Raw genomic sequence first — 54521 nt, forward strand, 5'->3', positions numbered from 1 at the left:
CTGAATGACCTGGTGATCCAAAATTGACCTCGAATGAAAATACTGCCGCCTACGGCGGGTCCCGGGATCATTGCGTCTAGTGATACAAGTATCACCGGTAATGCAAACAACGCTCCCAGTATCCACGTGCCAATAATCAACTTAACTGTTCTGCGTTTGGAACCAATTCTACGAGCTTTAAAAGGTTTACAAATTGCTACATATCGCTCAAGGGTATAAAGAGCGATATTGAACTCCGAGGTCAGCAGACATATATCCAGGATAGCGTCGACCAGAGTACAGCCAACGGGACCACGCCAACTCAAATCATAAATGATATCGGCTACAAACGGGGTCACGATTTGAACGATGAAGTATACACCGAGAAAGATAATATCGACAACTGATTGGTTGACGAGATACAGCTGGGTGAGCGTTCGCATAAAATGTACCCTCCATACAACGAAAATGAACAAAGCGTTTAAAAGCAGTCCCACGGGGCAGATGGTACAGGCGAGGAGGATGTGAGTGACGGCGGTAAGCGCGGAATCGGATAACATCGATTCATCCCCGGTCATCAGACACCATTCGTCGCACTCACCTTCGGTGTAAAGTTTTGCGACGCACTCATTTTCAAGTAACTTGTCACTTACATTGTACATAAATGCGTCGGAAATCTTTTCATAAATGACAGGCAAATATAACGAATGCATTGTATTATTTTCCGTTGCAAGGTAAATAATATAAATAATTTCATAGACGATTGATATGTATTCGATTTTACGTGTGTCCTTTTGTGAACTCTTAATCGTACTGTTGTGGATAAATGGAACAACTTGACACCGGACCGCTCCTTCCGAGTACTTCTAAGATTAATTACCAAATCAACGTAAGACTGTTTCAAAAATATGCTATTGTATATCTGAAAATCCATTATGGAAAGAAAATAATATAATAAAAATAATATGCATTTTAATAATATGCACGCCCATACTTACCCCTTGGACGGAACGTACCTAACCACTGACCATCATCAAATAGTACGATTTAAGTAGTAACAGCGGGGGCGTTTATCTGATGGTCATGGATCTGTGGGTCAGATACAACACTTGGGGTGTGTATTAAGGTCGTGAAGGATTGCACAAACGTGATTGTATACCTCCACCTCAATTACGTTGACAGGAATGTACGGCACATTGGTTTGCATGCTGACTTACATTGGCAGAAACGCGTACTATATTGGACGTGTTATTAGATTTGAGACGTAATACCACCATTATGATATGCTACGAATCTGAATACGTTGTTAACGTTATTTTCGAAAAACAACGGAATTAAAATTGACTATAGTAGATTGATACATCTCGAATGGTTAATTGAAGTGATAATGAGGTTTGATAATTACATCAATGCTCAACTTGAAGTACGCCCTCTTTATGAGATCTTCGTTTTTTTTCAGACCACTTGTTGAATTCTATACACCTCTTCATATTTGTCAATATTTATGAGTATTTTCCATGTTCCTGGAAACAATTTATAAAATCTATTATAAAAGTCGGGGAGTCGCACGATATGACTAGCTTAATATAGCGTCTCATTTGCATAAATTAAAATTCACGAGCAGTGAAAAAATCGCAAAACGCGTGTTAGTTATAAATTGACTGATTCTATCACTGCCATGCGAGCTGAAAATTAATCGAAAAATGATGTAAAATTGTTTTGATGAGACAGAGTCAAGCAAACTGTTAGAAGTAACCACAGAGTTTTCTCTTTAACGTGATTATAGAAAGTTACGATATTCATGGAGAACGCAGAGGCACGTTGATATTTCACTCTTTCTAGCGCAGTTTGAAATGAAACAGTTCAAGTTTTGAAAGCAATAAAATCACGCAAAGAAGTCACACCTGCAATAAACTAGTGGCACCGTATTGATTGTCCGTTGAATTGTTTTGACAGACACAATTTTAGGGTCTGTATATTTCTATGTAATGTTTGTAAGTTTCGTTGAGGATTATTCTGTAAAGAAATCACTGAAATGATTTCATCTATCCGTAAAAGTGATTGCTTCGACGATGACCTACGGACGACTGACTTCTATTCTATTCTATTCTATTCTATTCTATTCTATTCTATTCTATTCTATTCTATTCTATTCTATTCTATTCTATTTTAATTGTTTTGTTATGAACAAACGTTAAATAAAAAAAATGTAAACAAATCTATTTTAATTGTTTTGTTATGAACAAACGTTAAATAAAAAAAATGTAAACAAATCTATTTTAATTGTTTTATTATGAACAAACGTTAACTAAAAAAAATGTAAACAAATTATGGATGGAAGAAAATTAGTCTATCCCCGAGAAAACTTTCAGTCTAAGGTCGTGATATGTCATCCGAAACGTTAATCTTCGAGTTGTTGACACTGTTTTAGAATACAAATAAAAATTAAATTAAAATTTTGAACCACGTAAAGCCGTCGAAGCGTAACTTAGTGGAGTAATTAAATAATGAGCCAGGAAGCCCATTGTAACCAATAAAATTACAGTTTGAAAACGTCATTGTTTGCCTAGCCGCCAAGCTAACTCATTACCTATTCAATGAGGGCAAACGTTGCCATTGACGACGGCAATTGTTTGATTTCTAACGCAGGCAGACAGTAGGGGTAAAGTCGGCAATTTTTACCCGCTCATTCAGAGACGGTTGTTTGTAGTTTGTTAGGTGGTAGTCCATAGAATAATGTCGCAAGTCGGTGTACAGTCGCGTCCGGCGACCCAGATGAGCCAGGTGAAAATAGGAAATTTGCCTGAGATACAACACCCGCTGTCTAGACTCGGAAACCCAGAGAAGCTTAACATTCGGGGACTTTCAAGTCGGGCAGGCGAGAGACCCTCGTCGAACCCAGCTCCCCGACCAGCCAGCGAACTCCCGTTTCATGTCACCCCACGCATGTCCAGATCTGCCACTGGAAGAGAAGTCTTGCACGAATCGTTGGATCTTAAAAAAGTCTTACCGCGAATACCGGGTCCATTTTCCCCAACAATTCCAGAAGGGGTGGAATATAACGTCGGAGACCCCGACAAGACAAAACTCCCAGTTTTCGGTGAGTATTAAGTATCCGCCATGATGGTTATTTTCTGATAATAGCATGTGTTCGTAAAACAACACGGGCAAACATTTCGTCAAATACTCCCGACAACATTGAGCCGTCTGCTGCAGCTCCGTCCACGGCGAAATCCTTAACAACCATACATTTCGGGTGGCAAAGTTTTATTTATTTATTACACGGTATAACACATAATAACACACCAATTAAATGTCTAGCTGCCGTGTTTTATTTGTCTTAATAATAAAAAGTGTGGAGACAATCTATATATGCGGGAATTGATCTAAACTGCGACAATAAGCGTTGATCCGTTGACGTGTTGCTGTATACTTTGAACATTATTCAAACCATAGTCCATACTTTGAACTCTTCGTATTTACTCGTCACACTGATCGATCGATATCAGAGGGGGCTCGAGCATTAGTAGCTACGCCCGGTGTTTGGTGTGGAAAAACGTAGCTTAAATCAAAATCCCCTGTGTTTGGTCAGATCAATAAAATACGGGGGTATATTATAGGATGACTAATCACCGCGGTTGTTAAGTTGGTTCGTAGAAACGCAACAATGTTTAAAACTTGAGAATATTGAATGATATGGTTTCATCTCATCAATGTCACGGTCTGAGGTGAAATGATATTGACAAAAACAGCGGGGTTACTGCGTCAAAATTGTGCTTTTTATTCTACGGATGTGACATTAGTGAAATATATACGAGACTACGAGAGGTCAAAGTTCAGCATTCCGAGTGTAGCGTTACGTCGTGTTGCCATTGTTGGCAACTCTGCTTACGTAGCGACGGACCAACTCGTAACACTGAGTGTTTTCAACAAACTGCGCTGCATAGAAGAGATCCTTATTATGCTAACAACAAACAATTCCATATAGATCCTCTGACAAGTCCACTGGGCATGACATCATGCTTATGTCCATTATCAGCAGTCACCCATGCCAAGAACAGTAAACAAACACGTTCATTAACAAATAATGAGCAGTTTCTTTCTCGATAGCCTTAAACAGTCTATTGCCAAATTATAAGGATACTCACGATATTTACGTTTTTATTACGACCCGACTAATTTATTAACTATGTAAACCACACGGTTGTTAATTTCACCGTGGAGCTCGCACTGGATGTTTATAACATGTTGAAATCTACCAAATTTGCATACGTTATGTACATGGATACGCACGGTTACTTTGTTGTTGTGAATTATAGTGCCCATGCTGCTTCAGCCGCGTACAATCGCCTTGTCGCTACTTTAAATGAATTGATGGCTATAATCGTCGGGTAGGGATTTGGATGGCCACGGTTACTGTACAACAAGAACTGACACAGTAACCACATACTCAAACTGATATATCGAAATTGAACACTCAATAAAAAAACAGTAAACATACATTATTTTTTTCCTAGGCAATAACGAGCCTCCGTTTTCTCGTTGATTCACGTTACTAAGGCACAATTAAGCACGCATGTCTCCGTTAATTAAAGCGTATATTTGAATTATGATAATCGTCAACGTATTCATAAGACAAGTGTGCAAGTTATAATATTAATTCTAGTAATGGTCGACTGCAGCAAGAAATGTACGTTCGGCCTCACCGCTAATGGTTCAGTTGTTTTTGTTTACGCGAAACCGTTTTTACGTAACCAAACAATTGCCTGTTAGACACCTGTTTGAGTCACACATTGGTTAACACGTCGTTACATTATCCACTGAATACAATCGGCAACCAAACAAAAGAAGGCGTGAGGCGTGTAGCTGTCAATAAAGACAACTTATTTTAATTAGTTGAATTATCTCGGCATATCTGCCCGCGTAATTGCACTAACCATCCCATAATATTTAATAATTTCATTCATTAATATTTTATGAAATGTACATCAGGTTGCCAGACGCATTATCGGATATTTAATATTCATCGACCATTTTAAATGCGGTATGCCGGAAATGTTTTGTATTTGCATATTTGCTATAGTATGAACGTTATGTCACTATAACTACAATTCATGTCAATTGATTGACGTGGTTGATGTGGATTTATTCGCGAAGTGCTGCTTGAGAAAGACCGTCTTTATTACAGCGAACATATATTTGCCGTTGTTTATAGTTTTAGAATATTATAAAGCGAGGTTTCAGTCATAAGGTTGCTGTCATGCCAGATACCGATGTTATTATCATTCTACCTTTGAACTTGACACAGTCACGTATTGATGTTGTGAGAACCTTAACAACCACACGTGCACAGAGAGCGGTCAATCATTACAATCGTAGAGTGACATTTATTGCTTTTCAAGCTCATTAACACTTGGAGATAAAATCATGTGATTTTCAAGTTATTGTATTCGGACTCAGAACGGCGTAATGATGACCTTCAACTACATTCTGTGCAATATACAACGACACAGTCATTTCTGAACTCATTGACATCCTTAGAGATCCTTGCGACACGATCAACTGACTACAGATAATTGTTATCGATGATTGCAGAGATTACACCCTTTGTAAAACAATTCCCACTTTGTTCGATCTGTCCGGTAAAAACTAAAATATATGGTGAGATGATGTTGATGACATTGATGACAATGTTCTAATTCCTTCCCATGAGTTATTGATAACAACTGTACTCCTTAAAATGAATTATGAATATAAACGATGCTATTTTATTCCGATAAAAAACTAAGATACTCGAGATGGTGATGTTGGTAACGCGGGTGTCTCTATGTCGTGTACCATGCACCTAGAAGCGTACTAGGTTTCTATTTTTATTGTGTCTTTCTACCACTGAACGACTCAAATTCGTTTACTGGTACGGCAAACGTGGATATGAAGTATAACAGGAACATTGCGTCCATGACCCGCGAGACTTTTGGCAATCAATTACCTGTTTGCGATAGATTGAGCAGCTACCCAATCAATCAATCAATCAATCAACTAAACAGCTCGTCTGTCTGTCTGTATGTCTGTCTGTGAATAGCACAGCAACACTTCGCGGGAGAAGAAAACTGTATTTACCCTAGAGGCTGAAGTTCAGGCAATATTTGTTCATTCAATCCCACAATTTGTGTACGGCGCATAAAACGATGTGTGAGTGGTGTATTATAAGGAAGACACATTTTTTGTTTAGGTTTCACATCCCAAGAGCTTATTATATAGTGAATGCGGCGATTATTACAGCCAACACATACATGGTCACGGTGGTAAGTGTGCTCGGCATGACAGGCGTAAATCTGGGTCTTAGAATCAATATAAATAACTGTAAATAACCACGGAAACGCCACACATCATAATAATAGTCGTTGCCATCTTATACCCCAGTGTTTAACTCTGACTCCGGTTACTAAGCAACACTTCATTTATTCTTCGTGTTTTAACTGAATCATCAAATATTTGAGGTGGAACCAATTTAAAACATCGATGTCACAATCGCTCGATTCAAACATTGCACGTCGTTACAAGACGGGTTTTAAACGACAACATGTGAATTGGTCTGGTTATATCATAGCTATTACCAACTCTGACGTTAAGTGGTGACCGTGTCACGCCCGCGAAGGGTTCACTCACTACGCCGTCCTATTTAGAACGCGCTGAGATCTGGCTGTTATTATTAGCGTAATATGTCACATGACGAGTACGTTCCAAGTGGCATTATATTTCAGTCTATTCAAATATAAAGCTGGATTCGCTCTGTAAACATTTCTGGCATTTACAAAAGAGCAAGTGCATCTGCCTCTGTGATTGTTCATTCTTTGGAGGGCCTGGGGTTTTCTTATTTCATTCCTCTAGAGAGGGTTTCTGGGTGCAGCCGAGGTTAAGGCTCACACTACAACTAAACTCCCCACAGACGATAATGTAAAAACTTGAAAAGCGGAGTTATTATACACATACAAAACTATACAAAATTAAGAAAAAAAGTGGTCTGTCTCGTTCAAATCAAATAAAAAAAAATGTTTTGTTCCCCAATTTGAAAGTAAGCCGTTTGAACCATATAGTGTCATGGACCTACCATGGTAGGTCCATAATAGTATTGGCAATATTCGCTGACTCACCACTTTAAACTAAATGATTAAGTCCACCATTTTAATACCAGCTGATACCACGAGTAGAATGTACCCAGAAGTAAAAGTAATGCAATTTTTTTGTGTAACATTTCATCTTAAACGAACGAAGAAAATGAAATAAGAATATGAGTACACAAATTATATTTAGTGTCTTATAATGTTACAGTAATTGTCACGTCTAGACGTATTAAAAATTGCATTATTATGGTGGGTTTAATGACAAAATATGGTTCATTATGGTCTACGGGGACCGCTGTTAAATTGCCATTTTATGCATATTATATTTAAAAAAAAATAAACAGATTGACAGTGAATTGAATAATTCAACATAGCGCTGGTTCCTAATTATGTATATAGATTTTGACACAACTAATTGCAACTGTTATATGTATTTAAATATGTCAAACACTCATGGTGTCATTCTACTTAAATTAAAACAGTTTGAAATACAAACATGTTTTTCCTTGCATAACTATTTTCAATATGAAGAGGCTTACATATGAAACTTTTAAGTTGGCGGAATGCATAGGTTGTGGGTGCTTATGTTGGTCTAGAGTGTTCGTGGTAATACACAGGCGGTTGTTTGTGTTTCGGAAAACAAAATAATGAATTAAAAGTATTAAGTTTCAGTGCTTATCGATGTCTAGAATTACATTCCATGTATCTTTCAACGTGCTTGACCACGAGGTGGTTGACATTTTCTATGGGTCTATGCCGGTGTATACAGAATTAGCCTTATTGAAATGAACATAAAAAGGTTAATCAAAGGAATTAAATAGAAACGTGGGGTATTGTGAAAATTGTGCGAGGAGACATGCCCGTAGTGCGCAGTCTCAATACATCCCACGAGATTGGTGACGCATGCCTGGCAGCAAAGCTAAACAAAGTCTGAGTGCATTTTAATACGTGTACTACAGGGCGAATGTTGTCTCTGGTTTTATTGTCCACAATTTACCCTGCACATACACAAAAGACTGGGCCAGGCGAACACGGTGTAATGATCAAAGAAAACTCGTTGTTTTCTTAATGTATCTTGACTACTAGTACGAAGAGGCCATCACAATAACGAGGTTTCAGCGAAATTAGAAGTTGTTTTCACTGTATCGATAAAAGTATGAGAAGACCTGTTTCCATAGATACGATGACACGGGTCAACACCTGTATTCGTAATGGACACGATGTAAGCAAACTTGACACACCACAAAGGGTGGGAAAGTGTTGTGAGTCCCTAGGGCTATTGTTATGTGTTTTCCATTTGATCAGCGACGCGAGACTTTATTTACATATCTACTGTGCAATGCCAAATCTTTGCCCCTTTTTGGTACGCTTGGTAACTTGGTATAATCCTTGTTGCACCGAAGGACAGTACAAACCACACCGTTTTCTTATTTGAAGCTTAACAGGGAGATTTGTTCAGGAGTCTACTGCCTCATACTATACCGACACTCAGATAATCAAAAGAGCTCAAACGCGTCACTTGACACAGTGTCACCTGTTGCGACAAAGCGTCGCGTATTGTCGTCATGGTTACCCTAAACACAGATCGGTTGGAACCTGGCGTAGACGTCCTGCGAGATTTGCAAAAACAGACCACTAGATTCTGCGATAATGACCGTCAATTGCGATGCCGTCGCGATTGAAACTCCCGTGATATCGCACAATGGGTGAACTCGAGATGACAGGAGCGTCGAACAGTCTGATAAATTAAATGAAAGCCATATTACATCCAATGTGTATCGCCCCAATCAGTAAAAGTAACGACGGCTTCGTGTGCTTGTTAAATCATGGCAATGTTGGTGTTTCATTATGGCCACTTTCACCGAAATTTACATCAGTCACAAATTACATCCTACACGCATCAAGTTCCGCCAACTAGTCTTTTATTTTGTATGAACAAATCAGTTGTGATACTTTCAGTTATCTTTGATAACTAGTAATTAGTATCCGCCTATTTTAAACGCGACTATATATGGACCCAGCCGATTGAAAGTAACTATTCAAAGTTAGTAATTCTACACCACTAATGGACAGGCAGTTAACTATGGCAATTTTTTTCCCTTGACTGAAGCGTAATGGTATACAATATACAGTAGTATACAAGCACAAGTTCATTGAGTTTAGATTCAAAGTCCTTTATATCTGTTCCAATTCAGGTAATCAAGCATATGTAGCTTCATATTGAACTACCGTGACATGAAAGTCCCCTGAAGTCACGAATTTTAGTGAGTCGAACTTGGTTATTGGTACTGATTTCGGGTTTTTCTCCTTCAATTATTTGGAGTATATGTAAAACCATGGGGTTTATAGTTCCATGGTAAAACTATTTTAAACATATCATGACGTTTTTAGTCACCACCACAAGTAGTCTTATTTTCAAGATTCCGTTTTCCACCCATGATATATCGATACATATTTACTGCCGTTATCACAGGAAAGACGATACATCGTAAAGCCATCTTGTTATTAACTAACTACATGACTGTATATGATTGCGTTTGACAAAACATACAACATGGAGTCAATTTCCTTTGCATTGTTCAGTTGATTTCGTTTACTACCTGTTCGTTTCCGCCATTACCATAGTTGCTAGGCGACGGTAAATAAATCCCATGTCATGAGAGCCTTGTCTCAACATATCAGGTGGTATATTAGACTCGTCTTTGAATGTTTCAATCATCGTTAATTTTCGTAAGTCGTGAAGGAATATTATCGATTTTTCGTTTGTGACATCAATCTTCCGTAACTAACAGCCATTGTGTCAAGTTTATAGAAACACAGACAGCTCATGCTTACAAGCTGGGGTTTCCAGAACAGATAGTTTTGTTTTGGATTATATTCTCGTTAAATTGCATTTTATCGCACATCGTAAATTAACACTTCAAGTTAGGGTTAATTCAAAACGGTTCTCTCAATCCGATCACGAGATACAGTAGATGTCGTCTGTTGGGTTTGGGTCGTTAATAGAGGAATTGATCGCATCACATTTGCGTTTTATTGACGTGTTGGTTTGATACATAAAACACGAGTTCAATAAAAGCACGATTGTTTCAGTTGTAATTTATCGATGCATCACACAATAAATGAAATTTCTTCAAACGTTAATTTTTTGGGTTTTGAAAATGGGATAAGGAAATTACCAAATCACAACTAAAAATAGATAAGGATTGTCTATTTCGAAACCAGCGAGCTTTACTATTTTAAGAAGAATACAATAATTATTTTTGTTTTACGGAGCAGTCTGAGGACAAATTTTGAGGGAATAAGAAGAAGATATGCGTTGTCACGTAGATGTGAAAAGCAATTGCAACTACCTCCTGGATTGTATTCGGGTGACTTGTTTATCCGTGTAAAACCTCCATGGTGCAACAGCAAAATTTGATTGCATTTTGTGAAACAAAGTTTGAATTATTCATCAAGACAACATGAATTACACTAGTAATTGGGTCAGTATATATTAGTATGCAAAGCACGTCTCCTATAATGTTAATGTTTAGCGGGCTTCTTAGTTGCGGCTTGATGAACAATACCCATGATGCATCGTGCCCTTAGCTTAGCTTAGCTTAGTAAAATACTGATATACCAAACAAGAATACTCAATAAAACTATATCTTCACTCAGTGGGCACAATGAATGTTTGAGTAGATCCTACTTAGTGGCCTCTGTCGATATATTCAAAGATTAAAAACAGCTGGGAGTAATCTGGTGGGTACCGTCGTTTCAGTTGGAGGAGCCTGAGTGTGATATTTCCAGACCCCAATATAGTAAATATATTTTGGATATCAGTGAACCTGCATGGTCGATTATTTCACTGCTCTGCTGTGTTTAAATATTAATACAATACTATTAGTACCGGATTCGTCACGGGGCGGTCATTTTGTATGTTACTGGATGCTCTCTGTAGGTTGATTAATGTTGAATAATTTAAACAAGCAAAACAATTGTTTTTGTGAGTTGTTATAATAAATAATAATAAAATATATTTTCCAATCTACAGGTGCGAGAGCAGATTTACAAAGTCGAGCAGAGAGCCGTACAGGCGTGGTATCCAGGGCTTCGTCGAGACCAGATACAAGATTTAGACTTGAAGTTGATGAGGTGAGTTCATTTAGGTGTATTCTATGTGACCGTTGATGGCGATGTTCTTGACTTTATTCCTAGACCTGGCATACATTGAGGACGATATTTCAACAGCCATCATGTTAAAAAATCGTATTCTGATGAAATGTTTATGCCAAGGACCAAAAAATCCAGATGTCATTGTATAGTGGTTAAATACATTCACGCTTTGTAGAAATACATGTATCTAAATAGATGTGAAGATGGGATACTTTCAGCCAGTTTGTTTCTCACTGACCGACTATAAATAAACAGACTATGGCTCTTTATTGCACTTGATATGTATTTGAGATTTGGACAAAACTTCATGGACCATTATACCTCATTTTAATAATGAGTGCTTTCCTGAAGCATTCGTGTACATTTCCAACGGAACGTGGCCCAGAGTTTGTATTCCACGACCATACTATCCACATCTTCCAATGATGTCACTAAATCGATCTTTCCATCCATCCAACAGCTCGAGATTCTTCTCCGTGAGAAAGCAAAGCGCGGATACTATGAATTGCGGAAACTTTTCGTCTCGAACGACCCAGAAGGCAAAGGTACAGTTAGCAGGGACGCTTTGCACCGAATCATTACGATATTTGTGGGACAATTTGTAGGACCCAAACAGTTCAACCATCTGATGGCCAGGTAAGCGCATCCATCAAACTGATTGTCATGTACACTTTGGAAGAGCGATACCAGCATTGGTATATTTCACGTTAAATAGATTCTAAACGAGAATGACCGCCAAGATTTCACTGAGAGCGGGAGAACCACGAGACTTACTTTGGCCTTCAAATACGTCCACGTTAGCGTATCAGAATTTTATTTACAATTGAGGTACCGGTCATTATTCTTGGGTGGGTGGGGGTGGGGTGTTTTAGGCAAATGTGACGTATCTTCCATAGCGGCATGTGTATAGAACACTATGATAAAGACTGTCCGTTTTCCGTCGAACATTGTGACATTATATTTATGGAGAAAAATACAGTATCAAATACATTTTCACCAGTCTGAGATAAAATTATATTTATTAAAACCACATGAATTGTTGAACACACTACATATTTTTTTAATTTATTCAGCTGATTTCAGTCATAATTCAAGATAAATGAAATGAAAAAATATAGAGAATATACCAAATTATGTTTTGCTTTAATATTCACGGGTAATCAGTAATTATGGAAATTATTATTGGTGTGCACATGAAATATTTTAATATATTCCCTTGAATCTACTTGTCATACTCAGTTGTTTTCAAAACCAAAAGAATTTCACAATAGCAAAAACGGAAATTGATTTCCCTTGTTCGCAGGTGATTCTTCGTTACTTCGTCTTAATGAATACTGTTATTGAATGCCCCTCCCTCGTCGATGAAATATAATTCCTCGTCCCTAACGTAAACATCAATTTTTGCAACGGTATACCATTTATTTTTTCAGACTGAGGCTGGCAGAGAAGCTTGTCGTTCGTTTGGATGAATTTTATGCATGTTTCCGGGAGCAGGTGAATACAGAGATGCCGCGGTGGATGGACCCTGTGAACAGACACCACGTGGAAAAAGTGTCAATGACCGCTACACAGGTGCATGTACAACTCAAGGAGAAGGCAAAACAAAGGTACAGAACCCTCACTCGGTTTGACGTAGTTTCTAAATCGTTACATGAACTAATGATAATTGCTTGTGTATTATTACCAAACAACGACTTATAGAATACGCTAACATGGGAAGTAAAAGTAAGTAATTAACACAGAACACACGGCAGGGCGAATGTGTTAAATGAAAGTAAACATGGTCGACGAGGAATAAATATTACGCGACATGCTGTTCTCGAAATGTGTTATAGACAACACATCCACGTTCCCGGTTACGCAAGCGAATATAGCTAAATTGGGACCAATAGATGGGCTAACACTTTAAACATCAACATATCCATGTAAACTGAACTCCGTGACAAAATATACGTATTGCGCATGCACTGTCATCATATAAATATTAGGCAACTCCAATGCGCATGCGTGTTAAAATGTACGTGACGAATCAAAATTGAATTAGCATACTCTATTTTGAGAAGAAAATAACATCTTTTTCAACGTCCAATACTGAACTAAAAAACATCACAAATTATCAACGCGCGTCCAAATCACAACACCCAATGTGTATAACGATTCACATATCTCTAAATCAATTGCAAATCTTTTGAAATAGTTAATAAAAATACTTAAATAAAAAGTTATTTTCCATATATAGGTTCATTGATGTAGCAGATCTATTTCCACAAATGAATCCTGGTGGATCAGGAAGAATACTGAAACCAGAATTCCGCAATGTTCTCAATAGGATGCTGTTTTTCATGGAAGAGGAAGAGTTCGAGAAACTTTGGGCAAAGTAAGTACGCCCTCTAGTGTGAGACGTGACAAATTATTTTGTAAGAGAAGCATGCTAAGTGCGTACGATTTGTTCAGAATAAGAAACAACAAAGGTGAATGAAATTATCGACGTTGGTTATATGTCATATTCATTTGTTTTTCTTAGATACGACACTGAAGGCATTGGTGTTATTAACGGCGAAAAAATGTTAAACAAACTTGGGATAACGCTTCGTTCGGGTACAGCGAGTCCCACTAAGCAAAGACTGGATTCAGCAGACTCAACATGTAAGTTTACTACTAATAAATTAATATACCCAATGTTTGTCCATTTTGCAATGTTTTCTACTCCCGGGGGCCACCATAAGAACTTTTACATAAAAGGTTTGGAGCCACCAGCCTATTTTTCGAAAAAAATATTGGTATATTTTATTGAAAGGCGGCCATTGTTCCTATGGTAAAGATATCCAAATATGTTTCCTTTAAAAATAGACAAAAATGTTATTTCGTTTTAACATTGTTTTTCGTTCCCTCCCACCAAAATGTGATTTAGCACACACAACTGCATATTGCTTCATGTTATAGAAATATAGTTCTATAATAAACCTATCGAACATTGCCAAGTGATTAATCTAACTTTTTAAAAAAATTACAATTATTGCCAAAACACAGACATGCGCAGTACAATGCGTGGTATAATCGATTAGACTAAATTCGAAAAGTTGTGTTATTTGTTTGTTATTTGAGGTTTTTTGAGATCATTTCTTTAACGGCAGTTTCAACTTTACTTATTACTCGCCCAATTATGTTTTCTAGCTTGAATACATAGAGATAGTTTTCAAAAAACAATCAATATTATTTTCTAAACTTCTCTCTTGCTCTCCCACATTAAATTGCAATATGTGCAAATTAAATGTGAGAAAAGAAAAAAAAAACAATATGACTCGACAATGAGAACATCGTAATTTTCAATCCGCTTTATGTTACAGCGAGTCGTACGCCGAAAAAGCTGGAAGCTGAGCGTTCCAAATCTCTGGACGTAGAACTGTGGTTGAAAAATAAATTCAGGGAAGGATTTGCCAATATGAGATCGGAATTCAAGAAATATGACAAAGAGAAGACGGGAAAGGTTGGTAATAGCATACGTAGCTGTACTATGAGATTTGCGGGTTTCTTTGTGCACGTGACGTCCGATTACGTCAGCACATATAGGCTCGTTCGGTTCAGTTCGTGTCGTGGACGGTCAGAAACAAAAAGCCAAATGACTGCAACCTCTTCCAGAATTTGCAGTTTTCTAAGTCAAACATTTACCTGCCACGTACATGTAATGGTGTTGTAGATATATATTTAGAGGACAGTTTAATATTTATTTCACGACTGATCACGAACGAGCATGTACTACGTACTGCGACAATTCTATCACGTGTTCCCGAAACCCAATGTTCACTTTTCGTCTTGGCCGCGATAGATATTCGACGCGGCTCATCATACTTTTTATCTTGTTAAAGGTTAACAGCAGCGACTTCAGGAAAGTGGTTGATAAATTCGGACTCAAGTTAGATAATAAGCAAGTTGAAGATTTCTGTGCCCGCTGTGGCATAGACATAAAAGATGACATGATCTCTTATAAGGATTTCCTACAGAGGTTCCAAGATCGAAGCGAATCGGGCATGCCACATACCATTCTCTCCAATCCAAAACACAAGTAAGTCTACTCAATCATATATCCTTCAAACTTATTTCCCTGCTATTATTTTACACAGTTTTATGTGTTCTTTATAATATCTACGTTTATTTTGCGGGTTTATTTTGTGGAAGATCATGAAAAAGGAGTGAGAAATATATGTAAAATAAATTAGTTTGGCATTTCGAGTTCATTACTAAATTTCATGTACAGAAATACGTGATTTGCTCTTTTTTAACAAAACTGCGACATGGCTACTCCATAATGTATTTGCAACTAATTTATTTGACTTGATTTGCTATCTAGGTTCAACAAGAGCGAACGAAGTGCTAGTCCAAGTGCCGCGTCATCTTTAACGGCAGCAGAGGCCAAACTTATGGGCATGTTCCAAAGAGACTTCCTGTCGTTATTAGGAACCTTTCAGTAAGCATTGACATAAGTTCGAATTTTAATAACAAAATGTATTTCGGTATTACTATTTTGTGTAACGTAATTTTGACGTTTTTTCTTCTTTTTTTTCAGTAAAATTGACAAGCAGCATACGGACAGAATTACACAAGAAGAATTCCGAGCAGCCATTGAAAGCAGATTTGGAATTGAGATAAACGATAGCGAATTCGCCGACTTGATCGACCGTGTCCCCCTGGACGATGAGGGACGCGTGAAATATCCAGCATTCATGTCACAATTTGACACAACGTAAGTAAATATTTTTTGTGATGTCATTTCCGGTAGCGTTTTGTTATTGGATTTCGACACAATCACAGGGATTCATTCAGTCGAGTTAATGATTAATAAATCAATGTATTTGATGATTTGCTTTTTTGCACAGGGGCACAGCACCGAGTCTATTTGACGCCAAGTCAACAGTCACGACCAAAAAAGCGGATATCATGAAAATAGATCATGACAATGGAGTAGATGAGCTGATGGACTATGAGGAATACAAGAAAGGAAGATCAGTAAAAGAGGTGAGAGTTAGATCTAATGCGCACATTCTGTTTTCAGTGCCGACACCATAGCGGCCTGACGATGACTGAACTAAGAAGGGTACCGTCGTTTTGACATGTTTATCTGTTCTTATCTATTTACAGCTCACTAGGATAGTGAGGAGATTGCTCAAAAAGAACTACCAAGAAGTTGAAGCCAAATTTAACGATATGGATGATATCAACTCAAGGCGCCTAACACGGGAGTCTCTCCATGAGCTTTTGAAATCGTAAGTGCTTAGCGCCCTCTTTCGACGATAACACCCGGTGACATGCATTCAGACAATATCTCGTTGGACAACGTTTCGTCCAGCCAACAGAGCGAGTGTCTTTTTCTAGGCGTTACAATGGTCATTTTCCAAAATGGCCGAATGGTGGCCAGTTGCACCTTTGCGATTCTCAAATCTTTTTATTCGCCCAGGATGACCCAAATGTCATGAACTATATGAGGTGTATACGATCATTTACATGTTATTGACATTTTAACGTGACGTAACAGTGATTTCATTGCAAGGATTGTATTTTTTCATTTTCACTTAGAAACCGTTTGCAAATCTAGATCAGTTGTTGGTTATTTCAAATTTGTAAATGCTTGTTTACCACATTTGTCCTTCACAGATTTGACCTGAAACCGGAAGTTACTCATGGAGAAATCAGAAAATTATGGGACACACTAATAACCAATGCCAATGGAACGCTCGATTTCCTCCAGTTTGTCCGCCATTTTGGGTACTCTCTCAGATCCGCTGCCTTCCCCAACGCCAAATTAGTGCCACCGAGACGAGGCGACGCGGATTTCTTACTGCGGTCGCGCAAACTAAACTGCGCCGGTGATATGTTAGAAGATAACTTGCGTGCAAAGATTGACTACATGTGGGATGACTTAAGAAAGGAGTTTCTTGATTTAGACCAGTATGGGACTGGATTTGTCAGCAAAACCGAATTCAAAGATATTCTTCAAGAACTTTGTGTGCATCTTAACGAGTATGAACTGGAAATGCTTTGCAGAAAATTTGATACTAAGAACGACGGAAGGTGAGGAATATTTCATAATTGAATGCAAGAGCATTTCTCGCCCAAAGCAGTAACTTTTAGTTTTTCTGTAATTGTCAGCCTGAAATGTTTGCAGGAATTACTCTGAATTCACATTGTGTTTTGGACAGAGAATAATATGAATATTTTTTCAATGTTGTAGGATTTGCTTTGTCGAGTTCCTGAGACCATTTGCCCTTCGCAGAACGACCCATCGTGTAGGAAACAATATGGCTGGCGTGATGTCACACCCGCAAGCAGAAGTTCCGCTTGCATCTATCGTGGATGATCCACAGAAAGGGTTGAGTGGGTTGACAGCGAGACTTAGACAAAAGGTAAACAACATTATATATAAATTTAAATATTTCAAATTTGTTTGTTCAAATATTTCAAATTTTACAAAATTGGCAGTACAGTCAAAAGCGATACAGATGCGTAAGCAAGAATGCAACAAAATATTAATATTATATTTATCTATTTATTTTGTAGTTGGTTGGCGATTGGAGAAATTTACGTAGAGCTTTCAAGAAAATCGACTCGGACCGCTCAGGCTTTTTGACAGTCCCAGAATTTCGCAGTGTTCTTACGTTATGTAATATCATTATGAACGAAGAAGAGGTTTATCATGTGATGTCCACATTTGACGAAAATATGGATGGTCGCATCAACTACAACAAATTCATTAGTGAAACGTTCAAGTCAGATATGCCAGAAGCTCGATTTGCCTCAATATAAAAAGCAACGTTTTCATTTGAAACCAGTGCTTCTCCGTCGCATTAAATAGCGATATTTCCGGTAAACTACGTCACATCCGATGGCGCCTTTAAAATCTTCCCAAATATAGCACGCATAACAAAATGACTAGATAAGCAGTTTGTGTTACGCCAAATATGCATGCCATTTTGAATGGTCCATAGTATTAAACAACTTTCAGCATTTACCCTCGTTCCCGTGCTAGGAATTGACATTGTTTAGAATTCGTCACACTTTTTTCCGGGAACGAGGATGTCAGATGGCTAATGCCGTGTTTTATTTTACCAAGTTAGGATTTTATTTTTTCCCTCTGATTATTTTTGTGGTTTTGTTATTTTTGAAAAAAGAGTGTGTCGCAATATGTACAGTTTTATATAGTCTTGTTTGCATGTAGTTGAATGGTAACCAAAGTAATCTGGGTTAGTACATTTATGACTTTTCAAAGATTCCAGAATTCTCATATATTCCGTCCAATATTTCGTGAATGCTAGATAAATAATGTGAGATTTATTGCCACATGTTTTGTATACATTCATATGAACAGTATTCCGCCGCGCGAACTTAGGAAACTATCAGCATTTTTTTTACACTAGTTCTAAGTAACAAGAACTTGTTCAAACCGGATTAGACCGGTTTATGATTCGGATAATGCATGCTCTAGATCTAAATCGTCGTTTTCTTTATATATAGATATGGTGCAACTATGCTACTTATTATTATGTCATTGTGTTCATATGATCTATAAATACTTATCACCTAAATAAATTCACATTTTATGTAATATGTTTTGTTTGCATTACTCATTACTTCTGTAAATTGGGTTTGAAAGAAAGGGACAGTACACCTTTTATATAAACCGCCCTCAAGCGACGAATGTCTTCTATGACGTAAACACGAAGTCCGTATCAAGAAGCTTCGGTATCGTTTTGATCTTTAGTAGCTCATCTATGAAGATTTTTTTTGAGAGAGATTTTACTGTATTCTTGATTACGAACGACTACAACCAAAAAACATTTGTCGATTTGAGCGACATTGATTTCACCGTTTACGTCATTTTGACGTAATAGACGCGCTCAATCACAAGAGGACTCAGCTTATTGGAATATTATGTGTCGGTTTGTGTAATATGAGAAAAATCTTCCATCCAAACACAATCGTGGCAGAATATTGTTAGTGGTACACATGTACAAAAAGTCGTCCTCCCTAGCGACGAAACTATTCTGTAGCGTACCAGAAATCACGCAGATGATGTAAGCAATGTCTGTCGTATAAATATGATAAATAGTATAAATGTAAATCTTGAAAAAGTTGGTCACAGATCAAAATATAGACTGGGTCATCCATTCGCCTGTAGCGAAATCGACAATGGCCGTGGCGTGTGTCACTCTCAAAAGCATAACAACCAGATGAGTCGAACTCCGTCCTTGGAAAATAATTACGAGAATTACTTTTTTGTTGTCTCAAATAGTTTTTTTTTCGCTGATAGGTAAAATTAACTAAATTAAATCTACGTGAGCATGTATAATTGTAATTTGTATCATAATAATTATTTACTACCACTAAACACACTAACGGATGCCTCATAAAAAATAATGACGCCAACGTTAACATGGCAAACATGTATCTATTTTATAACGAGCTATTTCCGGTGATAACAATCTTCATACATATATCTCAATAAAAAAAGTACTGTGATCTAAATAGAATTTATTAACTGCTAATGTACTTGTACTGTTCATAGTACCCACACTCAACGTCAACATCATTATGTCATATTAATTTAATTAATCAAATTAGCCATGACCTACAGGGTCGCATACGAAATCCAAACTGGTGTATCCGGTAGCCAAGCAACTGGAGAACCCCAAAAGTAGCTCTCATGGAAGGCGTACGAAGGGTCGAAAACGAAATGCACCGCGTCGTGCGTTGAGTCCATGTGTGGCTTCGGTAACGCGGCCAACAACAGTGAAGATAGGTAACTTCAATGCGCAGTGGCGTGCGTAAATTGCCAAAATGATGAGTAAAAATTATTATTAATTATTTTATTGCTTTTATTTTCTATTTTTATTGTTTCCTTCGGATTAGCGAAAATATATAGCGGGAAACCTAAACGCAAAGCTTATTGGGAACGTACGTCGGATCGGAAACAAAAAGTGCTTCACACGTGTTCCCCGCTGTGGCATAGTATTTGCGCCCTTGACTGTCAGCATCAATACACGTCACAGTCATTTTAGTAATTGTGTTTCATTATTCGAAACCGTCGCCACATTGTATCGGGAAAAGAGCGCTATCCCCATTACCTATTATTGAAATTGAAAGCGGGGTTAATTTATGATGCATTTATGCTAGGTTTTGAACCATTAGGAGAAAAAAAAGACATTTTCGACGGAAACAAAAAAAGCGAAAAATAATTTTTATGAAGTAAGACTTTGTCAGAGCACGATCATTTGAGAGGAAACGATAATACATTGGTAACTAAATAAAAACCTAATATTGACCTACTCATCCCATCAAAAATAATGGTCGCTCCCTCATGCGCCCATATTGTACTCAATCTTGTTGAATGTTTACAACAATATGGTGTAATACTGTACGTAACTTTATTATTAGCAAGATTGTATTTGTCCTTGCAGCTAAAAGCGCCAATACTTACAAACCAGTGAATTAAAAACCTAGTGAATATCCAAATCCATATCAAATACGCTAAAAATAAACCTAGTGAAAATGTTTAGCAGCTGAAAAAAGTCGACTTACGGTGCAATGCGAATATTTTGATTGGACAGGCTACGAGTACCACATTGCCGACGTGGTGAAACCGAGGTTGAAAACGATATGCGGTGGTATAATGGCGTCATGCTCTGAAAAGATTAAACAACGTCAGCTCGCCGTTGATGGCGCAAGGAATGTATCTTTACCATATACAATGTACGCTGCAACACATTGCGACCTGATATAAAAAGAAAACATGACGGATAATTCTTTCATGTTTGTCGTATTCGCATGAGAATTTGTATTTGTGAAAATTAGGTAGTTTATGGAAACAAGCATGCACACCATAAAATGTAAATAAAAGAATGATGGTATCAATTTGTACAAATATTTCTAATTCGAAAAGTTTCTTTATTTTTTCTAGCATCACTACCTAAATAAATGATTAAAACTCAACGTGATATTTCCTCCAACTTAGTACTTTGATAAAATGTATGCTTGTATTTTTGATCATTTCAATATAGCTGAAAGATGAATGTATAAGACGGTAATGACATTCGAGCCAAAACAATCGTGATCACTCAGTCGTGATGTTTCTTTGTTTTTGTTTGGGTGCTTCAATTTTTGGAGAGAAGTTCAGTATTGGACACGAAATACACACAAATGGGACGAAATGTTGTGATTGGCTGAGAAGTGAGCTATATTGGAGAGGGCAAACATGAATTCAACGGCAGTTATGAAATAGGATCTATCATCTACATAAAGCACTTCATACAAAGTGGAAACGGGACATCGTCGTCATAAGAGACAGACGTTATGAAACGGGGCCATATTGGTCGGCACACGAGCAACGCGCGACTGTCGTGTGTAGGTCTTCAAACAGCCGGTTAGTACACGGCAAGCTGCTGGGGAACTAAAAAAAGCGGTAGAAATGGTGCAAATTATTCATATACCGTGATTGGCTGTTGATTTGTGTTTTACGTTGAGGGAAGTGCTTAAAAGTTGCCGGTCGGTCGACATGCCGTATTTGAGTATTGTGGTAAAATGCATGCAGTTCCAATTGAATCTAGACACGTGCACTGGGAAAACGGGAGTAAATATATTAATACTAGCTCACTCTACTGCACCTTTTATATTTTATCTCTACTGCTCAGTACGCTCAGCATGGGAACGGTGAAATTATTCGTCGAGATTGAATAACATCTTATGGTGCCTTAAGAGTCGGGATTTAACGAATGATTTGAAAATTCATAACAGATTACGGTGCCAATATGAATGGCCTATTTATTGACAATTCTAATAACAAAATAAGACGAGTAAAAAGACACTTCACCGCTGCGCAATACTATACGGTGATTCTACTGTTGATATCGCGGAATGTTATTAAAATAAAAAAGGGAGTAATGAGGTCGGTCGATAAATCGTCTGTTTGTTGGTTGGCGTTTCAAAGCTCCATCATGTTATAGACGCCATAGGATTAAAAGAACAAATATTATTTCCACTATCACATATATGTCATTATGGTCTGCGAGCAAAACAACACCATGGTGTTTATTTTATGTTATGTTATGCGCAAGCGTACTATGTTGTGTGTACGTACATGTAATTGTGTTAGTTGAACAAAATTGGTTGATAAACCCCACTTCCGTAAAAAGATCAACCTATAAATCCCCCACTATGTAGCAAATAAATTGCACGTATTTACACTGAACCAAAAGCAATAGGACATTAACATTTTACTAGTACTGGAGTCAGTCAGAAAAATATTATCGAACATGGACCGTCTCGTCCGCCGTTTACACTTGTCTACTAAACGTGTGTAAGTAATACTAGTATACGACATCCATGATAACACATTTTGGTTGTTTTTCTCAAACGGTAAACATTTAGGCTTGTGATGTGAACATGTTTCTCGATCTTTACGCATTTTTGTTGTTGGAACTATCCAGCGTATGGTACGAGTCTTCCGTGTAACCACACAATACGTGGCGTATCCCGGAGATGGTGCTGAATGTTGTCGGCAAAAACAAAAACAGAAAAAACGGGAAAGTGATGACAATGTTGTGAGAATCGTGAGAAGAAAGACTTCCTCCGTGCTGTGATGCAGAGAGCGCGTGGCGGATGTAAAACCGTGTCTGCTTGATTGAAGTGGGAGTCGTTGCTGTGATGGGCAGGCTTGATTGTTACATTGTTCGACGTACCGTGCATCATCCAAGTCGCGTGCAAGACTCCACCTGTCGCGACTCATTTGCATACACCAAGATGGCACCCTTAAACTGGGAATCGACCATTAACCATGACAAAATGCAATCACACAAACGTACGTTATGCGCCTTTAAATATCTCATCCCCAAAGCAGCTACGCTGAGACAGATGGTTCCGTTCGAATGATGAGTCCCGCGGCAACGGGAAAAAAATTGTTAATACGAGATAATATAATGAAAGATACACATTGATAATAAGACAAATTAACGCATGGGCGGTAACCGAGCGGAAAACTCCGGATATTGCGCTATATCAAATAATGAATATTTATTATTTCGTCGAAAATATTTTGTAAATAATTCTATCGCATATTCTACATTATTATTTTTTTTAGAATGTAAATTATTCAAATAAATTTTAGCAGAGGTTTGTCAGCATGTGCCGCAGAAACACTAGCGTGACACGTTTTAATTCGGCGAAAATCATTGATTCTCCTGAACTAGTTGATAAACAACTTATAAGCCCCGATGTGAGACTTCAACAGCGCCTCGCCGGAGATATATTTTAAGACGGGCCAATTTGAAGACGAAAATAATCATGAATGTTAATGAATATTAACGTTAGTATACCGAAAAACACGTAACTGTTACAATTAGAGACTAACTGGGGTCTAACTGTGTATTTTCTACCCCTTCTTCGAATGTTATTTAGTGGTACATGCGTGTGCCGCTTCATTATTTCCCGTCGCTTTTTTTTTTTTTTTTCCGCGTCTCATCGACCCTGTTTCAGATTGACAGCATTCATACACAATAAAATTCGCAAACACTTTTAAGGGGGATATATACATACATGTACGTGTATCCGTCTCCGAACTCACAAAAATGGTCTCGTGCGGTCACGTGACCATATTGACGACAGACAAAGTGCGGGTGTGCTCACGTGACCAAATGAATGGTCGCGTGATGAACGTGTGGATTACTCCCCGCGGACGAGCTTCCACGGTGCTCGCTAACAATGCCGTAATACAGCCATTTCAATTGCCAGCTTTTGTCCCCGCGGGCGGGAAAAAATATTTCGGACATTACCGCCATTGACGCAAGGTGTTGGCTTTTAACTGCGACTAACGAGCAAGCTGAGTACTTCGGGATCGTGATATCAGTACAGTTCTCAACACCATTGTTGCAACAGCTCATCGTTAACGCTCCCGTACACGGCGGACGTCAATAGTTGCAGCGAGTTCCCCACCCTAGTAATATTTAAGATGTCATCCCGAAAGAGAGAGCGAGGGGTAAGATTAAATTTAGTACAAATATTTTTTTCCGAAAACTTAATCAAGTTAAAAATTGTTATTTTTCTCTTTAATATTTGTTTTCCTTTTGTTCTATTGCTTCCGCAATGTATAGGAGCAGACTTCGCATAAAGTAATCGAGAAAAGACGAAGAGACCGAATCAACAACTGTCTATCCGAGTTGAGTCAAACAGTGCCGGCAGCTTTTGCAAAACAGGTAAAGCGTGAAACATTAAATAATCATCATTTTTTTTTTCTGTTTTTTTTTTTTTTTTTTTTTTTTTTTTTTTTTTAAACTACGAATTATGATCTTGGTGCAGTGTAGCCCCCTGTAACCAAAGTTTATGATTCTGGATCAATATGCTTGCAAATTCCCGTTTGATAGTAATTGACAAATACCTCAGAGTCACTGCAAATGAGAATATTGCTGTATTTGCTCAAGCTACGATTTATGCGCCAGCGCTGCGAAAACTGCTGTTAGTGTTTGTTTGGAGTGTGGGGACATACTGCGGGAGGAAATTTTAAATGTTTTTTTTTTTTTTTTTTTTTTTTTTTGGAAGAATTTGGCAATTTCATGGAAAAAGCCTGAGACAAAAATAAGAAGGAAAAAAATGAAAAATTAACACACTACTAATATATAGTGTGTTATTTGTACACTTACACAACTAGAGAACACAAAATACGTAAGCGGAATTCTGCGGAGGAAAATATGGTAAATACGGTGCAAGTGTGAGGTCGTCAAACGGCAAGCTGACACAGAATAAAAATTAATCTTTTCAAAGTTGTCCTCCAGTTTGATAAGAATGGAATCACTCAATTTTGTTGTAAAAATATAAATGATGCAAATTTATAGAGGATTAAAACGGATAATGACGTCATCAACAATGAAATTGATTTCGGTTCCTGCAGCGCGCCATGCCGTAGTGATGAGCTACGTGAAGACAAATTACGCATGCGTGATGACAATATTAAAAGACAAAGTCATTGTCTAATGACGATGATTATTTTGTTTGTTTCGGCGTTATTCTTATTTTATGTCTGGATATAATTCGAAGATGTTGGAAAACACGGAATATGTCTATGAAACAGACCAACATTGTATTAATTATTCCATTAATAATGCGTCAGAGGGTATGCACAATTGGATAAATTAAAGTTGCCACACTGAGTGTAAATATTTACTAAAACCCTCCGAAAAGTGTAAATTTTAGAGCGTGCGATTAATAAATGTCAAATTTTCCAGACATTTACGGCGGGGTCACAGTGATGTTAAATGGAACAGCGATCATTTAGTGGCATGATTTAATGTTTTAAAAAATTTTCCCTTAAAAATATATCCCAATGTTTAGAATGTTTCAGCTTCTTAGTCTGCACAGCAACAGTGTTCGCATTACTATTTGAGACAGCATCTAAAGCATTGCAATGGCAATGATTTTTATTGAAATTTAATTTCACTACTTTAATATTAACACCATATTTATTTGCTAGGTTTATTTGCGAGTGAAACAATCATGTTTCTTTTTTGTTTGCATTGTTTTATATTCATAGACACTAGTGGCTTCACACTAGTAAAATTTCGGTGCTCTCCCACGAATGGGACTTAATACAAACACTCAAATTTGGTATTTACAATCGACGCCGGAACCTCCGTGTAATCAACTATGAATAACATTTTACAAAACAGTAATCGGTTCGTTTATGTGGGAGTTATAGCTACTTTATTATAAGTGTTTGTGTATTTGCACTGCGACAGTTGGTGAATGATAACGCAACAAAACTTGTGTTTTATAATTGGCCTGAAAGTTCAAACTACTAGTAAAGTAACTTATAGAAAAATGCACGCTATATGTTGTTTGGTTGTTTATCTATGTCTTCTATCACTAAAATGCATATGTGACAAACAATAGTGATTTTCAAATCGACCCATCAGAACTGCAGCTCAATGGAAATACGACACCATGAATTAGATGCGCCGCGATGCCCCACTCCCCGCAGGTTTATACGATTAGGTAGAAGGCGAGAGATGAATGGGTTGCCTGAGTTATTGCCGTTCCCATGGCTTGATCCGACCATTTCCGAATGTGCCTACCGGCTGCAACGATTGACGCATGAATACACGGCCTTCTATTGTAATGCCGTTTGCCGCGAGCGCAGTACCACAGCCAGTAGTGCTATATACCTCACGTGTATTAATTAGGCTCCTCAACTTATTTATTTATTTATTTATTTATTTATTTATTTATTTATTTATTTATTTATTTATTTACTTATTTATTTATTATTTATTTATTTATTTATTTATTTATTTATTTATTTATTTATTTATTTATTTATTTATTTATTTATTTATTTATTTATTTATTTATTTATTTATTTATTTATTTATTTATTTATTTATTTATTTATTTATTTATTTATTTATTTATTCATTTATTCAATCCAGACTACAACACATTATGAACCGTCGTAGTTAGATCACCTTTTTGTTTCCAAAAGTGGCTAAAATTCATTTTGATAAATATAAAGCAAAGCGAAATCATCATAATATATATAAACTGCACATGAAAGTACCACCCACCCCCCGCCACAACCACCACCACCACTACCACCACCACAATAGTGATATAAGTCGGATTTGGACTAAATGCCCCGTCTCACGGTACTGTTATGTTGTGGTAATCATGCATCATCACCAGCTACCCCTGATCAGCCTCTTATCGGCAGTTATTCGGCTCATTAAAACTGTTAGTGGTGCAGTAAACGGCGAAGGACACTAATAACACGCTAAATTTTCCAAAGCTTGCACGCGTGTGTTTGACGATGGCATCGGTTCGACTGAAAAGGTTCCTGGCTAATAAGATACAGTAACTATCCCATCAGTTATGCGCAAGTCATCAATCTTTAAATCGTCGATTGGCGGCTTTTTCTGTTGTCCGTGCTTTTCACATCACAGGGCCGACATCTTGAGAAGTCGCGACTTGTTCACGTGGTATGACCACGTTTCAGCTTACGTATATACGCAATGTTCAGCCTCTATGGAATGCCTAAGCGGATGATCGGCAACCATTGACAGCGTGTGAAAACGTATCACAGTGTGATGTAAAATTGAATTTGTGGAACTTCTTTACAATGTGCTGCTCCCCCAACTAATAAACCAATTACAATTATCATGAATATGCAACAGCAAAAAATTACACAGTAGATGATAAAATGGCTGGCAAGTAACGTGAACTAACCTGTATGTGTAGTACTTGTCAAAAAATCGCCTTGAATCAACTTGAATTTCTTTGACATGTCAAAATCAATGGTATACTATGAACGGCGAGCAGAGGAAGTTTACAAAAAGATCGCGTCCAATTCAACTTGACAAAGGGGTAGAGACAAATACATTATTGTCAGTCCACACTTTTTCTAACAGTCGCACGTTTTTCGTAACAATTGGCCAATCTGTTCGGGAATTTATGATGAAAAAAAGAAAATAAGCATGTAATATAAATGATTATTTATCGTTCCCCCAAAACAAGTAGCAAAATGATGTATCTACACAACACCGTTTTTAATCGCTCTTTTACACGTGATGGGTAAATGGTAGTACGTATAATCACGGTTACTATAGTAACCGTGGTATAATCGGGTCACAACGGGTTTGTTTAATGATGTTCGTGTTACATCCTGTATTGTTTGTTCACAGTGACTGCAACCCGTGAGCGCTACTGGGCCTTGAGTGCACCTCCGATTGTGACCAATCATGGCCCATCAAGCTGTGCGTAGCCGTCGTTGGTTTCTCTCTTTCTAAGGTCTATGGTTTCTCCGTTGTTATATCTACGTTCATATCATTTGCATATATGTATATAATTAGACACGTGACAGTTTTTTTGTTCGTACGGGAACGTATTTTTTCTATTATAACAACGGAAATTGCAATTACCGGGTGAATGGATTATTTGCGGTGTTTTGTGTGCAACGTCAGAGTATTGTCAAACTTTTTGACCGAAAACATCATCAAATCTTGGAATCGTGACCAAGTACTATTTTCTACAAACAACAAGAGTGTTAAATGTTTGATTTGCCTAAAGTTCGTTGGCGCTTATTTCACAATATAACTCAACAACTAAAAATTGAGCGTTCGGTGCAAATACTAGTACATATCCCAGAACGCCTAAATGTTAGTGAATATTATAATATTATTATCATTACGCACTCTAAAAATCGTGAGAGCGAAGAAAAAAATCTACGGAAACACTTGCGAGCGGTAAAAAGGGTCGCCCTATTACAAATATTTAAAAGCCATATGTCATCGTACGTTGCCAATCGTTACGAGTTTTCTATTTGGTATTGTATAACCGCAAATGATAGTGTCGAAAAAGGCAATGCGTTTTAAAGTAGTCGTGGCGTCGCGTTATGGTCGATATGAGTCCCATGCGACGTAATATACTGCACGTGTAACTACATAACACAAAATTTGAACGCGCACTACAGGCCGACTAGCAGCTTAATGTACTGTGTTGATGTGAAACGCCTCGCTATCGGCTGTCAAATTGTGGCGTAATCGTCTGATTGTCTTAGTTGTTTCATTAACAGGGGCACGTACATGTATATTTAATATTATAATAACAGAAAATAACTATTTAATTTTTGAAATGTATTTGGGTCGGATTGTATTACGGTAGCGAACAACGTCGTTATTTTATCCTTCTGGTTCGGGCTCAAATTCAAATTCGTGTAGCTGGCGACATAATGACAAATTTGATAAACGACTGTTTTTCTTTGCAGACGTCTGGCAAGTTAGAGAAAGCAGAAATCCTGGAAATGACTGTGGAGTACCTGAGGGCAATTCAACGCAGTGGACTTGCAGCTAAGTTTGAAAATGGTAAATAACTTTACATGTAAACTGCCCATGAGTGTCATTGCGTATTCACGCATGCGCTGTGATCATGTAAATTATGCATTTACAATGATTGATTGTACTCAGGTGGATTGCCTGTGAATAAATACAAGCATTTTGGTATGAAATAAGACTTTAAGAAAGACTACCTTTGTAGGATAACATTTTAGCCCGACTTATGGCCGCATAGTACGTACTAGTTATGCACACGTGTTGCGTGTACATGGTAGTATCAAATAGGTCAATAACAAGATTGAATAATAAAGTGACTTAAAAGACGCAGTTTTAAAGCTTGGCATCACGATCTGACGTCTGTTACTAATTCATTTTTTTTTTATTACAGCCGGTTACAATCCCGAGACCACATGGCAGGATTCCTGGCAGGAATTATCCGAATACTACCAAACAGGATACAACGACTGTATGAAGGAAATTGCACGTTATTTGACAGACATTGAAGGAATTGATCTCAACGATTCGAGGTGCGTTCGGATCATGTCGTACCTCCAGCAGCGCTTCCGATCCGAGCACCGTCCAATGCCGGGCAACGGAATAACAGCGCCCTCTTCGGCGTCGACAGGGTCTCTTCGGCTGGAAGGAGGCAGTTTTCCGTTACCGCATACATCAATTAGCCCTTCAGTGAAGCAGGAGCAATCTGCCGCGCAACGGGCCTCCCACCACCACCACCATCACCACCACCATCTTCCGAGTTTCCACAGATGTAACGCCCACCCGCACCACCACCTTTGTTCGTTTACGGCGTCCTCAACAAGTTCCAATCCCGATCAGAAAACATCGTCTCCAATATTCACTGCCTGCGGGGGAGTTAATATTGCCCCACAGTCTTGCAACGTTGCTATGCCAACACCTATAAAACCTACAAGTTCATTATATGCACACCCGTCCCATATTCCGTCTGCAATAAACAAACCGAATAGCGGTCTGTCGGCTTTCGCTTTCAATCATCACACTACTCGAATTAAACCTTTGACTTCTCATCTGCCGACATTGATGACGTCACACATGAACTCGTCAACGCCCTTAGCTGCTACGTCAACCAGTGCGATATTAACGCATTCACTCGTTGTGCCTTAAGATGAGTCGACGACTGAGTTTGCCGTTGGTGGCGTTCTCGTGGAACCCCGAGGGCCACACTTGGATGCTCACTGGCAGAACCAAGACGCATTTATACTCCTCGACCTCGAGATGTAAACGGGAAATGTGTCATCATTAGTAATGATATGGTTCATAAATGGTATATAAAAAGAAACGCAATCCGTCACGGGGTAACTAAGGAAACCTCAATTACTTGACGAAGGTTAAGTGACCTAAAATTTACACCTCGAACATGACTCCGCTGTGCTTCCATTTGCGGGGTATACGGCGTGTATAATTCTTCTAAAATGACAGCACGCATTGCATTGAATTACTCATGTTCCTCCTGTTACCATAGTGATATAAATGGACATTGTGATACTCTGCATGTAAAGATCAAGTACCATTGTCTACATTTGTATTTGGTGACTCAAAATAGTTGAGAGTTGCCGAAAGACGTTTTCCAATCAAATCCTATAAAATGATGATGATAGTTTTTCCATGTTAATCTATCATTTGTTACCGACTTTAACATTTGTAAAACAAAACTACTTATGTGTATACTTTTTTATTAAACAATAAACAAGTAAATAAATAAATAAAAGTAATTGTTGTTGTCCGAATACTAAACAGCATCGTCACAAATGTTGAAAATCCCCAAAATGAAGCTAATTAGAAAAGTTTACCCAGCTGCATGGGTACTCACGCGGCGCGGCATTAGTTCGCTATTTCAAAGCCCGTTTGCTTTTCGTTAAAATTACACTCACTTTGATTATTCTAGTATCATATTAAATACAACAGTTTGAAAAGCATGCCATATCTTGCAAAATTGGTTTGTCTGTTTTTAAAAAAAAAGATAGAATTGCATTACGCCTTGACAAAAAGTATAATTATGATGTGAAACACAATAAGCGCCCTCTAGCGAATAAGTGACGTAGAATTTACGCAAAAGTGGCTGGTAGTTATCCGCAGGAGGTGGTTGTCATTAAATTGAAATAAAAAGGGACATACTGGCACTGAAACTTGAATCGCACCCCTTTAGTCTCATGTTTACTTCAATGACGAACCAGACATTTCTGTTCACGACACGGAAGGATGTTGGACGCGTTCCGTTCGCTATTTATGTATTTCTGATCATACTCTTTGTTATTGGCAATTCTATTTTTCCTATTCATTTATTTATTCCAATAGTTTTTATTTTGGTGATTTTGTATTGTGTGATTGCCAGCCGTAATATTGGCACATGCAATTGTGTGTAGTAATGACATCAAATAAGATATATTGTCACGTGAGTTTGGGTTATTCAAACGAGCATAAACTTCGAAAATACTGGACGTACAAGTTAAAAAACCAAACTTTGGTAACATTTTATGAGCTTGCATTCAGATTCAATCTAATCCATGACAAAAAATAACTCTGAAAAAGTAAAAAACGAAATGAAAATTCCGTATAACTCTGCATGCGTTATTCTTTGAATACATACTCGAGATGTTGGTGTGGTTAAATTTGAGGATATGCAAATTAAAGCGCGGTTGTCATCGCGCAGCGCGTGTTCGAATTTCATGTAAATAAACAATGTATTTTACACGCGTAGTATACGTCGCTATGAGTCCCATACCGTACAGGAAGCGGCACGACGACTGCCACCCTTTAATAAACTCGTACAAAGGTAACGTACCATAATTTAAAACTCGCACCTAAACTCCCGGTTTGGGCAAAGCTTGGGACATAATTCTTTGTAAACAATATTTACATATTTATTTGACCATTTAAATCTGTGTAAAGCTATTTAAAACAGAGAATTATGGTAATTTGTTTTAAAAACTGAGGTGAAACTTCGTTAATAGTATGTGACCACTGCAACTCTGTTATTCGCAAACTAATAATAGAAAGAAGGGTAAAACATGGAACCATGAAACATGATAAATTCATTCGTTAATAATAATTTTAATTACCGACATTTCAATGATAGTCACAGTACTTGCATAGTTCACCGTCACTTCACATGGGTCAGGCTCATAGTCATACATGTAGCGAGGGTTTGGATCATGGCGAAAGTAACGCAGCACTTACAACTGTCGGCCGGTGTGATGTTCATGTCAGTGGACGTAGAAAAGTCACAGTATCCTTGTCGCTACGGGTAGCGGGTTACACGACTTGTATACAGTCGTTGTTCGTGTTTTATTTAATGGAAACTCTAAGTCGTTAAACGCGACAGTTTTCGTGAACACTGCACTTATTCAACAACGCTGCTAATAGATTAACAGAGAACTTCTTGTACCGTTCCATATTATTTTTATCCAGTAACTGAACTATTATTGAGGGATATCATTAATAAGACCCACTATGACTGACTATATCATACGACTGGTGTTATGGGATTGGTTACATAATGGAGACTCATAATTGGTCAAGACGAGGGAAGGTTGTGATTTTGATTTTCAACATTCTTCCCGGCCTCGATAATAAACAGAAAACTAGAAATCATAAAATTTCAAATAAATCATAAATCAAATCTTAATAAACTGAATGAAAACTCGGAATATGATATCCAGTCGGGATGATGTAAAACTCTCTTCCCCGCGTGCTTTTCTTGCCATCAGTACATTTAAAACACGATATCATATTCGCAATGGGATGATTGGAGCTATCCCTAAAATATTGAAAGAAAGATTGGGGGGGGGGGTAAACAGAAAGGCAAAAATCGCACAATTAGTTTATTTTGACCTACTTTATTAATATGCTGTGCCTTTAATATCACTTAAATCTGCCACACTAAGTTACGCATGTCATGACATACAATTGGTCTATAAAGGGCAAGAGTTCCTTTTGTACCCCCTATCCCTAATCCTAACTCTAACACTTTCTCCCAGTTACCCAATTCATTTCTATATGACCCCTCTAGATAACTATAGATGTCCTCGGAAGGGGCATGTACAATTAAATGGGGAGTGCTGGAGGGTAGGGGTAGGGGTAGGATTAGGGATGGGGGTACAAAAAGAACTCTTTCTCTATAAAGAATCACTGTTGTGAGTCTAGTGGGGTGGCAGTAACGGGGTAGATTTAGATGTCACCCTCCCTACCCCAGCCCCCATTTAAATACAACACTGTTTAGAAATCCTTAAATAAAAAAATTAAAGAGTTGTCACGCCATTTGTTTAAAACCAAATCGCCGAATGACCCTTCCCATCAGAAACTATATTTTGCGAAGTAGTGCCATGCCAGGAGGCAATGTATTCATCTTTACGATATCACTGGTATGAGAAATTTAGTATTCCTGTAATGTTTGTATTGTTTTATAATCACAGTTACTTGTCATAGATACATACACGCAAGCCACGTTCGAGCATTGAAAACGCTTTATAGAAAATGGAATGGGCATACGTCGAATTCACATGGTCATTTGATTAATAAATAATACGTGACACACCGAAAGAATTTGATAAATCAGATGATGGCAAAATTAGTATCATGCCGACTGATCTACGAGTATTAAAGCGGGGGAGTCGTGACCTGCGCATGCGTCAGATGGCCATAGCGTGTCCCTGTTTACAAGCAACCGTCTGTCCATGAGCCTTCGCGTTTTTAGCGTCGCCTGGGACTTAATTCCCGCGCGTGCGCAAGTGACGACCCTCCCGTTGCAATATTCATGTTAATATGCTAGGTAACGTCAATTAGTTTGTATAATATTATATTGAAAATAAGAAAATCAGAAATGATGAATAATTGTTTACAATGAGATATCAGGGCAACTGGTCAACAAATATTTGCGCGTAACTAATTTGTACTAATGGGGAAACGCACTATAATTTTCAATTTATCTAAAAGGGTTCGTTATATCTTTTTATATCTAAAGCGGAAGTCAATACTACAATGCTGAATTGTGCAGGTGGCTGTACTCCTAAATTTGAATATAATTCAACAAAAACTTGTTATGAAAGGATATGAGTAATTTTCCTACTACTAGTACATTGTACTTTATTAAAAATGCCCCCCCCCCATTGCGAGACACGCACACAGGAAGTAGTCTCTTTTGTCTGTGTCTTGTGTTTTTTTCATTAAAATTTAAATCCTGAAACACGTACATATTTGCTCCAGTATCGTGGCATTACGTACACGACTTTCTGTTTTGAAAGACAAAGAGGTGATCTGTTATGGTGGTACTATACAGTTTTATAATACAGAAAGAGCACGACTGTACATTATATTCATTGGTCAGTTCCCTTTATGTATCCCCATTATTAACAAAGACTACAATAGACTTGTTAAACATGTAAATCACTACCTGAAACTATGTTCACGAGAAACGGGATAATTTACTTTTTTTGGTATCAAAATATTGGTATTTTAACGTTGTTCTTTGTTTTTTGGTCGTTCACTGTAATTCTATTACATTCTTGTGTAAAATAAATCGCTAAATGAAGTATTCAATAGGTGCGATAACAAAATATTATATATGTAAACATGTTTTTGCTATTATGATGTTATACATAGCGTGGGGTAGCTAGCACACAATAAGTAGGCTCCATTTATTTAAAAAAAAGTGCAATGACCTGTATACTAATATACTAATATTTGAGTATTGACTTCCCTTATGATGAAGCAGCTTGATCAAAATACTTCAATGAGATCCGAATCATTTTAATTTTCAATAGGCATTATGTAGTAATACCATAACGTCCTCCATTTTTTTCTGTGTTTTTGTGAATATTTAATTAAATCGATATAAATAAATCTCATATAAATGAAAAGTTTGACTAGCTGCTCATTTGTTTCCTTTATACATGTTTTGTTGTCTGCGGACTTGGCAACAATGACGTCGACCATTGTCTGCGTTTATAGTGTATCACGTGACCGCTGTGTTGTTAGAGATGGAGTACATCCGGGAACTTCTGAATGCCAGCCGACATAGTTGATTGGGAAATTGTGCGACCACCGCAAATGCGCGGACACCTGGTCTTCTTATTCGAATTTATAGAAATATACGCGTATTTTCCCAGGATTTCAAATAACTCAGGATATTCACGCAGATATTTTTTTTGAATAATGGATTAGAAGATTGCTTCTCGACGCGACAAGATGGTAAAATAACAGGCTCGGTGTTGTTGATGTGTGGCGAAAAATCCAAGATGGCGACGTCTGGTTGTGGGGAGTAGCCACATTCGGCCAGTATTCGCAATGATCTGGCCGTTAACTTGCCGATTATAAGACTATATTTAGACAAACATTACCCATATGGTACAATATATACAGACTAGTGGTGCTTTCCATGGAAATAATGGAATTGTTTATCGAAACTTTAACTGGGACGGCGTTTGAACTTAGAGTATCGCCGTTCGAGACTATAATGTCTGTCAAGGCAAAAATTCAGCGTTTGGAAGGTGAGTTTTCAATCAGTCGAGTGACACCGTCATAAAACAGGAAACGACATTGCAGCCCTGAACTGCCCACACGTCCCCTTTTCACATAATCAATGTTGGTAAACAACTGAAATTCAAAGCCCGAGAGTTGTGATTGTGATATTTATAAGTGTGAGTTGTGACTCATCATTTCAAAGTTGTCGCCGTTTTGCTTGTGTGTCATTGCATTTATATTAGAGGTGATTTTGTTGCGTCGTCATTTTGACATGTAATTTTTAAGACGATTTTTCAATTTCGCAAAATCAATATTTTACTGACACACTGCTCATAATAAACAGTGCGAATGTTTACCCGTCTTTCGCAGCTGATCGTTGAAGCCCGTCCTTCATGATCAGCTGTATTCTAGTAATAAATACACGAGTTCCGTGGACTCAAGGTCACTTGACAACTATGCCTTTGTTTTCACTTTAGGGATCCGACTTATTATGGGTTCGGGTAGCATTTGTCGATAACAATAATTTATTTGACTTTTCAAAAGTGTGTGAACCACTGATGGAGATTACAACAGATGTAATAAGGGTCCCATGGTTACATTGAAACTAAATCAGCCGTACGATGTAGGTTGCTGTGACTGTGCCACCCATGGGTACAAAATAAAGGGTGTTAATGCACCTTCACACGTTTTAGGACCCTGTATTATTTCTGTTTTGATGATAGCAAGACTGTTAGAAATAGTCTGCTTAAATTACCAGAGGATTAATTGGTGGAAATTAGTTCTCTTTACAAGTAAATGCCCTCCATAGACTGGCCATTCTCAATGTTGTACTTTTGTAATTGATATGCCCTTGGATAGTGGTTTGGCACTAACTGAAAAAATCAATAGTGAGAAAGACAATAGATGTAGTGTTGTAACTCTGTATAGTACTTGACCTTAGATGTCAGGGACAATAAGACACAAATCAGACACACAAGTTCTTAGTCTTATCTTCAGTAGCCAAATCCAGTCTGGCATGCTGCCACTATAGTAGCGTTCACGCACAGCTCCTTAACAAGGGCTAAGACGTCAAATACCTTAGCCTGTGCTAAGAAAGCGTGCATGAACGTTTAGCATGGGCTACGAAATGCTAAGTACGGAATAAATCTGTCCTGTTTTTAAGACCCAGTCCAGACACTTAGCACGGGCTAACGAGGTGTGCGTGAACGCTTAGCCCGGGCTAAGTGCCAAAACGCCATTGTATTTAATATTCATTTGGACTATTTACTATTATATTCCTAATTATTCATCTTGGAATGCCATTTCCGACTTGTCAATCAACTCGAGCACATCTAGGGACATTGTTCTTAAGAAATAAATAAACTAATGATGAGACCATGCTCAAATCCTAGCCTGGTACTTGTGTAGCATGAATTTATGTGTACTTTGAGCTATAACTGCAACTAAACAGTATCCTTTCATTCTTTTATCCCTAATATCTACTCTCTATTCAAGATTAATGAACTTCTATCAGATTAATCTGGTTATGATGTTTGCGAAACACACACAATGTGATGCTTTGAAAATGTGTTTTGAAGTTTCCTGTAGTCCTCACAATGTGACACATGAAATAACAATTTAAATGCAGCTGAAACTATTGTACTCAATAAAACGATAACATTTTGTTTGAATGTCAGAATATGAATATTTTATGACCATACACTTATAAAATTGATGGTTGAATGTCAACAAACACAAAGCGTAAAACATCTAGTGATTCTTGGTGAAAAAACGGTTGCAGCGAGTCGCTGAAAAGCAGTCATGTATAAATCACTAACAAGACCAACTGAACACCAAGATTATGAACTCGTTAAAGATTTTCAATCAGATAAATGCAAACTTAGCTAACAAGTTAGCACAGGTTTGAACAGTTTTCAGCTAGGTAAAAATTACATTTGTATAATCAGTGTATTAAAAAAAATCCTAATTCTGTATGTGAAAAAACTTTCACCTCTAAACAGTCACAAATAGTTAACGCAAAGCAAGATTTAATCGCAGTCACTCTGCAACTGGTTTGTAAGTGTATTTGGGCTCTAAACTGCAGTGTTATGATCCACTTTTCACGTTAAATTTATTTCAAAGTAGGTACTCACAGTATATGTTAAATTTTCAGCACCTAATATGTTAAATGTGCTGGTAAGATTGTAAGATCCTTATAGTTTAACCAAGCACAATTTACCCCAGCATCACTTTCTAGTGAGAACATAGTAAGATACTATTGATGAATAAGGAATAATTATCGTAAAAGGTTTTGTAAAAAGTTATAGCCTTGCATGACTGGAATTAATTGTTCTGGAGACTCCCAATAATGATGGTGAAAACCAAAATCCAGTAAAAAATATCTGACAAGGCACTAAGGCAGTCAGTCAGGTGGGGCATATACAAATGTGTAGTCTTTGTGCTCTCCATGAATTTTAGTCTTTACATGTCAACAAAAATGTCATTAACTATAGCTTTGCAGGAAGGATGCACCTGCATTGGTGTTCTTGTATTAAGTTCCTACTTTAGTTTTTATCTGTCTTCTGTTCTATTGTCATCATGTTTAAATCAAAGAAAAGATTGAAAACTTAATATTTTCTACCTTTTGTCAATCTGCAGGTATTCCAATAGCACAGCAACATCTAATATGGCAGTCAACAGAGTTAGAAGATGATTATTGTCTAAGTGATTACAGGTATATTGATGCACTTCTATCCATGACTTAATTAATATTAGAATTTCTTGTATCCAGTAAAACTAAACTAGGCTAGTTAGACTAGTGTTACCACTCATCATAGTTTTGGTGTGTATTGCTGTAAGACTGTTTTAATAACGATAAAGGGTTTCTTTATGTTGAGATTCCCAAGTTGTTTTCATTTTCTTGACATGTTGTCACCAGAACTAATACTATCTCTATAATGGTTTGCTGCATTATTATAACAACTTCTCATTCTTCTCACTTGTGTCAATTTGTAGTATTACTGCTGGGAGCACATTGAGGTTAGTTCTAGCCATGCGAGGAGGACCAATAAACACCAGAAGAAGTAAGTAAACAAATTTAATGTTTTGTTATTTTTTTCGTGAAAAGAAATTAGGATATCATGTTTGCTTGAAGTGTGCATAATTATGTAAAGCACCATTTAATAAGTAGCCTGAATACTTTAAAGCATGTTTAAAAACCTACATGTAATTTTAGTGAATTTGACTCAATGCATTAATAAACAGAATCTTAATTTACAATCTCACTGTGAGAATATATTTTATTTTAAATTAGCGAAATTACAGATTAACTAAATTAGCTAAAATATCATGATTGCTAAAAGACATGTTTTACAGTAGATGATGAATTTTTAGTTCTCATTTATTCAAAAAGAATGTGTGCGACTTCTATTAGGGATGCAGCTTCTAATACAGATATACGGTAGTGGCAATTCTTGTATCTTGTTTTATTCTTGTATTTTCTATTTATTTATTATAACTTTAACAATTTCAAAATTGAACTTAACAACTTAACTTGTGTTCTATTCAAGTCCCAATGGAAGATCCTGCCATTCGTGAAATGGCAGAATATATGGAAGCCAACAAGGATGAAATCTGGGAAAAACTGCCAGGAAACAGACAAGTTACTCTGCTGGTTTTTCGAGAAGGCGACCAGTTAAATTTTTTTCGAGTGGTTGACCGAGGGGATGGAACTCTGACTCCACTGTCTGAATCACTAAGGTAAGTGTCAATTTAGTGTTAAACTCATTTTTGGTGAAGATGGTTAAATAGTTTCAAATTCTCTACATACTATCACCTTTTCTTATTGTATCAACTTTATTCAAAATAGCCACCAATAGCATACTTTGACTAGTTTTGTTTTTAATTTTGTTCATCATCAGAAAACATAAAATTCAAATTTAAAATGTAGAAAAAATATTTTAAGAATTATTGCAACAGTTTAAGTGTATATCCTATTCTGTGTGCCCTCTAACGGGACTGATTTTGAGTTTAAATGGAAACCACCAAAATGAGGTTTTATGTGACTGTATATTTAGGCACAAACAAAAATGTTGTGGTCACTGATTTCCGTCGTATTTAGACTTATTTTGTTTAAATATGAATTACAAATTCTTTATTTATAGCATGATGTTATTCGAGATCAATATATCAATGTAAGATTTTCTGCTGCATAAATGACACACCAATGAATTAGCACAACTAGTTACGTCACATCAAATCTTTGTCCATTAGTGGCATGTCATACCTGCTTAGAGAACACACTAATCTTTTTTTCTCCTCAACATTACTGACCAATTTTTTTTTTTTTCATTTGCAGCGGTGCTTCGATGTATAATATGTATGATGAAGAAGAAGAAGATCAGGAAGCGCCCTCACAAGAACAAGTTCAAGAAAATGATATCACAATGAATAAAATGAGGTTACTTAGAGAAAGAATGGAATCAATGTCTCTAACTAAAAAAGTGAGTCTAAATTTTTTTCTGTCATTATAGTTACAGTTTCTTTTGAAAATGTTTGGACCCAAGTACCCTAAAATTATAAAATAGTAAAAATTGAATGTACTTTTGAAATAATTTTCAACTATGATTATATTTCCTGTGGAAATCCCTTATAATGTTATCTTTTATTTTTAGAAGCAGCGGCATCCAAGGCCACCCTCTGCAGGTCGACCAAAGAGTATACATCGGCGGAGAAAGTACATTTCGTCCACTCATACCTCATCAGGGAAGACGTCTTTAATGCGAAATATTCCTCTGCCCCCTGTGGGGGTCGCACATCATCCAAGTGAGCACAGAGAAACCAGATCAATACCTCACCCGCATCCTCCTCAATATCCAAATCCAGCATTGCTTGACACTACGTCTGACTCTGATAGCAACAGTCCGGTACTCTCAGCTAAAAGGACTTTAGAGAGAACCAATAGTGGAAGTTTGAGATATGCAGCGAGTAGTCTCCAAGCACGGCAGCTGTCACTCAGTCCTCAGCTCTCCACCAGTAGCAAAAGAGCTGTAGATAGACTAGCTAGCGGTAGTAAACTAAGACACTCCCATACCACGCTAGATGGTTCAGTCAGTGGGACGTTGAAAATGCGTCCAAATACTTCATCTAAATTACAGACTTTAAGCCCGGGTAAAGTAAATGATGGGGTTGAGTCACATCGTAAAGCAGAAGCACGAACAATCACAGAAATGATCAACAAAGCCTCTAAAGAAGGCACTGTTACTAATTTAGTGAGGAGTACTACAAGAGATAATCTCACAGGTGAGTGTGCAAGGGGATGCTTTATTTCACGGATCACTTTTAGTTAGTGCATTTTAATGCAAATATTTGACTCAAGTTTCTGTACATAGGCATAGTAATTTGAATGAAAAGTTTTTGTTGTTCTTTGAACAGGGTCCATAGCATTGGGGAAATCATTTAAAATTCTTTGGATTTTTTTGAGTTCTGGAAAGGTTTTGAGTTGTCTTTAAATTACAGGAAAAATGAAAAAAAATCTTTGAAAAGTCTTTAAATTTCTTCATAGTTATTAATTCATTTTAGGAAGGCCCGTTTTCTCTAGGGAACTACCATATCCTCAGAACTTTGATGAGCTTTGGTGATGATGTTGGCCTGAATTAAAGGTCAAAATGTTTTGGAAAAATTTGGGAAAAGGTCTGGAAAAGTCTTGGAAATCATTGGTTCTTGGTGCTATGGACCTTGTTGAAAGTTGGCCATACTTTCTGCACTTTTTCTTGTTGATATAATCGATCTAATCCTTAAATCTGACCTTTTAACCTTTCGAATACCATATTTTCTATCATTTTTATACATTTTTCTTCAAGTTCAATTTTGGACAAGTTAGATTCAATTGCCCATTGATTTTTCCAACATATTGAAGAGTCATTCAAAGTGGTCTTTCTGAAAAAAAATATCGAGTACATGTCACAAAATAAAATTGTTACAGCTTCTGGTTTCTCCTTGCTTATATTTCTTCCTTTAACACATTTCATCATTTATCTATCAAAACATAAATTCCATAACTAAAGTAAGATTTATTTACGTTTAAGCTGTTAGCCTCATGTCAGAATTCTTCTGGTTGCAGCTCAGAGAAAGTTGTTTTTATTACAGTATTAGTGATGTTTCAAAATGGTTTTGGAGATCACTGTATTTAAACGACATCAGCAGTGTGTACAAGTATGATACTCTCAAGACTCTTAGTTTCAAGGCCAACATTGCTAAAAATACCTTATTGTCATTGTGAAGAATATCTATTTTGAAGGGCACCTGGGCAGTCAGGTGGGGCATCCGCTACAAAGGTCTTGTTGTCTTCTGTGAATTTCCAGCCATGTGTACGTCATCAGAAATTGTCAATAACTTGTGGGCTCACTGCTATGTAAGCGTCATCGTGATTACCAGGGTAATCTGCCTTGCTGAAAAGTCATGTCAGTGTTGTCAACCGATAGTAAAAAAACAGTTCTTCAGTATGTCCTTGACATATCAGGATGCTTTTGTGCTGGTGTATGTATATTTTGAAACAACTATTCTGTGTGGAAAAGATATTGTTAATCGTATTTTGTTTATCTCTGATTTCATGTAATGTACAGTTGTTTAATTATTTAATACCTTTTTGGGTTCATAGGTCATACCAGTGGGAAGTCGAGAGTCATGTCGGGCACAATATCACTTAGCCATACCCTTGCTAATACTAGTACTACTACTGAAAGAATAGGCACACCTGAATTTGACAGCAGAAAAGCACTTATAGTAAGTACATTCATATTTTATTCTTATAATAAACCACTGTCAAGAAATGCATACAAAATGTTAGCCAATTTGTTAACAAAGTATGTTGTTGATAATTTTTTTTTTTCTCGCTAAATATATATATAATTGCTTTAATTAACTTTTGTTTACAAATCACACATAAAATTGTGATTTTAATGAATTTCTACATTAAACATCACCTTTGAAATATCTTGCTACAGTTTTATTTCTTTAAATAATCAGAAATTAACAATTTTTGTCCTGGGTTGTCATTTTTAAAAAATGGTAACTCGACTGGACTACCTCCTACTACAGATGTGTCACTATAGCCGTATTTTAATGTGCATGTCTATTGGAGGTATGCTTCAAATAGAACAAATACAAAACTACAAATTCATCATAACATACTTATTTTGTCACACTCGCTTATGAGAAATAGATAATTTAACCAACTACATGTCGGATGTTTTCTGTATAAATGTGCTACAGCAGATGCAACTTATAAGTTTATATTGCTGTACAACATCATTCCAGTTAGCTTAAATTATTACAAGTAGGAAAAAGATGTTTATACGATTGGTCGATATTATTGCCATAATGTTTGTTGTGATCATCTTATGTTATCACATATACATCATAGCACAATAATGAAACAGTAAGGAGGAATGGATTGCCCTTTTAACCTGCTGGTTTGAGGACTCTGGAAAATACCATGAGATTGAACATGTGTCTTGTGGGGAGTTTAACCTCTGTTTTAGTATCAGTAAATCTATACATAATACTGACTAATGTTTATTATTTTCTCTAGTCTGCACACAATATACGCAGAAGGCTATCTGGCAGTAAAGATACCAGAAGAAGTAAGTCTATTTCAGCTCTCTCCATAGGTGATATTTTGTTCACTGCGGTCTTGCATATCGTGTGAAAGACACAGACGGAAGAACGTCTGCTGCAATATTCAAATGATTTGATTTTGAACTTGAATTTCTGTTTTTTATCTCAATGTCGATCTTTCAGATGGGAATATGTCCTTCAGATACTCTTACTTCATCAAAATTGACCATCATCAAATGTGTATAGCACAATATTAAACATGAAAACTCCCAAAAAATACTTTCGCGTTTCTGCAATGTTTTGGCCTCTGTTTGTCCTGTTTTAATGTTTAATTTCACGCATAACACAAGTTATCACAGTAAACAGAGAATATTTCCCACCTTTTGTGTTATTTCTACACTTAAAGAGTCTAGTGAATGAATTCAGTGTTCTCCCCAAGCTGTTAAGACCACCATGCTTGACTATTCAACAAAACAATAGCGGTTACACATACAGTACAATTCAAGCACAACATCACATAAAATAGCCTTGGTGTTCTAACACAATAGCTGTGTATTATGTTTGCACTGTACAACATGCTTGTATCATAGTTACAAAGGGTGGAAACTGTTAAAGAAAATAAATGATGTCAATGGCGGTTTCTTGAAATAACAGAAGTTTTGATGACTACCAGGGCTCACCTGATGCTACAGTATGATGTTGTGTTTGAGTTGTATTGGATATAGACTTGTACAGTAGCCTTCTCAGCACTTTTGTAGAAGACATGTACTCTTGTAACACATAGCTGTGTGATTGGAAGTCAGTTTAATGTCTGTGTTAAATTATTACATCTGATTGCTTGGTAGAAAATCTTCATCGTCATTTATTGAAGGAGGGATACCGATAACTAAGCCAATACACAACATGAATCATGATAAATTTTTTGCTTATAAATTGCAGCAGATAATTTTAAAATGTTAAGTCAGTAATACCACTATGACATTTTCATGTAATATGACACCATTTGCTACACAGTACAAATATGGACATAAGAGGAGGCAGAAATTTAGGCTTTGTTGTTTCACTATGACAGCAATTGTGAATTTTTGTGATTATCTAAGATCAAAATCTCATGCTGTAGACATATTTTCAACTGCAGTCAAAATTTTGACATCTTACATCAATGTACAATTGATTTGTCTGTACAATTGCTATGGTGCCTCTAGCTGCACATTACTGAATTAATTTTTGTACATTCTTTGTTTCAGTGTCCCCAGCCCACCGACTTCCTCCTGTTTCTAAGCCTTCATCATTAGGTACAGCTAAAAAGAAAAGTGGGAAAAAGTGCCTCTTTTGTAATAAGAAAACAGGTCTTGCTACAAGCTACACATGCAGGTAAGAGCAGTATGCAAAATCTGTTGCCTTTCATAATCATTGCGTGGGAACTAAAATCACCAAAATTATTATTGTTTATTATGAACAGTGATAATCATGTAATGAAAAACAAGACTGGATTGTGAATAATCTAGCGTGACAGCCAAGTTGAATTTTGGAAGTGTTATTCAGTGTGGCAACACATTCTCAATGATCCCCCAAATGTTGCCAGGACCATTCACAAAGAAGAACAGACAATGGCTTTTCAGATTTACTAGTAACCAAATTTCCTCCATGCTAACGTAACAATCCTTTATATTCTTCTGACTTCCTGTTCCAGATTGTCTTTAAGAATTCTGTCAGCTTTCTCATAATAGAACAGGTTTTGCACTACAATTTCATTATTGGCCAGTGATTTTATTTGCCAATATGTTCTTAAACAAGATGGAGGTCTTGTGATTTTTTCAGCACAGTGAAAAATTTTGTCTGACTGTATAAAAAAATGTTGAACTGTTTCAGTTTGATTTTAAATTTATGTAAATCTTTTACTTGCAGTCATAAAGTAAATATTATTAAGGTCAGCAGGTCTGTTGCCAACTATTGTCATCGTTAATACTTGTTCTTGTGGCTATGATAACTCAAGTAGTTTATACAAGCTATTACAATGACATATTGTGCTCTGAACTCTGAGTGAACCCAAGCTTCTTGTTAGTTGGTCATAATTATTACCAAATAATTCAATTTAGTGCTTTCTTGCTCATTGAATCCTAAAAAAGAGTGCACTTATATCTGGTTAATCACTTTTGTGTCATGATCTTATTATTTTTTGCTCTTACTGTATTAGGGCTATGAACGAAAAAGCAACTCAACTAGCAGTATTGTGCAATTTTAAAATAAGCAACCCAGCTAGCAGTATTGTGCAATTTTAAAATTATTTCAGTGACCATTTCCACTTAGTAGCACACATGTTTGCATAAGCTGCTGAGATGTTTCTATGGTCAAAATAAATAGTATACAGTGTATTGCATACAGTATTGACCAATTTACATAACAAAAGAATATGTTAATGACATAATGTTATTGTATTTATTGTTATGCTAAATTGACTCTATTGTTTATCCAAAATTTAACAATTTAACCCCTACTAGTAATCTCTAATGTCTTGGGGGAACCCTGGTATACACATCGCCTGCTAAAGACCTTGATGGATAGCTGAAATGAAAGGGAATTAATGGAGTCAAAAGGCAATGCAATAACGATTCAGAATAGAACAAATGTGATTTTTGGTTAATATGCACTTTCATTGCACTTGTGCTTCTAATAGAGCAAATAGGATCATGGTAGTAACATTGTTACACCCTATAACATTTCTATATTTTTTTTCTAGGTGCGGGAGCAATTTCTGTGCTACACATCGATATGCAGAATCCCATAATTGCGGCTACGATTACAAAGCTGCCGGTCGTAAACTACTGGAACAAAGCAATCCTGTAGTCAGTGCACCTAAGCTTCCAAAAATTTAAACAACAGTGAAGATACATCAAGAAATATCTTGAAAACCTTAGTATTTTGTACATTAAAATTGTAGATTTATTCGCCAAACAGTGTTTTTTTTTTAAATATTTCTCTTCATGGTTATTATCACACAGATTATTGCATACCTGTTTTACTCATCATAAATGTGTCTTGTTTTACTCACTCTCACCTCTTACAATGTAATAACGCATTTGTTGACATAACATTTCACAATGTGATTAATTTGTGAGAAGAATTATTTGACAAATTTACAGATGAAGTTTTTGTATAATTATTGTGTTTTTAGTTGATTAACTAATAACATTGCAGCCTGATTTCCATTGATGGAATGATTCTTTAGCCAATCATGTTACTGGCAAATGCTTGTAAAATCTGAGAAATTATCTATAGATATAACAAAATGGAATTAAAAATGTCAACTCATATTAAAACTGTACAGAAGAACTATCTTCTTCCAACTACTATATAAATGCCAAATATTACTTGAATTTCAATTGCAAGTAATTTTAATGAATGCTCATAATTAGTTGAGGGCATATATGCAATAGCCTGTGTGATCAACTACAGAACTCTACAGTGGATTTCAAAACAGTGTCTGAATTATTTCATAGCCAGTTATTAACTTTAGATTGCAAACTACATGTATTACAGCTACTACAAGGTACTTCATTACACTTGCTTTGATTGTGTACTAGATTGTATTACATATTGAATTTGATTTCCGTTCAGAAAAAAAACTGGTTATAGTGTACCACCTAAAACCTTTTCTGCTATGTTTATGAATGCTTATTTTCCATGAACCGATATAGTTGTCTCATCCTCATTACCACAGTGATAAATATTTTGTTATTTACCAAAGTTATTAACTGATAGTGAATTCAAACACTGTTGTGAAATCTACTGTCAAACATGTACAGCAATCAATACCATGCATTCTGAAAGGTTGGCATTGCCGAGTTTGACAGTCTTAGTTTCTGATCCACTTCTTGCTGAAAAAGCTTGAAATTGCTGAGAAAAATCTGATTTAAAAAGAAAACAAAAACATTTTCAGCGTGTCACTTCACTATAAGAGTACAGTGTCAGGAACACTCTTAATTAAGAAGCTATGTTTTTAAGCTTAAAATGTGTTTTACTGTCAACAAACTACTAACAAGTTTACTTTATTGGGTTCATAGTAATATAAATATTTATATTTGCATGTATGTTCCGTTAGATTTCTTGGAGTTAATTTTTTTTAACATCTTGATTGTTTGAAGTGCAATACAGATCCTGACCAATATTTGTCTTTTAAAAAGTAACTTTGATCATAAATTTACAAAACCACTGCTGATCAACTGACTTTAGATTCCCTCTTTCTTGTATTTGTTTTTCAGTCATTATCAGTTCTTGCTTTCCATGTCTGTTTCATTCCAGTTAAGATATTTGTGGCGTTGCTTGTTTACATGGTTTATTCGTGTAAAGTATGCGACAAAAGTACTTGGTATGTGTGTACAGAGAAATGTGGATTGTCATTGTACATGTGGGTAACACATGCTGGTCTGTGCGTGCGTGTGTCTGTTGTTTGAGCAATATACCCATATGTTGTACTGGTGTGTATATGAGCTTTCATTAGAAGTGGCTGTCTGTGTGTCTGTTCGTCTGTGTATAAATATGAGTGATTTCTCTCATTGTAATCCTGTACATACTTTAAATTTCTATTCCTCTTTCTTTATCAGAAGTATTTACAGAAATGCAAATACAGCATGTCTGTATGCATCTGTCTGTGCATATTTATATATATATATACATAGATATTTGTTCTGTTATATATCGGTTCGTTGTCTGTATGTGACGAAAGCGAGAGCTATACAATGTCTATCATTTGAACAATGCTTTCCTACCATTGTCAGATTTCATGCAATATACTAGTACCGGGTATATTGTCTATAACAAGTTTAAAACGCTTTGCTGTTATGAAAATATGCTGGTGCCAGTTATTTCTTGACTAACTCAGGCATAAAATAATGCTGTATGAGTAATCAAAGCCTGGAAACAAGTATTCAAAATAACATCTACACAGCATTCTTTTGAAAAGCAAATTAAAACGCACATACATATTGTAAACTCTTCAGCTTTCTGACAATCTATGCATTTTCTTAAAAATCTCTTTTCTGACTTTTGTCTTGGGGATGCAAATGAACTTGACACATTTATTTTGTTTATAATAAAATTAAAAAAAACATTTAGTGTGACAACATTGATCATGGAATTGATTTCTTGTAGAGGACCTTAATTTTAATGCAAATTTTTTAAATCATGAAATCGGTAAATATTTTGAAATTTATTTGATTCAGGTGGGAATATTCTTGTGGCCTTTATTTTCTGTAACCGTTACTTGTGAATATTTATTAGTTACCGGTAGTGTGAACTTTGAAATGTTGACTTCACGACTATTCTGCAAAAAATGAATATTCATGGTATCTTACAAACAAATTTTCATGACTCAAGTGATGAATATTCATTACTGTACTACATATCATGAATATTCATGACTATAATTCATTACTGTACTACAAATCATGAATATAATTCATTACTGTACTACAAATCATGAATATTCATGACTACAATTCATTACTGTACTACAAATCATGAATATTCATGACTACAATTCATTACTGTACTACATATCATGAATATTCATGACTATAATTCATTACTGTACTACAAATCATGAATATTCATGACTACAATTCATTACTGTACTACGAATCGTGAATATTCATGACTACAATTCCTTACTGTACTACAAATCATGAATATTCATGACTACAATTCATTACTGTACTACAAATCATGAATATGCATGAGTGCAAATAGTGAATATTCATGCCTGTCCACAAATGACTAATATTTAATAATCATACAGATGATGAATATTTATACAAATGATAATTATTTATGATTATCCTACAAATGATGAATATTCATGAGCTATGTTTGTGAGAATATCACATGTACTATATGCACATACACACCCATTATGAAACAGTGGTTCATCTATTATATAATCTTTCCCCAAGTTTTGTCATTCAATATTTGCAGGCACTTTAGTGGTTGAACAGCAGTTGGTATATTCATGTTTGTTTGATTATTTTCCAGCTTGTTAACTTATGGGTTCTTTTACTTGCTTAATGTCAATATTGTTTTTTCACATTGATTTTGTCTGGGAAGTGTTTGAATTGCTAAAAAGAGGAATGAAAAAAAAATCATGTACAAACTTTACAAAACAACTGTTTTTTTTCCCCAAGAAATAAAATTCATGGGCTGTTTTATATAACAATTCCTGCTTTCCTGTTCTTTATTTACCTGTACATGCCATAGTACATGGTCCCACTTATACAACTTATTTGAAGTAAACTCTTCAATATATGCATGTCAATATGATTGAGGAAGTTTCCATGTAATCAAAACTACATATACAAGAGTTGAATGAACTGTTTTCAGGACTAAGTCGAAAATACCACTTTTTACTAAAAATGTCAAAAATAGAGATTAACAGATATAATTATTATCCCGATATAAACAAATCTACCCAAGGTACAATATACCAACTATCAAAGCAAAAAAGTGCAGACATTGACGAACAAATCAATAATTAAATAGATCCACTTGACAGCAGAGTTAAAAATGATCTTCTTGCTAACTAGATACCAGTTTAAAACAAATCTGAGAGAGGTCTACCCAAGATACCTATATGTGTAATATCAAAGCAATCAGACTTGTAGTCTTTAACAAGAAGTCGAAAATATCACTTTTTATCAAAAATGACAAAAATATTCATCAAAATTAGAAAATTGAAGATATCACGAAATGAACAAATCTGAGAGAGGTCTGCCCAAGATGCATATACACCAAGTATCATAGCAATAGGAATTGTAATTTCCAAGAAGAAGTTGAAAAAGGAAAATGTTGACACGAACGACGACGGACAATCACAATCCGCTCGGCAGCAGAGCTAAATCAAAGAAAGCTTAGAAAGAACTCCTGTGTGCTGAGAGTATTGAACACATTAAAATTCATTCAAAATTTAAGATTTGCTTTTCAAACAAGAAGTTTGGCAACTAATTTTTGTCTGCTGTTTGAGATGCATAACATGAAAAAAATGATTCACATTATCAAAATTTGTAATACATACAGAAAATACATTTGATTTTTCATCCATGTTTTTTAGTCTAATTAGTTCCAGAGCACCTCTGCGATAAATTCAATTTAAATCTGATTTTTTTAGATATCAGAAATCGGCTAATAATAGATAATCAATATGCATGTTTATTAACATTAAACTAATCACGTTTGTGGATTACCTCAATGAACCAAATGAATTATTATACAACTTAAGCAATTATTATGCATAGATATAGGTCTGTATATTGTTTCAGGGTGCACATGTACAAAGTTTCATTATAATGTGATGATTAATCCTAACTAAATTAGTGGGAAGCTGAAAAGTTTCTTTGAAATGTGATTAATACCAAAAATTATGATTTATTATGCAAATTAGGTAATTAAGGTAGAGATGCAGTTTACCTGACAGGTATATTAATTAACTAATTAGGAAACCAAGATGACCTCCCTTGTCCACAAACTATATATTTTCGGAAAGCTTATTGTATGAATTTTAACATTTGGTTAGTATTTTATTTTTATGGAAACTGTAGTTTGAAATATGGACAAAAATGTGCTTTTTTGGTCAAAAGTGATTTAAAAAAAATTTGCTTCTAAACCATGCTTCTGTTTCCTGTAAAAATTGGTTTATAGGTACATCTGTTTACTATGAAGAAAGTGCCGTCTTGAAAACTGTCTACCAGTTGTCAATTTAGCAGGGCGGCAGCTCAAATTTCACTACTTCAAGTTTATGCATAAATTAACACCCAGACTAGTTGTCTGTACGATTGTTGTAACACTGTTCAACCAAAAACAATGCCCCGACGGCGTTTCGAAGATAAACACATTGTCAATCATTTATGAAAATTTCAAAACAAAAGGTCAAAGCGTCTAGGAGCTATTTTTTTTTAAAGTTCTGGGATGTGCACTAAAAAGAAGCTGAGATAATTGCTAATTTGCATAACAATTCACTCAGTAAAAAGTTTGCTAATGCTTATAATTAAAATGGCTGTAACAGTTCCAAATTTGAATGTATTATCGTTTTGTTAAAAGTTAAATATAGTGCATAATATCATTTCCTTTTTTCACCATGTTTCTTTTTTATTATTTATGTACAGCCTTGCTAAATCTTGCTAAGCATTCAAAAGAGAGAATGCTTGCACCTGTTATCTATATTTTAAAATCGTTTTTTGAGTATGTTCTACTATTCACAATTGTACAAAATTTTAACAGTCTATATAGCCAAGACTGTTTGAAAAATAAAAAGCAAAAAATAAAAAAAATCACTCGCAAGTGCCCTACAACCTGCATCTCTACCTTAATATGATCTGATTTTAACACAAAACTGAGTGGGTCTGTGCATTGTTCTGGAGCATCAATGTACTAAGTTTAATTGAAATGGAATAATTAGTACATGTGATATCAGTGCAAAAGCTGAAAATTGGCTAATTATGCAAATTAGGTAATTAATATGCACTGATTTTAACCCAAAACTAATCTGGTCTGTGCATTGTCCTAGAACATCTATGTACCAAGATTCATTGAAATGGATAATTAGTACTTGCGATATCACTGTAAAAGCCAAAAATTAACTAATTATGCAAATTAGTTGATTAATAAGCACACATTTTTACTTAAAATCAGGTCTCTGGATTGTTCCAGAGCATCTATGTACTAAGTTTCATTGAAAAGTAATGAAGTAATACCTAGTACTTGAAATATCAAAAGCTGAAAATTGATTAATTATGTAAATTAGGTAATTAATAGTTCACATATCTGTGTATCTATGTAAGTTTTATTGAAATGTGATGATTAGTACCTGAGATATCAGTGGAAAAGCCGAAAATTGACTAATCATGCATTATGCAAATTAGGTTAATTATATGCATGGATTTTTACCCAAAACTAATCACATCTGTGCATTAGTCCAGAGCATCTATGTAGCAAGTTTCATCAAAATCTAATGAATGGCTCTTTAGATATCAGTGGAACAGTCATGGAACAACTAAAAATTAGCTAATTATCATGCAAATCAGGTTATTAATATGTATGGTTTCAACTAAAACCTAATCAAATCTGCGCATTAGCCCAGAGCATCTATACACCAAGTTTTATTAAAAACCAACATACGGTTCTTGAGATATCAGTGGAACGGACAGACAGACACACACACACACACACATACAGACAGGGTAACTGCAAAGACTCCCATTGTGTGCTTCACACATGGGAGTAAAAAACAACGAGCATCTATATTCCATTCCTTCCGTGACGTCAAAATGACGTATATGTGCGAAGGAAAGCAATAATTTTCAAATCAACAACTGTTTTGTTGTGCAGTTGTTCATTATCTAGAATATAGTAGTACTTGGTAGTTTTCAGACTGAACTCTTGGGAAAAAAAACACCTAAGCCAGGAGTACCAACTATATGGTGAACAAAAAAATTGCGATCTTGAGAAAAGTATTAGCATATTGATCAATTTATTTTACATCCATTTCATAGAATACTGACACAATAGTAGTCAAATTGGACTTAAATCTCTTTATTATAGTGTTATACTCGACAATGTAGAGCATCTGCTAAAATCAAATATTTTGAAAGATTGTGTATTCACAGAGTGAAAATGACAAAACATTGATAATTATATTTAAGTAATAAAATGAGTGACAGATGCAATATATACAAACATATGCACTTTATCTCTGACGGCAAAACCATTTGACTGAATACTGAAATTTTGTTTAACGTTTGTAGATCTAGGTAATCTTTTCATCAAAACTACACAAGATTGCCAAAAAGACGAACAATTGTGATTTTTGGAACAGCCAATAAAACAAGATGTCAGTCTATCTACATACATATATCAATTGACAGCGTGTTGCTACAATGATATGAGAAACAATATGGATGATATGTGTGATTCTAAATTGGCAAAGATGATATCTGCAATGGTATTACGCTCATAATATAAACATTCAAGCCAGAGAAAGGTTTTTTTGTAGAGCAGTTTATCCTGTACAATCAAAGAAAATTATTCCACTTGCATGTCATCTGTATACACAACAGCCATCTTGAAAGCTCTGATAAAATGATACATTTGGTGATTGATATTATTTGATGATTATATATCGATACTTGTTCCATGCATGGATAAAAACAAAAGAAACGGTATATATTCCGCATGAGGGCATATTATAACATTTTTAAAATTCATTTTAAGTGCTATGTTCCTCATGGTAAAATGTCATGATCAGTGCTCTTATTACAAACAAATAAATCTGGAGACAATAACCAGATGATATATATTACATTAATTAATTTACTTGTATTCATAATATGCATTTTCTAACCAGCTATCATATATACTATGTACAGTGAATGTCAACTGGTCAGAACTGCACTTGATGTACACTTCAACTCCAAAGGTGGGATGGCACACATTTAAGAGTCACTCTGACATATACAAATCTACTTACAAGACTAAGGCAAGCAATGTGAACATCATTAACCAATATACTTTCTCAATATTGTATAAAAATACACTATTTTGTACAGATATAGGATATAAATGTGAAGAAAGAAGACAGACAGACAGACACCTATATTTCACCAAACAATAAAAGCCTCTAACAATACAAACTTTGCTGATGTGTATATACGAGTAGGGGCTTAAGAACAACCACAGTAAAGATATTCAAAGTTGAGTATGGACTGGAAATAATCATTTAAACAGACCTTGAATGAATGCTGACTTCATTAAAACAATTACAAAAATCGAAAGTATTTTTTTCTAAACTATTTTGGGTATTAATACATTTTCCAATTTTAAAATATGGAAATAGATTATATACATTTTTTACTTAAAAAAACATACCAGTAATCCTAAAAATTGACTGAACCATCAAAAAATGGAAAAAAAAATTCACATGGTAACAAATTTCACATGGTTGCAATAAATGCAGGTATGCAGACATACAGACAAACTAAAATTATCTCCTGGTCGATCAAAGTAAAAGGCTTTGTGTAATAAGGTAATGACATTTGACAGTTACCACTTTCAGTCATATTGCATATTGCAATGTACTGCATGTAAGCAAAACTACATAGTGTTCACCTGCAGTTATGACATAGCCTCTTTTCAAAGCATTATCAATTTCTGGTACAGAGTATATCAAATTTCAGTCCCTTCTTTGAACCCTTGAGTTATTTTCCAATAAGTTAAAAACTAAGATTTCCCATATGCACTTAAAACAGTGATTGTAATGAGAGAACAT

General features: G+C 36.0%; 3 protein-coding genes across 4 annotated transcripts; all 3 read left to right on the forward strand.

Annotated features, from left to right (window-relative positions):
* Positions 1–2622: 2622 nt before the first annotated feature.
* On the forward strand, positions 2623–18711 carry LOC100369370 (EF-hand calcium-binding domain-containing protein 6-like). The gene is made up of 15 exons (XM_002734861.4): positions 2623–3079; positions 11140–11240; positions 11722–11897; positions 12692–12868; positions 13501–13638; positions 13786–13907; positions 14609–14748; positions 15128–15324; positions 15610–15726; positions 15826–16002; positions 16136–16274; positions 16398–16522; positions 16911–17327; positions 17488–17659; positions 17814–18711. The coding sequence occupies exons 1-15, from the start codon at positions 2716–2718 to the stop codon at positions 18057–18059; spliced, it is 2808 nt and encodes a 935-aa protein (XP_002734907.1). The 5' UTR covers positions 2623–2715; the 3' UTR covers positions 18060–18711.
* Positions 18712–24190: 5479 nt separating this feature from the next.
* Positions 24191–30863, forward strand: LOC100313631 (hey-like transcription factor). Its single transcript, NM_001168092.1, has 4 exons — positions 24191–24279; positions 24395–24496; positions 29053–29149; positions 29508–30863. The coding sequence occupies exons 1-4, from the start codon at positions 24253–24255 to the stop codon at positions 30257–30259; spliced, it is 978 nt and encodes a 325-aa protein (NP_001161564.1). The 5' UTR covers positions 24191–24252; the 3' UTR covers positions 30260–30863.
* A 4291-nt stretch (positions 30864–35154) lies between these two features.
* Positions 35155–49421, forward strand: LOC102808264 (AN1-type zinc finger protein 4-like). 2 transcript variants are annotated; one of them, XM_085493514.1, is made up of 10 exons: positions 35155–35640; positions 38252–38327; positions 38609–38676; positions 39163–39352; positions 39951–40095; positions 40267–40894; positions 42252–42376; positions 43185–43236; positions 44458–44584; positions 45951–49421. In XM_085493514.1, the coding sequence occupies exons 1-10, from the start codon at positions 35529–35531 to the stop codon at positions 46084–46086; spliced, it is 1659 nt and encodes a 552-aa protein (XP_085349640.1). In that variant the 5' UTR covers positions 35155–35528; the 3' UTR covers positions 46087–49421. The 2 variants fall into 2 exon arrangements, with proteins under 2 accessions (XP_085349640.1, XP_077865483.1); XM_078009357.2 differs by having other exon boundaries at positions 40270–40894.
* Positions 49422–54521: the final 5100 nt, after the last annotated feature.

The sequence above is a fragment of the Saccoglossus kowalevskii genome, chromosome 19 (assembly GCF_978046115.1).
Source record: "Saccoglossus kowalevskii chromosome 19, keSacKowa6.1, whole genome shotgun sequence".
In the NCBI taxonomy this organism is placed as follows: domain Eukaryota; kingdom Metazoa; phylum Hemichordata; class Enteropneusta; family Harrimaniidae; genus Saccoglossus; species Saccoglossus kowalevskii.

What these genes read in the sequence shown, in the direction of transcription:
- LOC100369370 (XM_002734861.4), top strand. Translation starts at nt 2,716, where the DNA reads ATGTCGCAAGTCGGTGTACAGTCGCGTCCGGCGACCCAGATGAGCCAG. An exon ending in AAGGAGAAGGCAAAACAAAG is followed by an intron (nt 12,869 to 13,500) that starts GTACAGAACCCT and finishes TTCCATATATAG; the next exon opens with GTTCATTGATGTAGCAGATC. An exon ending in CTCTCCAATCCAAAACACAA is followed by an intron (nt 15,325 to 15,609) that starts GTAAGTCTACTC and finishes TTTGCTATCTAG; the next exon opens with GTTCAACAAGAGCGAACGAA.
- LOC100313631 (NM_001168092.1), top strand. Translation starts at nt 24,253, where the DNA reads ATGTCATCCCGAAAGAGAGAGCGAGGG. An exon ending in CCCGAAAGAGAGAGCGAGGG is followed by an intron (nt 24,280 to 24,394) that starts GTAAGATTAAAT and finishes CGCAATGTATAG; the next exon opens with GAGCAGACTTCGCATAAAGT. An exon ending in CGGCAGCTTTTGCAAAACAG is followed by an intron (nt 24,497 to 29,052) that starts GTAAAGCGTGAA and finishes TTTTCTTTGCAG; the next exon opens with ACGTCTGGCAAGTTAGAGAA.
- LOC102808264 (XM_085493514.1), top strand. Translation starts at nt 35,529, where the DNA reads ATGGAAATAATGGAATTGTTTATCGAAACTTTAACTGGGACGGCGTTT. An exon ending in CAATGTCTCTAACTAAAAAA is followed by an intron (nt 40,096 to 40,266) that starts GTGAGTCTAAAT and finishes TTTTATTTTTAG; the next exon opens with AAGCAGCGGCATCCAAGGCC. An exon ending in ACAGCAGAAAAGCACTTATA is followed by an intron (nt 42,377 to 43,184) that starts GTAAGTACATTC and finishes TATTTTCTCTAG; the next exon opens with TCTGCACACAATATACGCAG.